The following is a 72089-nucleotide window of genomic DNA, read 5'->3' on the forward strand; positions in this document are numbered from 1 at the left end:
TGAGATTTTACATTATCTTTATTTATTAAAATATACAATTTAATTAGATATTAAAAGTAAGTAATTAATACAAAAATAAATCGTCGAAGGGTCCGTAGCCTCTTAGTTCCATTTTAAAGTGGAATACTTCACCCCACAAGTTTATTTTTTAGATTAAGTTTATTTTTAGATTCATGCAATACTTGCTAATCTTATCCGATATAGATCATTTGGAAATTTAGGACACATTTTAGTTTATAGAAGTATTAAATTAGACATTTACAACATATTAAATTAATTAGAATTCTCATAGAATTAAGACGAAATAATGAAACTTATGAATGAATAACAAAATATATCATGCTTGCTTACTTAAAACTTATCCGCAATTTGAGTTGAAAAATAAATCTTTCAGACTTTAAGTTGAAGATAGACATATATTTAACTCTCTCTCATTATCATATTTATCTGCAATTTGAATTTGAATTTTAAAAAAACTTTTATGAACTTGAATTTAATATATATATATATATATATATATATATATATATATATATATATTTTAATCATTATTTTACTTATCTTCAATTTTAATTGAGTTAAAAAATAATGTATATGAATTAAATTGGAGATAATTACTTTTTATTTCATTTTCGTACTTATCAACAATTTGAATATTTGTTGATTATTAAATCTTTTATGAATTTAAAGTGATGATAATTATTTTTTAAAATTCCACCATTATCCTACTTATGTGCAATTTGATTTTACTTAAATAAATAAATATCTATTAATTAAATTAAAGATTAATATTTTTCCTTAAAATTTTTCTTTAAATATAAATTACTGACTTTTAGTTTTTTTTTTTTATAGATATGTTTAAAGTATAATCTTTTTAAAATAATTTAAAGTGTACATATAAATGTATCATGAACTATAATTAGTATTCAACTGGGGAGTGGAGAGTTCAACTTTAAATTCTCCTACTCAACAGTAATATGCTTTAATCTAACAAAATTAAGTAATTAGTAAGTATATATTAGAGATGTGTGTTATTATATGGTTTAAAAACAAATGAAATCAAATGTGATACGTCCAAGAATAACTTAAGGGAGGGTTCATGTTACATACTTAATATTTGTAAGAATAAATAAGTTTAGCATAGAATTTTTTATCCAAATGCAAGATTTACTATGTGGTTAACACTAACAAGAATAGTTGTTATACCACTTATTAAATATACGGTGTTTTAATGTTGATTTTTATTGTTCACTTTGTCGATGCAAGATGAATTCATGAAACACCTATTTGTTCAATTTGAATTTACAAAGAGGGTATGGCTAGACTATTGGTATGTCTTCACAAACCAGAATGTAAGTTGGGAGCAGCAGTATTTGCGATGGTCCATCAATTGTGTTTAAACTAATTAATGCTGAAGCAGTCCACTTAGTTTTGATTGAGAAAAAACTTAGAATTTTGTAAAAGAAGAGTAGACATTGGGAATGTAGAGCAAAAGAGATAGATTATGTTTGTTATGTTCGAGCCTCACCTCAAATAAGTAAAAAGAACAAAAAATAAATTAAGGAAAACAAATTGAACAACTTTTGGCTTTTAAAAGAATTGATGATTATTTAATGAAAAGAAAATTGAATATTAAAAGTTAGTTTTAAATATTTCATAAATTTATTGTTGTTAAGAATTTCATATGGAATAATAATAATAATAATAATAATAATAATAATAATAATGATGATGATGATGATGATGATGTTGTTTTAAAATTTTCAAAGAACATGGAACATACAAAAACCATTTTTCTATGCTTACAATTTTGTGTAGGTGTCTTAACTAAACATAAATGCTTATATTTTTATAAACCTTTTGATAATTCAAGCAATCAATATGTACACAAGATTTTCTTTAATTTCTTCTATGCTTTTAATCTTGTGCAAATGTTAAGGATAAGGTATTTGGAATGGTAACAAGTAGATTATTAGAAGGTAGAAGTTTCGATGATAAACTCGGATTAATACGAAAAAGATGTGTTGATGGTAGAAGATATAATTTACCGACAGGTTTCGAGAAAGTTGTTTTAGTAATGGGAGATTTTGAATTTTCTAAATGAGATAGCTATATTATTATTAAAACGAAATCTGAATAGCTGCTCAAGATAAAGGAACTGGATGTTGTTTATTAAGATATACAATATCCTTTATTTTCTTGGTGAAGATGGCTATAGAAAGAAGATTCCTTTTAATGGAATGTTGAATCAATTGGAGGAAGGATAGTGTTAGCATTGCGAGAATATTTTGGTTACAAAATTCAAGAAAGAAAGGATGGAGTCCTAATTATTGTGTCTTCCAAAGAGATTACTTCAGCAATTTTTAGTTGATGCATGTGCAATGGTTGAAAAATTTTACTTCAACGATTTTTAGTAGGTAATGTGCTAAAGAAAAAGTTAGATAAAATTTGCAATGATTAATATTATTTCGGCCGCGCATCGCGCGGGTACAGATACTAGTAATAAAAAAAGTAGAGTTACATTTTTTTAATTTGAATACTATAGATTGATTATTTTTTTTTTTAGTAAAAGTAAGTTTCTTGTTATTCTGTTATTGCTATATATGCAAAGTTATTTATCTTAAAAAATATAAATCAAATCTTAGAAAATATTCTAGAAAATTAGATAAACATAATTAAAAAAATATTAAATCAAGAAAAATAAACTAAGCGTTGTTAACACGAAGATGGGCTCACGTGTAATGATGAGGGGTTACCAATGCCTTAAATTTCGAAAAAAGTGTCTCTCCATTAGCGAGATCCAATTTTTTTACGTATCGGGCTTTCTACCCTCTCACTCCTTCAAACTTTTATTTTTACTAGTCTCTCGGCACGCGCATTGCGCGTGTATCCTTTTTCTAAGATTACAAAAAGCTTTGAGAACACCACATAAAAACATGTCGGACTTGAGAGATCCTACATGTTATTGCATACTTCTCTACTAAATCAATGAACTTAACGAAATATTTGACACGATGGAAGAATCCATTAAATAGTTAGTTGTTTTTCTATCCATGAAGAAATTACTAAAAAGAAATACCTTATTTCATTTTTCAAAATTGAGAATCTTCTAATTGGTCAATTATCTTCATGTATTTACATCTACATTGATACATATACCTAAGAGGAACCGATACAATAACATAATCATAGCTAGAGAAGATTGGGGCAATTATATTAGGAACATATCTCAAGTAGAAGTAGGAATAAATTGCTAGCATATGCATGGTTTATTGCAATTCAACTTTTGTCTCTTGACGTCGTATATGCATACATCAAATCAAATACTCGAAAATTTGAATTTTGTTAACAAATAGTGAAATATCGAACGAACATCATTTTGAATGCTATGAAATATGGCCCAGGTATCATCTGGAATTCTACAAATCAAATTTAGACGAACTAAAATGTTGGAAAAATATAAAGACCAATAAATATATGTGCAATCTTAGTTATCGTTGCTCTGTATACAAATTCTCCCGCCTCATGAATTTTCTTTGACTTCGAGCTTCGCCTTAGCTGATTCCCCATCGCATTTTGTGAAGCAAAGCTTATTCCCCTCTGCTTCTTTACTCTCATGAAATAACAACTTTATAATGGAGAGAAGTGCATCTGTTGGTTTTCTTGGATTGATGAGATAACTAGTCAACTTATCCACGCTTCGCGCGGTTAGAGATTAAAAAAAATCACGAAAATTTTTTTTAAATTTAGTACGTGTCCGAGCGAACCTCATGGCTTGCTTGTCAACATGGGCATCAAACAACATATCTATGTGACGCAATTTAAATAAATCATGAAAATATAATTTGCGGAATAAAGTCTTGAAACCATCTCATAGCATGAAATATTATGAAGACATAATAGTCTGTAATCATGAATGCACCACTGACTCTGGAAACTAACATCTGTCTATGAAACCTCTAAAACATGTCTGAATACTAACTACCAGGACATGGCCCTGGACTACCATAACTGTATACTAAATATAAAGACTCCATGTTGAACCCCGGGAGGAGTGGGGCTCACCAATAAGCTGATACTGAGGTGATCCTACTGCGCAGGCGTATGCTCCTGAAAGTCGGTATCTGCACCGTGAAGTGCAGGCCGCCCCGGCAAAAGGGACGTTAGTACATGGTGAATAGTACTAGTATGTAAAACCTGCTGAGATGAAGAGCATGGCATACATAGGTATAGAACATGAACGGAAACTGAATGTAACTTGAACATGAGCATGAAACGTGAGTAAAGTCTGAAAACAGTAATTCAATGAAAATACATGAATATAAAACTTCTTGTAACGTGGGGAATGCTATAGTGTAACCGACAACATGATCTGGTACTTGCGCCCTACCAGGAGAACACTCACACCTTGCCGGGGGGATATGAGATTTAAGTAATAATAGCATGTAAGGATCCAAACCGCATAATGAAGGTGTTGCCTACTTGCCGACAACCCTTATCCTACGGTGGCAACGTAGTTTCAAAGCTATCCGAGCCTTCTCGGTTAACTAAGCAATCCCAAAAACATGAACATGATATAGTTGGCTAAGAAGCCCATGATTTTCGTGAAATAACTTGTAAATAACTTGTAATCATGATTTCACGAAATAACTTGTAATATGGTTTCATGAGATAACTTGTCATAATCTTGCAAACATGTTCTTGATTCGTGAGTAGAAACAATAGTTCATAAATATATAGATATATAATTTGACTTGAAAACATGCTTGTAACTTGCTACATAAAATCATAAAATTTCATATAACATAATGCGAACACATGAGGAAGAATTCATGATTCATGGATTAAGCTAGGGTTCCTAATAACCGTAATGGAAGATTAGGAATACAATAACGAATATAGATACAAAATTCATGTACATAAATACATAAATACGGGCTACCAATATGTTGGTTTTAATGCCCTAGGGTTTGAACTTCATGGATATCAAGAAACGGAGCATGGGGAAGAACGTAGAGATTCCCACATGTGGATGGAAGTTCTACATACCTTAATTGCTTCAACACTTGAATTAGAGACCTGAGTTTCTGAAGTATTCCCCCAATTCTTGATTCTTGAATCTTGAACGAGTTTAGTTAGGGTTTACCAAAAATGTTGGGTGGAGGAGATACCAAAAGTAAGAAATCCCTAGGAGATGTTTAATCAACACTTGCATGTGCTCCACAAGGAATACCAATGATTTAACTGCTGAATAATGAGTCCCAGCACCCTAGAAAACCTATTTATAGGGTGTCCAAAAACGAGGAAAACTTTCGTACACAAATAGGTTTTCGTGCACCATGTGCGATTCGCACATGGTGTCGCATGTGCAACATGCGAGTCGCATGTTGCACCGTAACCGTCGCAGTGCCGCATACCTTCACGTCATTCTTTGGTACTCTCTCGTCACCGATGCGATGACATATGCGACTCGCATGTGTAACATGCGAATCGCACATGGTGTCGCATGTGGTGCACAGATTACATCTTCCTTGGCACCTCTCTCTCGCACAGATGCGACACCACCTGCGACTCGCATGTAGCACATGCGATTCGCAGGTGATGCCTTAGTCTAGGCTCATGTTTTCTTTTGGTTTCTTTTGGTCTAGGATCATGCTCAAGGTCCGAGTTAATGGTACGGGGTGTTACAATATCTCCCCCTTAGGATCATTCGTCCTCGAATGATGGGTCATGGTCAAGGACATGGCTGGGCATGGCTTGAATACACGGATGTGAAGAAACATAACATGAAACACATGAGACATGACATGATGTGATTACATGAAAACGTGAATACTGAGGAATGAGACATGAAACATAAGCGTCGGGTACATGACATGAGCGTGAAACATGAGACATGATATGACATGGGCTATGGAAAGTTACCTTGAAGGTTATCTGCTTGTTGATCAAACAAGAATGGGTACTTGGATTTCATACCCTCCTCGGCTTCCCATGTAGCTTCCTCAACCTTCTGACTCCTCCACAGGACTTTCACTGAGGCTACTTCTTTGGTTCTCAACTTGCGAATCTGACGATCAAGAATGGCTACGGGAATCTCCTCGTAAGTCAAACCATCCTTAACTGATATGGTATCAACAGGAACAACTAACGACGGGTCCCCTACACACTTCCTTAACATGGACACATGGAATACGGGATGTACGGCAATCAAATCTTGTGGCAACTCCAATTCATAAGCTACTAGACCAACCCTTCGCGCACTTGTAAGGTCCAATATATCTGGGACTGAGTTTGCCTTTCTTGCCAAATCTCATAACACCCTTCATGGGTGAGACTTTTAGGAACACCCAATCATCAACTGAAAATTCTAAGTCCCTTCGCCTCACATCTGTGTAAGACTTCTGGCGACCGAGCCGTTTTCAAACGCTCCCGAATTAACTTGACCTTCTCCATAGCCTCGATAAACCAAATCGGTCCTAGCAACTCGCTTCACCAACTTCGAACCAACCAATTGGTGATCTACACCTTCGCCCATACAGAGCTTCAAACGGTGCCATCCCAATACTAGCATGATAGCTGTTATTATACGAAAACTCGATGAGAGGCAGGTGATCATCCCAATTACCTTTGAAATCCAAGACGCATGCCCTCAGCATGTCCTCCAGAGTCTGAATAGTACGCTCTGCCTGCCCATCTGTTTGCGGATGAAAAGCTGTGCTAAGGTTCACCTTGGTACCCAATCCTTTCGAAAGGATTTTAAATTCGCCGTAAACCGAGCACCACGATCCGAAATGATGGACACCGGTGTCCCATGCAATCCGACAATCTCCTTAACATACGCCTTGGCATAATCTTCTCGCCGAATCCGTGGTCTTGACCGGCAAAAAGTGTGCCGACTTAGTAAGCCCGTCAACGATCACCCAAATAGAGTCGTGTCTCCTAGCTGAACGAGGTAAACCTGACACGAAGTCCATATTGATCATTTCCCATTTCCAGCACCGGAATATCGATATTCTGAGCCAAGCCACCAGGCCTCTGGTGTTCAGCTTTCACTTGCTGACAATTCGGACACTTAGCTACAAAGTCTGCTACATTCTTCTTCATATCATTCCACCAATAAATCTCCTTAAGATCATGATACATCTTAGTAGAACCTGGGTGAATGGAATACCTGGAATTGTGAGCTTCTGACATGATTCTCTCTCTGAGCCCATCTACATCTGGAACACACAATCTACCTCGGTACCTCAGGGTACCATCATCTCCCCCTTGTTCAAAAGCCGTCGTCTTGTGCTTGTGAATCCCTTCTTTCAGCTGCAGCAAGTAGGGATCATTAAACTGTTTCTCCTTGACTTCAACAACTAAAGAGGAAAGAGCTCTATTCTGAACAACCACACCACCATCCTCGGAGTCCAAAAGTCGAACTCCAAGATTGGCTAAACGATGAACTTCCTTTGTCATAACTCTCTTATCTACGTCCACGTGGGCTATACTTCCCATGGAACGCCGACTAAGAGCATCGCCTACAACATTTGCTTTCCCCGGATGGTAAAGAATGTCCACATCGTAGTCCTTAAGCAATTCGAGCCATCTCCTTTGCCTCAGATTCAACTCCCTTTGCTTGAAGATATACCGTTGTGCTTTTATGATCCGTGAAAATATCAACATGCACTCCATACAAATAATGACGCCATATCTTAAGTGCAAAAAAAACAATCAGCCGCCAACTCTAGGTCATGAGTCGGATAATTCTTTTCGTGAACCTTGAGTTGACGAGATGCATAAGCTACAACCTTACCATGTTGCATTAAAACACATCCGAGACCAACTCCTGAAGCATCACAATAAACCACGAACCCTTCGGTTCCCCTCTCGGTAGAGTCAAACCGGCGCAGGTTAATCTCGTTTTCAATTCCTCGAAACCGCGCTCACAGCATCTGACCACTGAAATTTAACTTCCTTCTTCATCAACTTGGTCAATGGTGCTGAAATAGATGAAAACCCCTCGACGAAACGTCGGTAATAGCCTGCTAGACCCAAGAAACTGCGGATATCTGAAACTGATGTGGGTCTAGGCCAATTCTTAACGGCCTCAATCTTCTGAGAGTCAACCTGAACACCCTCACCAGAAATCACATGACCTAGGAAGGCTACTGACTTGAGCCAAAATTCACACTTAGAGAATTTTGCATACAACTTGCGGTCCCGAGAATCAAGGACTATACGAAGGTGTTTCGCGTGCTCAGCCCCTCACTACGGGAGTAAATGAGGATATCATCTATGAAGACAATGACAAAGAGGTCGAGGTATGGCTTGAAGACTCTATTCATGAGGTCCATAAATGCTGCTGGGGCATTGGTCAAACCGAAGGACATGACACAGAATTCGAAATGACCATATCTGGTTCTAAAAGCCGTCTTAGGAATATCTCGCTCCTTAACCTTAAGCTGATGGTAACCTGACCGGAGATCTATCTTGGAGTAACATTGGGCACCCTGAAGCTGATCAAATAAGTCATCTATTCGTGGAAGAGGGTATTTATTCTTGATTGTGACTTTATTGAGCTGGCGATAGTCAATGCACATACGCAAAGAACCATCTTTCTTGCGCACAAAGAGAACTGGGCACCCCATGGAGAGACACCGGGTCCGATAAAACCCTTGTCTAGAAGATCTTTGAGTTGAGCCTTAAGCTCTCGTAATTCAAATTTCGGAGCCATCCTATAAGGTGGAATAGATATAGGTTTCGTACTGTGGAGTAGGTCAATTGCGAAATCAATTTCCCTATCAAGAGGATTCCGGGAAGATCCTCGGGAAAGACTTCTGGAAACTCATTAACAACAGAGACTGACTGAAGAGTTGGGGTCTGGGAAGCTGAATCCCTAACCCGAACGAGATGATAGATATAACCCTTAGACACCATTTTTCTTGCCTTGAGGTAAGAGATAAACCTACCCTTAGGGCTTACTGAATTACCCTTCCACTCTAAGACTGGCTCATTAGGAAACTTGAAATTTACAGCTTTAGTTCTACAATCAACTGACGCATAACATGAATATAACCAGTCCATGCCCATGATTACATCAAAATCTATCATTTCCAACTCACATAAGTCACCGGAATAACATGATGATAGACTCTAACCGGACAACCCTTATAGACACGTCGGGCTATGACGGGCTCACCAACGGGAGTTGACACTTCAAAAGGTTCTTTTAGCTTTTCAGGTTCAATACCAAATTTTCTAGCAACATAAGGGGTGACATAGGATAGGGTGGATCCAGGGTCCATGAGAGCATAGACATCGAAACTGAAAACGGTGAGCATACCTGTGACAACATCAATACGAGCATCGGTATCCTGACGCCCAGTCAAAGCATACAAACGGTTTGGGCCACCGCTTGCGTTTCCGGATCTAACTGGTGCACGTCCTGCCTGAGTTTGATTATTACGAGGAACCGACGAATTTATCGACTGGGTCCGATTACCTCCCCGTGCCCCGTCCGACCGAAGGGCAATCTCGCCGAATATGGCCCGCCGACCACACCCATAGCAAATATTTGATCCCAAGCGCACTCCCCAGGATGCCTCCTCCCACACTTAGCACAAATCGGATTGGTGAAGTTACTCTGAGTCACACTGGCCTGAGACTGAGAGCCTGACGGCCTGAAATTCTGCTGACGGTTATCTCTCCTGAACTTGGAAACTGGAGCACTTGCTGTGGACGGAGCGGGTCCCGCCGACCTCGTTGTTAAAGAATTTCCCGTTCCCGCCGAACGTCCGTCCAAAGAGACTTGACCCTCTTGTTGAACTCCTTGTCTTTCTCTTTCTGCAAGGCTTCCTCCTCCTTTAGCCTCGTCTCGTTGCCCTGTACGAAAGCAACCATCTTGGAGATGGTCATTCCCCCATTCTCGTGCAAAGAATGTTGGCCCCATCATACAAATGAGAATCAAGTCCTCCAACAAACCTTCTCACTCTCGCCCTCATATCCGGTACCATATCCGAAGCATGCTTGGCCGACTGACAAACTCCAAATAGTAGTCCTGAACTGATCTGCCATTCTGTTTGAGCTTCAGGAATTGCTCAACCTTAGCTTCCCCGACCTCTACTGGCATGAAGTGGTCCAGGAATGCACTTGCAAACTCATCCCATGTAGCATCGGTGCATCCTCACCTCGGGATAATTCCCAAGATTCGTACTGTGTGTTAGCAATGCTCTGCACCGATGAGCTCCGAAAGTAGTCGCTTCGCTTCGTGGACTGCCATAATTCTGAAGATCTTCTGAAGAGCATCTATGTAGTCCTGAGGGTCTTCGTCTTTCTTTGTCCCCGTGAAGACTGGGGGATTCATTCTGAGGAAATCCTTAGTCCTAGAAGACTCTCCATTATGCCCTGAACTTGACCCAGATTCCTGACGTTGGGCCTGAGCTGCTACCAGTTGTGTGAGCATGTTGATAGCATTCCTAACATCTCCATCCGTATCAGTAGGAGGGGTAACTGTAGGAGCGGTTGGGGCTGCTGTCTGAGTCGGAACGGTCTCTTCGCGAGTTGCTTCCACGCTAGCCCTTTGGCTGGTGGCTGTGTTCCTTTTCTTGTACGTTCTCTTGTAAGGCATTTTCTGAAAATACGTACACGCACGAATTAGAAGGATATCCTAAAAGTAATGCTCTAACCGCACGATCTAAAATATGAAAGAAGTGAGACAATCCGGATGTCTTGGTGGTCAATCGTTTATATGTATGGGGCCCTCACACATATAAAAGTGACCCCACCGGACACGGTTTCATAGACTCCCTAAAGACTCTTGAACCTAGGCTCGATACCAAGCTTTGTCACGCCCCGAACCATGGCTCGGGCGTAACACGCACTCGGGCCTTGCTTGTACGTGTCCGAGCGAACCTCATGGCTTGCTTGTCAACGGGCATCAAACAACATATCTATGTGACGCAATTTAAATAAATCATGAAAATATAATTTGCGGAATAAAGTCTTGAAACCATCTCATAGCATGAAATATTATGAAGACATAATAGTCTGTAATCATGAACGCACCACTGACTCTGGAAACTAACATCTGTCTATGAAACCTCTAAAACATGTCTGAATACTAACTACCAGGACATGGCCCCGGACTACCATAATCGCATACTAAATATAAAGACTCCCATGTTGAACCCCGAGAGGAGTGGGGCTCACCAATAAGCCGATACCGAGGTGATCCCATCGCGTTGTGCGTATGCTCCCGAAAGTCGGTATCCGCACCGTGAAGTGCGTGTGCCCCGGCAAAAGGGACGTTAGTACATGGTGAATAGTACTAGTATGTAAAACCTGCTGAAATGAAGAGCATGGCATACATAGGTATAGAACATGAACGGAAACTGAATGTAACTTGAACATGAGCATGAAACGTGAGTAAAGTCTGAAAACAGTAATTCAATGAAAATACATGAATATAAAACTTCTTGTAACGTGGGGAATGCTATAGTGTAACCGACAACATGATCTGGTACTTGCGCCCTACCAGGAGAACACTCACACCTTGCCAGGGGATATGAGATTTAAGTAATAATAGCATGTAAGGATCCAAACTGCATAATGAAGGTGTTGCCTACTTGCTGACAACCCTTATCCTACGGTGGCAACGTAGTTTCAGGGCTATCCGAGCCTTCTCGGTTAACTAAGCAATCCCAAAAACATGAACATGATATAGTTGGCTAAGAAGCCCATGATTTTCGTGAAATAACTTGTAAATAACTTGTAATCATGATTTCACGAAATAACTTGTAATATGGTTTCATGAGATAACTTGTCATAATCTTGCAAACATGTTCTTGATTCGTGAGTAGAAACAATAGTTCATAAATATATAGATATATAATTTGACTTGAAAACATGCTTGTAACTTGCTACATAAAATCATAAAATTTCATATAACATAATGCGAACACATGAGGAAGAATTCATGATTCATGGATTAAGCTAGGGTTCCTAATAACCGTAATGGAAGATTAGGAATACAATAACGAATATAGATACAAAGTTCATGTGTATAAATACATAAATACGGGCTACCAATATGTTGGTTTTAATGCCCTAGGGTTTGAACTTCATGGATATCAAGAAACGGAGTACGGGGAAGAACGTAGAGATTCCCACATGGATGGAAGTTCTACATACCTTAATTGCTTCAACACTTGAATTAGAGACCGAGTTTCGAAGTATTCCCCCAATTCTTGATTCTTGAATCTTGAACGAGTTTAGTTAGGGTTTACCAAAAATGTTGGGTGGAGGAGATACCAAAAGTAAGAAATCCCTAGAGATGTTTAATCAACACTTGCATGTGCTCCACAAGGAATACCAATGATTTAACTCGCCGAATAATGAGTCCCTGCACCCTAGAAAACCTATTTATAGGGTGTCCAAAAACGAGGAAAACTTTCGTACACAAATACCCCGTGCACCATGTGCGATTCGCACATGGTGTCGCATGTGCAACATGCGAGTCGCATGTTGCACTGTAACCGTCGCAGTGCCGCATACCTTCACGTCATTCTTTGGTACCTCTCTCGTCACCGTGATGCGATGACATATGCGACTCGCATGTGTAACATGCGAATCGCACATGGTGTCGCATGTGGTGCATTCTGTTTAGGATTACATCTTCCTTGGCACTCTCTCCTCTCTTTATATCAATATCTCGAAAAGTTCAAAAGATGCATACACCACCGCGACTCGCTGTAGCACATGCGATTCGCAGTGATGCCTTAGTCTAGGCTCATGTTTTCTTTTGGTTTCTTTTGGTCTAGGATCATGCTCAAGGTCCGAGTTAGTGCATGAACTTATAGCTTCAAATCGAACAATCTTGATTAATGAAATGGAATGTAGCATATATCTTGCTTCCGTTTGACTTATATCTTGGATAATTTTTTGTCTTCCATCAGATATGCTTCTTCAACATTTACCCAAAAAAATTCACAGTATAATCAGAAAATAAAAAAATATTAAAATCAGCAACTTTGCGTAAGATCTGACATTTGTTAGGTTGAAGTTCATGTGAGAAAAAAGTGTCTTACGAAGAACAAGTGATTTTAGACTGAATCAAATTGAGTCATTTTCTGAGTATGCTCTTTTCTCTCAATATTAATCACAAATTTATACATCAATTTCTTGGAGGTTATGGACATGAAATTAAAGGAATTGAGAGTTATGAATATCATTAAGAATAAAAATCACGGAGATAAAGGTGTGAGTTATGAACTCTATAAGATAAAATAAACGGAAAGATTAGGATGAAAATTAAAAAAAAAAAAATGAGAAAAAAGATACATAATTTTCCTACTCTATCAGACATGCCACATCACTTTTCTTATGACCACATCACATGAGCTGTGAAGTTCAGAACTGAAAAGACATCAGCAAATATATTCATACTTACACATAAAATAAAAAGCATGAAATCTACTTACACAATGAATAGTAACAAATTACTAACATTTCCGATGATTTTTTTTTTCATTACTAATATAATTTAAATGACGTAATCCATCGAACTTTTTTTTTTTTTTTTTTTTTTCACATTATACCAACTCTAAATAGCTACTGTGTTATTCACTCGTTCAATTATTTGCCATTCTTATCAAAGAGCTTAAATTCTAGTTTTTCATATGGAAAGAAGAAAAGAAGTTAAAAGTACAACGTAGAAAAATAATTGTGTAAATTCTGCATTTTTTCCTCCTATGTTTTCCGTTGGTCAACAACCAAATAAAGTGCTCTATACTTCTTCACTACTCCTCTAGGGAAGGTGGAAAAGGGATGAAAAGGTAAGGAAAAAAAATATATATATCAAACCCAATCCATTAATTCCGTAGGTAAATGATGCATGAATTTTGCATCCTTCTTCCTTCTTGCCTTCATATCTCTATTTCCTTGAATCTGCAGTAGATTTTTCAGTATTGTTTAACATCCGGCTGTCACAACTTGAACCATATCACCCAGTGCTAATATATTCCTAATATTATTAGTGCTATCACTCCTTCTTCCTTTTTTCTTTCCTCCCTATCTTCTTCCTCACACCACCATTAGCATTATATAGAAGAGAATAGTTCTAAATATTTGGGCGTGGTGCCATATTTTTTTGTAGCGAAATTTGTTTGATTGGCTTAATCCATGTTGAATGACTTATATAGTAGACGATGACATTTCATTTTTTCCCAATCAAATCATGGATCATTTACATTATAATGAATATCACATTTATTATATATTGAATTCAATCAAATAAGTATCGCATTCATCCACGTTCTTTATCCATTTAATTCATTTAGCAGGTCAAAAAAAAAATAGTAGGTTGACTAATGACTTTTGGGATTACTAATGGAAGATAAATGGGTTGTTCTTATTTTTCCATTGGTTAACAAAGTTAAAGAAAAGACTTTTCAGTTTTTTTCTTTTGAAACATAGCACGTTTACTATAATTAAATGAGAAGGTCATAAACATCATCATTGGTTATTGCTACGTGGGCTAATTAAGTGATATATTTATTTTGTGATAATTTTTTTAATCTATTTAGTTAGTACATTATGCATAAAAATGAATTAAAAAAAGTTAAAAAAATGAGAAAAAAGATAAATATGAATGATGGCCATAGAGAGGTGCCATGTCACCTTGTCTATGTCTAGCTTTATTATATATATATAGATTCATTAACATGATTGCCGTTATAATTTGTTTGAATAATAATAGCTGTACTCATTACACTTTGAAAGGTTACAATTTTTAATATAGTAAAAGCTAAACATCATTAGTATCCATTACTCAAAAGAAATAAATTTCTTTAATTATATAAGCTTAGTGCTTAGATACATTGTACTCGAGAAAATCAAAAGCTTCTATGACTATCTTAATATCTCACGTTTGATTTTTTTATTTAACTTGTTATTTTTGAAACTTTTTATTAGGATGTATATTTGCATATTTATACAAAGATGTTTTTGGAATTGTAGTTGATTCAAGGACAAAAATGAACTTTAAGTTTTATATGGATGTTCTTATATGATTGAGCACTCCCTTTTTATGGCAGATATAATTTAAACAATGGATAAATATTTGACACAAAGAAGGTACTGTAGAAGTAATATGAAATGGCAATATATTATGCATTTTATTAATACATAGAATATGAAAAGATTGTGAAACGATAACTTTAATAGCTAATGGAAGCTCAAAGGAGCAATCAGATAAAAAACGTGGAATTCAATTATAGAAAATGAATAGAAATTTATTTCTGATTTGATTCAATGCAGTTTAAAATTCATTATCGCTCGAGTAAAAGTTTGATTCAACTTTCATGTAATTGAAATATTACTTCTTAATATTTAATGAATTAGATATTTTATTGCATTGCACGTGTATTCCATGCTAATTAGTACAAACTTCGTAAAATATTAGAAATAATATTTGAATAAGTGTGATGAATTGCACTAAATTTGAAAGGGAAGAATGCATGCTCAAATTGACGAATAGTGAGCTTATACAATTGGTATTCATTACCATCGCAAAGTACTATCTTACCAGAAGTTACTATCAAGTGAAGTTGAAATGGTACACTTCATTTTCAAGAGAGAAAAGAAAAGTTTCTTAGCATTGTTTTCTATTACTTCGGTCACTAATACTATAGTTTGTAGTTGTACACAGTCAACAAATTGTATAATCTTTTCTTATGCAGTTTTTTTAATATATCAAATATTTAGTTTATCTGAGATTTCGACAACACATAATTTAAATGTGAATATGAGCAACACCACCTATGGTCACAAATGCTTTCACGTCTTAAAGTGTGTGCCTTGTTGAAGAAATTGTAATCTCTGTCTTTTTACAGCCGCATACATATTAAGAAGTTGTCGTCGAATGAAAGTAGTATTTCGTAGAATTTATACAAAAATTCGATTAACATTTGTCTTTATTATGATGGCTAGTAGATCATTGTCCTAAATTTCATGGTGTACACCTACAAAAAAAGGTAATAGTTATTTGTTATAAATATACTTAATAATTAATGACATAAGAAACTGAAAATAAACTAATTATCCATCTCTTGTTTGGTTAGAAACTGAAAATAAATTCTTTCTAACAGAAGTTACATATAATGCTTTGTTTAAATTAATGCCTTATCTCTCTATTAGACGAAGTTCCTGACTAGTAGTGAGTGAGCTGGATAATGTCTATTGAGAATTTGACATATAATCATTAAATAGATCATTAGTTATGTAGAAAGAATAAGAAAATTAAAAACGCACATCACACATACAACCATGCATCCTGAATAGCTAGATTCGATAGGGAAACTTAACTATTCATGCAAACTATATGAGTCACCCAATAATTCACCCCATAAATTAAAACAGGACCAACTCAGATGGAGAGTAAACTGCTAATTTAAGTTAGGTAAATATCACTTTTAATAAACTCTAGTTCCATTGAACCAACGTGTAACTCAGTTGGAGAGTCAAGACAAGTTATCAATTAATTAGGGACTGAAGCACAATAATGTATCATAATGAATCTATCTGATGGGGAAGAAGACCTACGTCAACATATAAATTCATTATATCACTGTTATATAATGGAGACCATAGAGAATGAACCCTACCACCACTGTTTGAAGAAATAAAACCACCGTTGTTTGAAGAAATAAATTTTTTATTTAGCAAAAAAATTTTTCAGAAAACAAAAAAACGACCAAAAAACCCATTTAAACGACCCCGGATGGCCAAAAAAGGCCCAGTTCATGAGCTTTGCTCATGAGTATTGCTTAGTGAGTCGTTTCCGATGAACCTACCAAATTTCGAGTCAATCAGAGTTCGTCAAAAATTAGAATTCCGAAACTATGACCAATTCGGATAAAAGATTTTTTTTCCGCCAAAATAGAAATTAAAAAACATATACATTTGTTCAGTAGTTCTTATCACATATCATCATTAGCGTACTAATATACATGAATCAAGAACAATGAAAAAAATTTCAAAATATGTTTACATAATCTCAGTATTGCTTTCTGGAAATTAGTATTTTTATGTAATCATTGAATATAAAATTCAAAACACACCACATAGATATCCATGCATCTTGAACAACAAATTTCAATATAAAAGAACAATTCATGCAACATATATATGTGATGTCAAGAGTATGCTGCTAATTTAAGCCAAGTGAATATCATTATCATTATCTCTAGTTCCATTGACCCAACATGTAACTCAGATGGAAAGTTAATACAAGTTATCAATAACTAGTGATTATGCCTAGTGACAACCCATAATAAATCTATCCAATGGGGAGGAAGACCTAAAGTCAACACATAAATTTATTATTTCACTAGTATTTAGTCATGAAAATCATAAGGAAGAATCTATATCACAATTAGATTATAGCCAAGCAATTTTTCAGAAAACGAAAATTGCCCAAAACACCATCTAAACAACCCGAATCACCGAAAAACAACATGATTCACTGCAAAGCAGTGAGTATCGCTTACTGGGTCATTTTTGATGAACCTACTGAATTTCAGGTCAATTGGAGTCCTTAAAATTCTTGATCTTCAAAACTATGACCAAATCTGAAAAATAATTGATTCAGGCGATTTAAGGAAAACATAATTTGATCTATATCCTTATCATATATCAATTTCATGTTGAATCATCATGTGTATTCATGTTCCAGATTTAACATAAATAAAACTGACAAAAAGAGTAGTTTTTCATACTTAAAACACATTTTAATCTGAAAGAACAGCCTAAAACCCATCTAAACAACCTCAATGATTATTTCTTACTGGGCGTTTCCAATGAACACATCAAATTTTAGGTCAATAATAGTTCGTGAAATTCTTGATCTCCATAACTAACCAAATTCGTGAAAATAACTGTTTTAGGCATAGCTGAGGATTAAATAATTTGATTCAGGTTTCTATTCTCCTTTTATAATTATCCCACACGCTCAAGGCATACATTGTGCCCCTTCTTCTGGGTAAGACATACAACACCTAATTACAATAAATTGTCTTCTCAATTAATACATCTGAGAATTCAAGATATTATGCTTCTCCCTTTCGGATGAAAACCTCGATATCTCTTCTCATGAATTAATTAAGTTTTACTACTAGTATCTAAAGGATGTTCTACTAGTAGATAAAAATCCACCATTAGCGTACACTTGTTCAGGACAATATCCACATGATACTTGAGAATATTCTACTGACTCAAATAGGTAGACTACTTTTGTAGATCCTATTTATTAATCATAAATTCTCAAGCCATGTATTGATATAATCTCACATGTATAAAGCTATTAAAAATTTCTAATAACTCCTAATAAACAAACCACTTTAATGGTAACCATTTATTAATCATTAGTGCTTGTCTATACATTATAATATAGGCTTAAGTAACTAAAACGCCCCTGAACTTGGCACGAATTGCAACTTTAGTCCCTAAACTATTGCTGCACTTCAAGACACCCCTAAACTTGACAAAATGGGTTTTAATTCATCCCCGAGCTGCCACGTGGCACAGCAAGTGTAGTCACACGCCAACAGGCACGTGACAGGTGCCACGTCATCTTTTTTTTTTTTTTAAAAAGAAAAGAAAAATCAATTTTGAAAAATTCATAAAAAAAGTATAAATTTTTAAAATAAAATAAAAACTAATTTTTTTTAAAATGTGGAAAACCCATTTTTTTTTTAAAATAAATCTGGACTGAATTTTTTATTAAAAAATTTGGAACTTCTTAAATCTTGAAAACTGAGAGAACCGTTATTTAAAAAAAAAAATCTGGAAAATTAAATAAACTCATTTTTCTAAAAAATAATCTGAAAAATTGAATTTTTGGTTAAAAACTTGGACTTTTTAAAAATCTGGGATACTGATTTTTTTTAAGAATAAAGTGAAAAACTGATAATTTTTTTCTAGATTTAAAAACTAATCTAATTTTCAGGGATTATTTTTAAAAAAAAAAAATGGGTTTTCTACATTTTTAAAAAAATCCATTTTTAAAAGAATCATGAAAATCTGAATTTTTTAGGACACTTTTAAAAAAATATCAAGTTTTCATTTTTTATAAAAAAAAAAAAAATTCATTTTTTTACGTATATTTTAATTAAACTCAGCTTTTTTTTTTTTTTTTGTAAATCAAATATTCCAGATTTAAAATAAATATTTCATTGTTCCAGATTTTTTATAAAAAAAAATCAGTTTTACATTTTTTTTCAAAACAATTTATCTATGTGGAGGACACATAAGATGAAAATGCCATGTGGCATTAATATTTTACACATGGAGGCCACATAAGCCTTATTTTACAGCTGGACCCGCGAGTGACTACACTCACTCCGGGTAGGGGTGTAATAAAACCCATTTAGCCGAGTTTAGGGGTGTCTTGAAGTCCATCAATAGTTTGGGGACTAAAGTTGCAAAACGTGCCAAGTTCAGGGGCGTTTTAGTTACTTAAGCCTATAATATACTGTGAGAAAAAATTGCTCATGTAATTAAATACCATTGCCGTATTTACTTGAAGATAACTAGATGCATTACCTATTTAAAACACAATCTAATTTGACATTGAATTGGACTTATACATCTTGTAACAGTGTTATATATATCATTAAATTAAATGACCACATCCATAAACAGCAAGGCAAAGTTTTACCACAATGAGATAGATCCAACTTGCACTTGTCCCCTTGAATGTAAAAAATGTATTATAAAATATCACTGCCACAAAACTAGAATGCAAGAAAGATTTATGTAGAAAAGTAACTATCGCCATACTATAAAAGTAACATAGCAAGCTATTTCCCTTTCTCAGTGGACCATCCGTTCAAAACCTTAATCAATTTCTTTTAGCCTTTAATCAATTTGGCTGTTGGACAATAATCAAAGAAAACTTGATTCCATAGTCTCACATTAAACTAATTCCCGCCGCCAACACCAACGAATGCCTTAAGCTGAAAACAAAATTCACCCTTATCCTTTAACAGTGATTCCACATTGCCTCTCTTATTATATTATATATAATATAAAAAGATATTAATCACATTAGTGAGGAATACGGAATCAAAAGATAAGCAAATAAAAATTCAGTTTTAGCATAACAAACATGTTGAGTCCGACATCTCTAGGTTCTAACCAGTGTCGCCGTTCAACGACAAACTTTTTAAGACTTTTACACATGATTTTCAACTGAAACATAAATCATGAAAGGTCTGTATAATCAAACATATACACATCATTCTAGGTTATCTATTTAGATGCAACTGTGACAATAATGCCAATTGATATAAATCAGGCATAAATAGCGGAAGCAAATAGCCAGGATCGAACTTGCATATAATATAGACAACACATAATCAAGATATTAATCAAACGTAAAATTAATACTTATCACTTGAAGCGTGACCGCGATCAAGAATCGAATCTTCAACCTCGAACACAAACCATCCACGAGATCGTCATCCTTTAGTTCCACTGTTATCTACTGTGTAACTCGAATAATACCAGAATCTGTGAAATTCGTGTGGGCGAATTTCTAAGCGTACAAACTTCACCCTTTTCCAAAACCTGCTGGATCTTTATTTTCCACCAAGAAATAATATGTCATTTAATTCTTTATTAGTCGGGCACAACAGGGACCACATAATTTAATTAACGAGGCTTCCTATTATGGAATTAATTCGAAATATTTGAATTAATCCTACCATAATAAATTACGAATTATCCCACTAAAAAATCATAACTGCACTCCTCACTTCAATTTCGAAATCTTTCATTAAATTTTATTTAACTTCCCATGTTAAAATTACAGTTACCAATCAATTAAATTAAATTACCGACAATTTAATTCATTGACTAATTGAATCATTTATATTTCCGCTTAACTTATATCATTTGACGGATACAAAATCCACCTATAGGATTTTCACGTGAGACTTATAAGCATCCATAAAGGGGTATCATCAATCTCAAAGTCGAGACATGGATTCTATTAACTGATTATTATTTCACAAATGTATTTTGTTATTATCCAATTTACTAGGAATACATAGACCCGCAATTGAGTCGTACCTTTTAATAAATCAAAATAATGAACAAATCACATTGATCATAATAATCATATCAAGATTAAGAGTATACGTAGATTTAATGAACTAGAGAATTTGTTTTATATATTCAGTACAAAAACACTTATCTCTACTTGGTCCGTTCAATTCATACAAAGTACTACCACAAGAAGACGGAACTATACCGTTCTCATAATGAAGATACATTATATTAATCTTGTGCTGCAATCATACCGATGACTTTGTCCAAATTCCATCTTAGATTGTGAACATAAACTTTATACTTATAAAAATCGATGGTTTAATCTTCTGTGTATAGGCTAAACTCTATACACTAAATCATCTACTATATAAGAAAATGACACACATACTAGTACATGATCTCTTTAACTCTTTATTAAAAACTGAATAAATAATTGTTCTATAATAAATACTATATCCAAACACATGGTTAATAGTTTATAAACAACAAGCGTTTCATAGCAAAAAGAAAGAGAAACACAGAGCACATAAACAAACAGTCAAAGAAGGGCCGAACCTGAGTATCAACTTGATGCAAGTTGTCGTATGACAAAATTTGTGAGGAATCTCTCAGGTCTTGGTCAAGCTGGCTGCTGGCTGCTGGCCTATACACTTCTTTCTTGTTTTACTTTTCAAATGTTGGAAATAAACTTAAGGAAGAGGCAATAAGGAAGAAATTGCACGGTTTTTCCTTTCAAAACACAAGTTATGCCCCGCGTCCTTAAAGAATTTATGCCCCGCTAGGCATAAGTTTAATTTTAAAGGGCAAAAATTAAAGACCAACACATTTGAAGGGAAAACCCTGCAATTTCTTCGTAGTTGTTGTATGACAAACTTTGTGAGGAATTTCTCAGGTCTTCGTGGGCTGGCCCACAGCCTTCTGTCTTGTTATACTTTTCAAATTGGAAATAAACTTAACGAAGAGGCAATAAGAGCCTTCAATCCATGAGATAACGACTAGTCTAAATATCATAGGCTATATATAGGCGACCAGATTAAAAGGCTTAGTCATCAAAGTCATCATTGATGGAAGCTCTCCTACTACTTTTTATACTGTTTTTCTACTCTTCTATACCCAAGATTTCTACCACAACAGATGTAATCACTACAAATCAGTTCATCACAAATGGTGAAACTGTTGTTTCATCTGGTGGAACCTTTGAGATGGGGTTTTTCAGCCCCACCGGTTCCTCAAAACGATATATTGGGATATGGTACAAGCAAATTCTTCCTCACGTGCAAACAGTTGTATGGGTTGCCAACAGAGAACAACCACTCACAAACACATCTTCTGCTGTTTTTAAGGTCACCAAACCTGGGATACTTATTATTTTTGGTGACAAGAATGAAATTATATGGTCCACTAACACCTCACGATCAGTCCAAAATCCAGTTGCACGACTTTTGGATTCGGGTAATCTTGTTGTGAAAGATGCAAATGATGGAAACCCAGAAAATTTCCTTTGGCAGAGCTTCAATTTTCCAACTGATACGTTCTTGCCTAAGATGAAGCTTGGCAAAAATTTTAAAACTGGTCATGAGGTATACCTTTCAGCTTGGAAGAACGTTAATGATCCAACTCCAGGGGAATTCACTCTCCACATTGATCCTACTGGATATCCACAGGCCCTCATCAGACGTGGCACAAGGGTATCAGCTCGAGCAGGACCATGGAATGGTTTACGATGGAGTGGAGCACCCGCACCACTACAAATACAGAACAACATATATACAGTTCAATTTGATTTCAATGAGGAGGAGGTTTACTATAGTTTTTCTATCATTAACGGTTCGGTGTTATCAAGGCTAGTCATGACTAACAATGGCTATGTACAACGGTTGACGTGGGTGGATCGAACCAAGAGTTGGCATCTTTACCTCAACATTCCTCTGGATACTTGCGATACTTATAGATTATGTGGTGCCTATGGGAGCTGTGTCATAGATAGTTCCCCTATTTGTGGATGTTTGGAAAAGTTTGTACCTAAATATCCACAACAATGGGAAACGGGAGATTGGTCAGAAGGGTGTGTTCGGAGGAAACCATATCACTGCAACAAGGAACATGTATTTCTAAAATATTCTGGAATTAAGTTGCCGGATACTGAGCACTCTCAGTACAATAAAACCATGACACTCGAAGACTGTAGGCAAGTATGCTCCAGGAACTGCTCTTGCACAGCTTATTCAAGTCTAGATATAAGCAATGGAGATAAAGGTTGCTTGTTTTGGTCTGGAGAGTTGATTGATATTAGAAAGCTCTCTGGAAGAGGACAAGATATTTATATCAAGGTGGATTCTTCAGAGACTGGTAAGAACTTATCTTAAAGAAATTTCTAATGATGTGTTTGTAAACTTAGTTTTTGTACATATGGAGACGTACGTATGGAGACCATATTATGCAATAAATGTGGCTTATCTCGAATTGAAGTGGCTGATTAAAAAAATGGCTGTAGTATCTGAGGCAGGTTCAAATAGAATGAAGGAAAATATACTCGCGGTGAGTTTCTCGTTGTTGATGGCAATGATTCTCCTAGGACTGATTTTGTTTTTGTACATATGGAAAAAGAAGAAGAAACTAAAACTCCAAGACGAGTTTGAGCTGCCAATGTTCCAATTGTCGACAATAACAAGAGCCACAAATAACTTTTCGGACAATAACAAAATTGGAGAGGGTGGATTTGGACTCGTTTATAAGGTATAAACTACAAATTTGTTGGAATAGTTACCACTTGTTGCTCAAGATTAGTGTGTTAGAGATGTTTTTCATTCTGCAATATTCGCATCTTTGTAAAATCTATTTTCCCCTGATATATCTTTGCTATTAATAGGGAGTGCTGGAAGAGGGACAAGAAATTGCCGTGAAGAGACTCTCAAGAACATCCATGCAAGGACTTGATGAATTCAAGAACGAAGTTATCTATATTGCCAAGCTTCAGCATCGAAATCTTGTGAAACTTCTGGGTTGTTGCATTCAAGGGGAAGAAAAGATGTTGATCTATGAATACATGCCTAACAAAAGCCTGGATTCATACATATTTGGTTTGGATTTCTAACCTACTACACAAGCTAAAATGAGTAATACTTTGATATATTAGTCATAACATGAAAGAAGCTGCTAAGAAGAAAGCTTATTTTGTAGATAAAACAAAGAGCACATTACTTGATTGGCCAAAGCGTTTCGACATCATAAGCGGAATTGCTCGTGGCTTATTATATCTTCATCAAGATTCTCGACTACGAATTATCCATAGAGACCTTAAAGCAAGCAATGTTTTGCTAGATACAAATATGAATCCTAAGATATCAGATTTTGGCATGGCTAGAAGTGTTGCAGGAAATGAGATGGGAGCAAAAACATGCAATGTGGTTGGGACACAGTAAGAATCTCTAATACCATACAATGTACTCTCATATGACATCTTGCTTCTTTAATTCTCATGGTGTTGTTTTGTTGGCACAATGGTTACATGTCCCCTGAATATGCAGTAGATGGGATCTTCTCGATAAAATCAGATGTATTTAGCTTTGGCGTCTTGTTGTTAGAGATTGTGAGTAGCAACAGAAATAGAGGATTTGTCCATCAAGATCACAACCTTAACCTTCTCGGTCATGTAGGCTCTCTATACATAGTCTGTATTACATATATAGCTCCTTTCTTCTTCTTTAAAACATATTTAATTTTTCATGACCCATATGATCTAAACTCACACAGGCATGGAAGCTTTATAAAGAAGATAGGTCATTGGAACTAACCGATGAGCAGCTGCTAGCTAATTCTTGTCATTTTTCTCAAGTTTTAAGGTCAATCGAAGTGGGTCTATTATGCGTGCAACAATGCCCAGAAGATAGGCCAAACATGTCTTCTGTGGTTCAGATGTTGAGTAATGAGAATCTATTGCCAAAAGCTAAAGAACCAGGTTTTTTCATGGAAAGAAAGGTACGTGATGCAGAAAACTCAGGATCGCAGACAGGAAGTTCAAAAAATGAAGTCACAATCACATTGTTAGAACCTCGGTAGGGTATGAACAAGATAACTATTTTGACATGTGTGCACATGAACGGTAATTTCAGAAATAACATAGAACTTCGATTCTAGCTGAAGATGTTATCTACTTATGGATGAAATCTTCTTCTATTTCTATTGTTCTTTGATTAGAAATATTAGATATGTTTATATCACAAAACTTCTAAAGATGTTCATGTGTTTTCCAGAAATATTAGCTATGTCACAAAATTTATGTTAGTAGTGGAAATTTCGCGCATTGTAACTCTAGTTTTGTTGTTAAAGTATATCTAGAAATGGTACAAATGGTACAAAGCTATTATCTGAATTTAAGCTGCCCTTCACCTTAACTAGATTTGTTTTTGCATTTGTGAGACATACAACTAAATTCCAATTTGCACCCAAGAGTGTGGCGTAGCGGTCAATGAAGTGAGTTGAGCACCATGAGGTCTTAGATTCAATTCTTAGCAGGGACAAAACAAATACGTGATTTTTCCTATCTGTTCTAGTCTTGGTGAACAGAGTTATCTGATACCTGTTGCTGGTGAGAGGCGGCAGGTTAGCAGAGTGCAAACACTGGAGAAAAATAGAAAATGGAGGAGAAATAATGAGCATATCCTTCTTCCCTGACCATCAGCCGACACACACTCCACTCAGCCATGAAATCACTTAAACAGTGCCACAATAAGAACAATAATTTAGGCTCTGAGAAAGTTTTTATGGTAGTATTATCAATTTTCAAATGATGTAATTTGTAGACCTCCCATGCGCTTTTTATATTCATATATACAGGTATTCTCCTTTTTACACATATAATGGACATATTGTTGATAAATTTAAGTTAGATCTCTTGTATTTAGTGATAACGTCCAAATCCACTCTTCAAGTGAGAAAGTGTACATGGTCGTATGCAATATAATTAATCCAATTATGAGTTGGGGTCGAATCCCACAGGGAAAAATATACTAGGCGATCAAGTAAGTAAGAAATTATCACTTACTACGCTAAGCCAAATACTTTTTCAATATTTGATTTTTTTTTTTTTTTTTGTACTTAAGAACTAACAAAGATAAAACTAATTCGAAAGCAAGTAAAATGATCAATGACCACAAGCATGGATACAAGGGAAATTACTTTCAAGTAACTCCAATATATTTTATGATTTTTCAACTAAGAGTGAGTTTATGTTAATAGATAATGATTTCTAAAATCTCATTGAAAGTCTTCCAACCAAATCAATGAATTTCACTCTAAGCTTTTTCAAGCCTTAGCGTGTGTAGTTAAGCAGAATCAATTCAACCTCAAGTTAACTTTCCTATTCTTAGCTCAAGTTATTAGATGGGGTTTAAAGCTCCAAATCCTTGTTAACTAATTTTTTCCAACCTCAATTTTCCTCTTCCGAGCTCAAATCAAAGCAAATGGGTGAATCCCAGGGTTAGCTAATGCTTTAAGAAGCATAAAAGAACAAGATTAGCTAAAGAAACAAAGACCCACTTCATTTGAAATAAAAATCATTCAATACATAAGCATAACAAGAGTATCAATCCAAACCTTAACAATGTATATTTCGATAAACAAGTTTCAAGTAAAGGAATGAAATACTGCACTCTTAAATATTCAATACAAAACAAGAAATTGAAGAAAGGTTTAAGAATTTTCTCATTAAAATGCTTCAATCTTCTCATCCGATGGTGTAGTCGATAAATCCTAGCTTCCAACTCTTGTAAAAATGGCCAAAGATGAGAGATATTTGCCCCATGTCTTGCTCTCATAAATTTCTATTTTCCCATGTCAAAATATGACCCAAATAACTGAAGACATTCGGAATTGCAGATCTGGCCAATTTTGCGCCTCTAGCCACTTTTGTCATTTTCTTCATTTTGGCTCCTTTTTGCCTCATTTTCACTTGGTTTCTTCCCGATCACTTTTAAATCACATAAAACCTCTAAAATGGAAGTAAACAATATTAAATGCACTATTTTCTCAATTAAACATAGAAAAAATCTAAGCTTAAAGAAGAGCTAAGTTGGTAAACTACCAACTTATCACTTAGATAATATAAGTTAGGAGGAGTATATAAGAGAAGGATCAAGGAGTATATAAGAGATGGATCAGTCCATAACGTAATGCAATTTGAATATTGGAAACATAGTTAAGCTTACATATTATAAGAAATTGTACAAAGTTTCCTTTTAAATGTACACATTGTCATGTTAGGATTCTAATTGGAGTACTAATTTACAATTCAAAGTTCTGATTGAATACATTAAAATGCTTTAGTCTTAATTAAATTTTTAAAAAATAGTAGTGCAAAGGTGGAAAATGCACCTTATTAAAATCAAGGCACTTATCTTTTTTCCTTTCCTCTCTCCCTTTTCCAAAGTTCTGATGAAGACTCCCAACAAATAGAAATCTAAGAATATATAATTTGAAGGGAAGTTTGTATAAAAGAAAGATGAAGGATAAAATATTTTAAATAAACAAATAACAAAAAGAAATATTTATATACAATGAATCATATGAACACTTAAATTAGCCAACAACCCTTATATTTTCAAATCCCTTTTTATTCATGAACAACAAAAAGCCAATATCTTGACTTTCTTTATTTTAAGTACAAAGAGGAAACAAGTAACACTAGACTCACCTGAACACAAATGGACAATAGGGATTTGACACAAATTACATTGCAATTGGATGCCAATCTAGTTTTAGATTGAACATTGTTTGTATCCCGGGTATCCCCCACACTCACAACGAATCCAACAATATGAAAGATGTAGAATCATAATATAGAGTTAATATGAGATAGGTACTAACTTGTAGCTGCCATTAGAAGAATAGTGAAAATGAAGCTCATTTTAAACAACGCCATGCTAAGAACAATACTTTACGCTTTGAGAAAGTTTTTATGTAAGTGCACCATTACTTTTCAAACGCTGTAATTTATAGACCTCCCATGTATTTTTTTAATATTCATATAGGTATTCCGCTTTGTACATGATAGCTAGTTTGAAATCTTATTATAAATAAACCTTACACTTGATTGCTTAATTCGCAATTTGAACATAAATTTATAAGATATTAATTAGAAGTGCATGTGACTTGTCACAAGTGCAAGCGAAAAAATTAATATGGGAAGATGTAATGTAGTTTAATTTGAACATAAATTTATAAGAGTTTAATTAGAAGTGCATGTGACTTCTCGTTTAGTTTAATTAAAGAAAATGAGTTGACTTAATTTTAAACAGTGTGTTAAAAGGTAGCTTCAAGACTCGCTCCGAGGTGAGGCACTGACAAAACGTCTCGGGGCTCACGTGCGGGGCTTAGTTCCTGTGAGGCTTACGCCCTAAGCGCTCAACTGTACGCCCTAAATATGCCTAACACCCAACTCTCGGGGCTCGCCTAACAGTTCTTACACAAATTATATGTTAAATTCCTTCATTAAAATCGTTGACCCCTATAATTCTTTAACAAATGAATGATACTTAATAGTTTTTCATCTATATAATAAGAAGATTGGGTGTAACTTAAATAACAAGTCGTAGTATTGCATACTTACTATTTGAGAACATCGTGAGGGTGAATATCACTTAATATTTCTTGTAAAACTACATAGCCGATTTGTCCATTTTCACTTGTCATTGGTCTTTTGTCCTATGTATCAAATTTATCATATTTTATTATTTCGCTATTTGAAAGTAATTTTAATTTTATTCATGAAGAAGTTACATTTTCATTATAATATTGATAAAATTTATTGATATAAAATGAACAGTATGATGATAATATTGTTTTAAATTGTGATTTTTTCATTATCTGAAAGTTAAGATGTTAGAGTTGATTTGTATTCCATAATAACTTTTATTTCATTGTATTGTTTATACTTGCAAAATTATGTTATATATAATTACAAGTTGTAAGCAGGGATGGCTAGAGGGTGAGGCTGGTAAAGCTTTTGCTTTAGGCCCCTAAACTTTTGAGGCCCCAAAAAATTTTACCGATGAATTTTATTGTTTAAGTTTATAATAGGCCAAAGTCATAGATGGACCCCTGAACTTGTCCTGATTTTCCATCTAGACCCCCCAACTGAAACGTTGACCATCTGAACCCCCGAACATAAGATAAACTGTGCCATTTGAACTCCCTCGTATTTAAATCGGCACACGCGTGAAGCTCACCGCGCTTTAAACAGAGTGTGAGAGACCAATTTTTTTCTTTTTTGAATTTTTAATCATTAAAAATTAATTTTAACAAAACTCTATTTTAAAATCTATTTAAATAATTAAAAAAAAAATTGAAAAACCCAACCCATCCTCTCCGATAGCCCACTTCACCGCACCGCGCGCGCGCGCGCCTCTCGCCCCTCCTCCTCCTTCCGCCGTTTAAATCGCTTTCTTTTTAAAAAATTTTAATCATTAAAAATTAATTTTAACAAAAATGCTATTTAAATAGATTTTGAAGCGGCGGCGGTGAAGTGGGCTATCGGAGAGGATGGGTTGGGTTTTTCAATTTTTTTTAATTATTTAAATATATTTTAAAATAGAGTTTTTGTTAAAATTAATTTTTAATGATTAAAAATTTAAAAAAAGAAAGCGGCGGTGGCGGTGGCAAGGTGGGCTATCGGAGAGGATGGGTTGGGTTTTTCAATTATTTTAATTATTTAAATAGATTTTAAAATAGAGTTTTTGTTAAAATTAATTTTTAATGATTAAAAATTAAAAAAAAAGAAAGCGGCAGCGGCGGCGGAGGAGGTAGCGGCGGCAGTGGCGGCGGCGAGGTGGGCTATTGGACAGGATGGGTTGGGTTTTTCAATTTTTTTTAATTATTTAAATAGTTTTAAAATAGAGTTTTTGTAAAAATTAATTGTTTTTGTTGACATGGCTTATTTAAAAAAAAAAAACAGGTAACATGACATGGCTCCATGTCACCGGTCTATTTTTCCATGTCACAGCAAGTGAGCTTCACGCGTGTGCCCAGCTGGCACGAGGGGTTCAAATGGCACATTTTATCTTATGTTGGGGTTCGATGATCAACATTTCGGTTGGGGTTAGATGGAAAATCGACAAGTTTGATGGTCCATCTATGACTTTGGCCTTTATAATATTGAAGATTGTAAAAAGAAGTACAAAATATATAGAACTAAACTATTCAAATCTTCATATTATTAAATAAAATTTTTACAATAACATCCTAGTTAATGTCTTTAGAGCACATGGCTAATATCTTATTGACTTGAATTGATCCTCACTAATATAAATACTAATGTTACTATATGAAGTAAAAGACAAGAAGTATGAAAAATAAGGCAACACCGAATTTTTTGTATATGTGTCTATACTTAAAGGCTATATATATATATATATATATATATATATATATATATATATATATATATAATACTCATGGCGCTTACGCCCGTGTCTCTCGGGACTTACGCCTCGCCGAGAAAAAAAAAAAAAATATATATATATATATATATATATATATATATATATATAATACCCATGGGGCTTACGCCCCGTGCCTCGGGACTTACGCCTCGCCGAGACATATGTAAAATGCCCCGTCTTACGCCCCCGCTTTTTAAAACACTGATTTCAAATATCTTGTCCCCGGATAAAGTAAGTTAGTATATACGATGAACTGCGATCCATATCGTATTGCAATTTGAATATGGGGAAATTTTTAATCAATTTTTTAATCAACAAAACATAGTTAAATTTATTATAAGAAATTGTAGGCAGTTTTTCCTTTTAAATGTATGCATTGTCGTGTTAGGATTCTAGACAGGTACTAATTTACAATTCAAAGTTCTCATTGAATCCATTAAAACACTTTAGTCTTAAATAAAAAAAAATTAGTCGTGCAAAGGTGGAAAATGCACCTTATTTTAAACCAAGGCACTTATCTTTTTCTCATTCCTCTCTCCTTCCTGTGGTAAAAGTTTAATATGTATATATCATTCAATTGAGAAGTTCAAAGTACCACCATAATAGAATTATTTTCTTATTAATGATATATAGTGAAAGAAAAGAAAAGAACTAAAGTGTAATGTCACGTCCCAAGCAGACGTGAGTGGCACCCACACTAGTCCTATAATAGGCGAACCAATCCCTTAACCCATTATCAAGCCAATTTCAATTACTTAAACCGATTATAAAACATTGTTCACGATTAATGGAATAAAATATTTGGCAATAAAATAAATTAAATAGCAAGTGTGGAAATCTAGCTATTACATCCCCAAAATATAAAAGTTCACATACAAGGACCCTAACCAACAATGTCTAAAGAAGAGATACTGTCTAAAAATAACATAATATCTGGGATGAAAATAGACATCTGAAATAAGAAAGATCTTCAGGCGGCATGGCATGGATAGGAGCTCACCCTCTGATCTTGGTAATCGAACAACCTCAACTAGATGCGAGGTCTGGAAGACGTATCAGGCTCAAAATCTGCACTCACAAAAAAAGTGCAGTAGATGTAGGTCAGGACAAACAACACGTATTAGTAGGTATCATAGGCCGACTAAGATTAGTATCATGCATACATACATACATACATAAAATAAATGAAATAGGCAGACAGGCACAACAAATGTGTATCACGAATAATATCCTCAAATAATCTACTTTCAGAATAAGTCACCAGATATCAACAATGAAACACCAATGCTCAAGCCAAAAAAGTAGAATAAATAATAAAGTTCCCGCTCTGTCACATATTTGTACACACATGCTAAATGGTAATGTTTCCACAAATAGCCATGACCTGCAGGGGACCCATAGTGTCCATGTACCGCTCGTTTCGGAACGAACCTCGAACCACGAGCTCACATTAGGCTGCATCGTCACCCCCTGCTAAATGTGCCTTAAAAGATGTATATGTTTCATCTCAATCATCATCAACAACGCCTCATAATCAAATCACAAGGAATGACTAAGAACTCGTATCAAGTCAACATCAACGAAGTATAATCAAATAACACAAGTCACAATAAGACCCACAAAATAATCAGCTCAATGACAATGTAATGTGAAGCTATCTCAATCAGTCTCTTAAGGGTATACACGAACACCTTCCTTGCAACGGTCTCAAGAATACAATTCGAGTTTATCAACCTCAACAATGGATACAACTAACAACAATCACCCAAACTCCATGTCCGAAGTCCTAGACATGCTTTCTCCCATAGATTCTACGACATATACAATCAACTAAGCAAAGTCTAACTCAAGTAAACCGTAACCTACGTCGAAGCCAAACTGGAACAATGCAATTACTCCGCAATAACTTTTCCTTTCCTCAAAGCTTTGGAATGTTCAAAGTCTAGAATTAGAATTCTCAGTAAGTAAAGGATCATCAACTTAACAATAACAAATTAGGGATGACAACCCCACCAATTCTACCCTTAATCAAATGGGTTAATTATCCTTAGGGTCATAATCATCCTAATGCTAGTCTCAAGCATCATACTGAATCGATTAATGAGTTCTTTAATCATTTCAACCCTACAAATCTGTTTTTAGCCAAAGTTCCCATTTTTATTGGAACCTTAGGTCGCAACAATCAATTTCCATCATTGAATATCAAGTTCTCATGCTATAAAGTGATAATCTCTACTCTTAGATAATTAAACAACATTAAACAACAATAAAAAATACCCATTAATATTCTAGGGTTTCCTTAGTATTTGTGTTCTACCCTTCAATTCCCACTAAAAGTCCTTTGATTTAAACAAGAATCGAATAAGAACATTATGCGAAGAAAGTTAGTGATTAAGATTTACCTTTGATGGAGAATAGTGCCCTAGCCTTAAAAAGTCACCTCTATGCTCTTGGGAACTGTTTTTGGGATTATGTGAGGAGTGGGGTCGAAATAAGGTATTTAAACCGGGTTTCTAACTTAATGAAGACCGCTGCACCGGCCTCGCTGCAGCGGGCCATTCGCTACAGCGGGACCCCTCCTCGCTGCAGCGGTACCGTGGCAGCGTAAATCCTTCCGCTGCAGCGGTGGATTTTAGGCAGTGAGCATGAATTTTTTCACATTTTTATACTTAGCCTCTCAAAATCATTCTAAGGCCCTATGAACACAAGCCAACAACAAACCAAGTTAAAAATACAACACATAGTCACTTATGAGTCACAAAACACAATATAAGACACACCCTAAGTTATTTAGGTCCGCTCATTCCTAACCTCGGGAAAGTACTAGCAAGGGTCGAATGGTCAACGCACGCATATCAACCAAGCTGGTCGTTACATATTTTCAGAGGCAGCGACGTTCTTTCCCCAATAATTTATTGAATATAATATAGGTCAGCCTACTACTGTATATTGTTTCTTATACTTCGATTATTTTATTTATCTGCGGTAGCTAATGTTTCTTTTTTCATACTGTTTTATCATGGTTTTTTTGCTTTCGTTATTTTGATTTCCATACTGAATTTGAATATGCTTGTCCTTATCTGACATTTTCTTTGTCATGTTTTCTCTTGAGCCGAGATTTTTCGAAAGGGGTAAGGTCTGCGTACACATTACCCTCCTCAAACCTCACATTGTGGGATTCCACTAGATATATTGTTGTTGTTGTAATATAAGTCGGCCTCTAAAAGGAAATTGCAAACAATTTTGTTGTAAAAGTGGGTATTCTCATGTTATAAGATAGTAATTATTTGGTATATTTCCAATGAATTCTTTAGTTATGTGTCACAACCCATTTTGGGTCATGATCAACGCCAAGTGAGGCTAGGTCTATCTACATGCCTAATCATTTTTTATTAAAATTCGATAAAGTTTCCTCTACTTATATATTTATTATCTCTACTAATATAGAAATGGGAGTTGAGAAGGACCAACAAGGACGAGCAAGGGCAAAAAAGTCTTTTCACCCACAAAAAAAAATCACATGTAGGGGTTCTCTCGATCACTTCATCAATTCTAGAAGAATCAGTTTAACAGAAAGACCCATCGACTCTTCCATGTCAACAGAATACTCTTTGCTCTAGATTTTCGAGGACGGGTCTTTGAGTTCTCTTCGTCTTTCTCATCTGGGTGTTGCGAATTTAGGTCAGCTTTTATCTCAATTTTTCCCTAATTTTTTTCCGGTTCTCTTCAAATTTACCAATCTTATGGCTTAAATTCATTGTTGTTGTCAATATTTTTCTGCTTAATCAAAATTGTTTGTTCATTTCTCTTTTACGTCCTTAATCAGTCTACTATTATTTTGCGTCCTTGCATGATATTATTTTTCTTCAAACTACTATTTCAATTCTCTTCATCTTCTCAGCTAGGTGTTCTAATTACAGGTATGTTTGTCTTTCAATTTTGCCCAAAAGTTCATCACATTACAATATCTACAAAAGAATAAAGAATAAATACGACAAATTTTGCTTTCAGGTATTGCTCATAGTTGAAATTTGCCTCATAGAACTTGGGGATAAACAATAATTCAGAAACTTAATTATAAGCTTTTGATTTCAATTTTCTTTTTACTTGATTCTGGCGAAGGCTTCTTTACAATGAAACTCGCATTTTTATTTTCCTATACTATTGCTCAAAATGCATTCTTTTAGAAGTATACGCTTTGTCAATATGATTATATCACTGATCTCTATTTCATCAGAGAAGTTCACTAATTAAATGGTTTCCAGTTATGACCAGTTAACAAGAAAACAAAAAATCACCCTAGAGCGTAGTTCTCAAATTATAAGATATGAATATGTGCCTACTAATTAATTAATTTTTAGAAGAGCAACTAAACTGAACTAGTAGATGTCCTAAGAGTGAAGCAAGGGACGACCAATGGCATTTCAGTAATATATTGCTAATTTGAGGGCAGATTGTCATACGTATAATCTCAGCTTTCTCCTTCGTATCCGTTACTTTCTGGAATCAACTCGCTCTTCCACAGCTCTCCTAATTTTTCAGATTTTTCAATATCGATGCGGGTAGCTTTGCCGTGTTCATGAGCAACAGGTAATTATTCCTGGCTTTGGGTATTTTCCCTCTTCCTTCTCGAATTCCATTGTCCATATTTATGAAACCTTCTGATAGCCTTATAGGATTTTCAGTCACGAGGTATTGAACCTTTTATTCTGTATAGAAGCCACAGAAATATTTCAAAACTCTTACAGATATTAAGTCCCACATTGTAAAGAGATTCACTTAAACACGGGATCATCAATGCTTTGTCACTCACAAAAAGACACAAAACTAAAGATGAAAAGGGAAAGGCCAAATACACTGTTTGAACTTTGAACCCTCAGTATAAGGATTCGTGCCTTCTAACCATTTAGATGAACTTCAACAGTCAACAAAGAGAAAAGAGAAAGGATTCTGACATAGGGTATCCAATCTGAATTAAAATTCCATACGACTTTAATAGCATAAGAAAAAATAACTTAGTCCAACTTAAACTAAACTCAACCATGATCAAACTTATGTCCATCTTAAGATCTGCGGAAATCTCAACACAAAATAACTTAGTCCAACTTAAACTAAACTCAACCATGATCAAACTTATGTCCATCTTAAGATCTGCGGAAATCTCAACACATCTATTTCTGGAAGGAAACATTAGTATTTTCATATGTGGTTTATAGCCCAGTGTTTCCTCAAATCCTCCTACTTGATACTGTCCGATCAATTGAATGCTATCTATTCTTCAATCGGGATGGATGGGGGAACTGTAATTTACTATTAAAAAAACCTGCTTTGGTCTTCAAAAGTTATAGTAACATTATTTGTTGTTTTATTTAGTCCCGGCTTTCATGATTTTAGATTTCTTATGAGAGGTATATATGATTTTATTTACTTCATTAACATTACATTATTGGTGGAACGCACCCTTCTTATAGAGATAAACGCGCTTTCACATCTTCTTAACCCGAAATGGCTGGGGAGAGGAAAGGTTCCTTTTTTTTAGGGTACTCCCGGGAACAGATACAGTGGAGACGGGGTGGGGCCTGTAGCTCAGAGGATTAGAGCAGGTTGGGCAGTCAGGGTCGGAGAAGGGCAATGACTCATTACCTTTTGAGTGAGATTTTGAGAAGAGTTGCTCTTTGGAGAGCACAGTACGATGAAAGTTGTAACTCCATTCATTATTAAAAAAAAAAAAAAACTCTATCATATCCCTCTATTGTGTATGAAGTTTATGGTTTCTGATGTAGCATCAACATCAGTTTTAGAGAGATTAAAAAATATCCGCTTTGTACTCCCCTAAAAAACCAAAGATAAGCAAGAAATAATTCCTTTTTGTCTTGATTTCTCAGTTGCAGGTCTATGACTGCTTTATTTGTTGCTATAAAATTTCACCGTTCACCAGCTTTTTGTTTGTGATTGTCTAATACTGATACTGTTGATACTTTGTTTTGTTTCATCTTCCTTATTTTAATTTTTTGCTCTGTGTTGTGGCGTTGTCCGTTCGTGTGACTATTCAACAATCTGGAGTCTGATAAGTATTGCTCTTCTATTGGATTTTGTTTTTTCTTAGTTCTTTCCTCTTGAGGAGGGAAAGAAATTTTGTTTCAGTATGTACAGTTATCTTTATTGTCATAATTAAATGCTCTGTGGTTCTGTCAAGCTCAATAGGTATATAGTTCTTATATTATCTTCTGAAAAGCTAATATTTTTTCCCTGTACATACTGAACTGTAATGATCTGCAGACGTTGTGACAAAGTCCATTGAGGGACTTACTGAAACATATTCCACGTTGCATATCTGAATAGTTTTCCTGAGTAATCTATCTTTAGTTACTTCGCTTACATATTGGTCTATGAGATAACAAGAGTTTCAGGGTTGGTTCTAACACGTTAACTTTTGTGCTGAAGACCAGGTTAGGTTATCTAGAGTGCTGATGTTTCTGGTGAGAAGTATGAGAAAATGATATGTCATATTAGGTCTTCTATTTGAACTATGTCCCATCTCTTTATTACAATACGGGATTTTTCTTCTCATTAGTAGCACTAATGATTGTGCACTCAACGCTATAAATTGGATAAAGCTTGATAGATTAGTCTAATTTGTATGATGATGAAACTAGAAAGCTTATTATAACAAGTTACACTTCAGGTCTCATGTGCATGCATAGCTTTGCTCGCCTATTCTGAAATAAAATAACAATTTTTTATGAGGTTTTCTGCAGTTTATGTTTAAAACTAAATACAATTTTCAGTAGTTCCTTAACTAGTTTCTTAACATACGATGCCTAATCATTTTTTGTTTGATCGAGATGGAAAATTCTCAGTATGGAAGTGGTGTATAAGAATGTTTAAGTAGGCCTTCTATTGAAGGATTAATTGAGTCTGAATGCTACATATAATCAGGTATAGAATCAACAATTTTTAAAAAAAATCCTAACTGGATAAAAAGAACTATAAATATAATCCCTCAAATTGCAGATATTGTTGAAGAGTTCTCATCATTGAAATTTGTTCACAGTTCATAATTTAAAAATCATCATAATAGGTGTATGAGTGCACGTATGGCCAGGCCATATGTGAGCTGAATATTACCTCGGAATCTGTTGAATATGTCAAGGCCATGCAGCTGTGCAGTAAATCGCATCTTTCTTTGTGTAATAATAAACTAAAAGCTGAAGTTATTCGCTAACTATCAGTTAGGGATGCAATTTTTTCCTTTTTTGATTGAGCTTGCTCTGACTATCGACTCACAATTCCTTCTTGACCTTCTACGCCAGTTGGCTATGAATGAACCTATCAACATCGCTTCTTGGTCATTGGATGGACCAAGGAAATAAGAAACTTTAACTCAAGAGGGATTCAGAGATGGTTAGATTTACTGCAATAGTAAAGTGGATAGCGTAAACTTTCTGTACCAAGAAAATTAGAAGTTTCGATAGGAATTATTATCAGTGATAAAGAAAAATTGCTTCGGAGATCCAAATTCATTATATAATATAAAGAATGAATAAGCAGTTTCTACGTAGGCCTTACTCTCCATAGTCATAAAAATAATGGATTCCGTAGTGATACTATGATTAGTTTGAAAATTTTGATCTGCAGTCTATAAGGTGATTTGTGACTTCAAAATGGTTGTAGTTTACGAGATGGTACAAATGAAGTTTTGCATCTGCTAAAAATCTTTATCTGCCAAAATACATGTGTATTACACGTAAGCCAAAAGGTGATAATGTAGCTGTAAGGAGGAATTCTCAAGGGTTCTTATGGTTTCATGGTATCCATTTCTTATATTTCTTCTACTGACAGAGTGATTTGATTTCAAGAGCTTTGGTTTTTTTATCTAGGTACGTATAATATCATTAAAATGTATAACTACTAACAAAACTCCCAGAACTGACTGTTCTGATACTATCCATATCAAATGGATCCACCCACACCCAGGGATTTTTAAACTAAATATTGACGGTGCTTTTAAGAACAGGTCTACTGCTGCAATTGGGGAGTAATTATAAACTCCAACGGTGACTGGATAGTGGGATACTGCAAAAAAGTCCATGCTATCTCCCACAAACAGGCAGAATTAATGGCACTCCAAGATGGTTTTCTCCTGGCAAAATAAAAAAATCTCACGCTTACTGAGATTGAAACTAATTCTACTGAGGTACTACATTTATTGCAATCACCGCTACCTATTTACCAAGCTATAAATTGATGTTTGCAGGTCTCTATTGAAGAAGTTGCAGAATCCACTGGTCAGGCATTGCTTTCGGCAAGGAAGCCAAGTTGCACATCTTTTGGCGCAAGAAGTAATGAAGCTAGCAATATATAATACTCTAGCTACTATGGATAATCCATCTACTACTATATCAGAAGCAGTCCAGGCAGACTGGGAAGGAACAACTACTACAAAGACATTTCCTGTTTATTGGTGTAACAAACTAAGTAGTTTTGGTAACGTTTGTGTAATGGCTGCGGCTACTAATAATAATAATAATAATAGTGCTGCTACTAATAGTGCAAATGCACATGCTACTTCCTCTGAAGTTACTTAAGATTAATAAAATTGTGTTTAACCAAAAAAAAAAAAAAAAAAGTGAGAAGCTAATATTGTCAAAAGTTCCTCGAGAACTATGACATTTTAAATTGTTTCTCCCTTTATCGGTGTTGGTTTTGAAGTATTTTATAAGATAAAAAAAATTGATCCGGAATCCGATATAATATCTTTAAGATGATTCTCGGTAAATTAGATGTCTTACAAGTTTTTCTAAAGTGTACATTTTGACATAGAATTAAATTGTCTAATTCAGGTCTTTCTCATGTTGGGCCCCGTGCGCAGCACAGGTAGTCATACAGAGGGACGAACACATGCATTAAAATTTTTACAACTGATGTCTTAAGAATACTTTCAAGTTCTTCATTACCTTTTCTATCCTCAATCTTTTCATACCATGTGTATAACCTTTCTATAAAGACACGTATAGTGTACACAGTACACTTTATATTATTGAATGGCTTTTTTGCTTCACTTCTTCATTTTTCCACTGCTCCTTCTTTGTTCCATTATTCGGTTTTACATTTTGTAACACTCTATATTTCATTAAGGAAAATCTAGAATCAAAAATATTAATTTTCCCTCATATTCAAACTAATTTTCTTTTTCCCATCAATGAACAACTTCCATTGAAAGACTTCTATCATATGTTCAAAAGAAAATGGTTTAAAACAGATGAAACTTTCTTGCATTAACATTAACGTTAGAAGGTATATTTAATTTTGTAAAATTAATAATAAGAACAAAAAATTCTTTCTCTCGATATGTTAACATGGACAATTAAAAGTGAAGGGAGGGAGTGACTTTTATCCCTGTTTTCCTTCTTTGTCAATACTTTACTTATTTTACTCTCCTTTGCATTCTCTGATTATTGTTTCTTTACATTTATAAAAGGGAAAAAGGTCAAAAATACCCCTCTACTTTGGAAAAAGGGCTAAAAATATCCTCCGAACTTATTTTGGGTCAAAAATACCCCTCTCATCCTTAAAGTTTTCAAATATACTGACTCTTGACGGAAATTATCCCAAAATAACTCAAATCATTTTTTAAACCCGCTCCATCATTCAAACCCGACCCAACTAAATAATTACCCACAAGATCCCCTTATTCCCCCGATACGTAGGTTTGAAGTTTGAGGGAATAAGGGGGATCTTGTGGGTTATTATTTAGTTGGGTCGGGTTTGAATGATGGGCGGGTTTAAAAAATAATTCCGGTTATTTTAGATAATTTCCATCAAAACAGGTATATTTGAAAACTTTAAGGATGAGAGGGGTATTTTTGACCCAAAATAAGTTCGGAGGATATTTTTAGCCCTTTTTCCAAAGTAGAGGGGTATTTTTGACCCTTTTCCCTTTATAAAATGTATTACTTTATATTTTCATTTCGGAATTAAAATTTGGTGATTTACAACATAACATATATCTTTCTAATTTTGATTTCTTTGTAACAATTCTTTTAATCTATAATTGTTAATATAAAAAATTACAATATATTTTTTAATTAATTTAATAAAAATATTTTATTAGTTCTGCTTTTAAAAAATCCAATAGATACAACAATGGTTCTTATGTTTGGATCTGAACAGTGAGCTAATCGAGATGGATATCAACCTGTTGGTATAAATATAAGATATTAAAGAATTTATAAGAAAAAAATCTAGAATCAAAATATTAATTTTCCCTCATATTCTTACTAATTTTCTTTTTCACATCGATGAACAACTTTCATTGTCATGACAATAAGAAAAAGTCCGACTCTTTCCATCTCAAAGACTTATAGCCTGTTTGGCTAAGCTTCTAAAAACAGCTTATTTTAAAAAGTACTTTTTTCAAAAGTACTTTTCAAAAAAAAAAAATTTGGCTAAAAGCAGTGTGTGTTTGACCAATTAATTTAAAAAGTACTTTTGAGTAGTAATTGGTGTTTGCCCAAGCTTTTAAAAAGTGTTTCTATGTGTATTTTTCTCAAAAGTACTTTTCAAAAAAATACTTTGGGCAAAAGCTATTTTTTTTAGCTTCTAAAAAACTGTTCTGCTACTCTCCAAAAGCACTTATTTTCTCCCAAAAGCTTAGCCAAACACCTTAACTTTTTTAAAATAAGCACTTATTGGAAAAATAAGTACTTTTGGGGGAAATATAAGCTTGGCCAAACAGGCTATTAATTCCATATCATATGTTTTTAATTTTTAAACTCCATTTTCTAATTATAACTAAAGTGACGGTACATAAAATATATTTTGTATCTGTTACTATATAAAATAACAATTAGAATGTTTTAAAAAACTATTTTCAAAATACAAATCTTAAAGACTGGCTAACTAAAGTGAATAACATGCTCAGCCCGAGCGAACTATCTAGTTTTTTTTTTTTTAACTATATAATAAGAGTGAGTCATGGGTACGACGAAGGGTATTACGGTCATCTAATATGTGAATCCCACATTCTTATTCCACTTATTTCAGTTCCTCCCCATTTCTTCTGGAACTTAATTCTTCGGTTCTTTCATGTCTCTGTTCCGAGCTCTCCCTATCAAACAACGATGGAGACTAAATTTGAGCCCTAGCTTTACTGTTTTCTTTCTTTCCCTTTCTATGTAGACCTCACTATACTATTTTCCATCAATTTGATACCAAAAGCAGCGACACTCTTTTTCTTTTTCTCCTCAAGGTTCCACCCTCATAACAAAAACAAAAAAGTTATCTTTCACCTTCCGCTTCCAAGACTCTTGCTAGCATTGTGAATTTTGTAAGTTTTGCTGTTTGCTTGATTTGGAAATAAATACTAATTTTATAGTACTTATTATTATATTTTATTTTATTTTGGGAAATGTTTTGGGTAATAGTATATTAGCTCTCAGTTGGTTGTTCTTTTTTTTGGTAAATTTCTCTTTGCTTTTTTGGATTTTCGCTGTTGGTTGAGCTGGGTGAATGATTGCTAATATTTGTCCTCACAAGTTTTTTCTTTGCATGTTTTGGGTTACAGTAGATTTTCTTTCAGTTGGGCTTGTTGTGAAAAGCTTTTTCTTCTTCAATTATGTTTGATTTTTTTATTTTTTTATTAAGTGTACCTTTCTTGCCTCGAGTGAATCTGTATGCTTAATTTCGTATTTCTAAATCTTTTTTTTTTTTTTTTACTTTTGAGGTAGAGTATATCGGCCATTCAGCTGGGCGCATTGCATATGTACATGCATGTGTTGTTAGAGACTAGATTTAAAAAGAAATTGACTTATTTTTGTAAGCATAAAACAATTATCGCAGAACTCGTGGTATTTTGATAGTCACTCTTTCAAATGCAACATTTCAAAGTCTTCTTCGTAAAGGCTTCTTACTCCGTGCTTGTGTTTCTTAGTTGAAAAGTGAAAACACTGATTTTTGCATTAACATTGATATTGAATGAAGGAAATTAATGACCTTTTCTTTACCTATTTGAAGTAAAACACAAACCTTCGATGTGCTATATACAAGGTACTAATTCAACCCTGTTACTTGTCTGTGCTGCTTGTGTAAGGTTGAGAAGTGAATAAGCAACTGAAAGGAAGAAGATAATTCTTGGGTACATTTTGCATGACAGCTATATTATCTTTCCTCATAGTTCAAATGGTACTTTTCCCTGATTCACATATTTTGTCTAGGCTGTCGACATCGAATCACTTTGGTGCTAACACTTACCCCTATAAACCACAAAATGCAGTTCAAAGTGAGCTTATTGTCCTTTTTATATGGTGTAGCATTTTCTGAACGAGATGAATCTCGGTTTAATAAACAAGTCTAATGCACAAACAATCAAAAGGAAAGCACACAATCAAAATGTAAATAGGCAAAAACAATCAATAGATGTCCAAAGACAATTGTAAGGCTACCTCTGGCCACCGCCTTCCTCATCATCGCCTGGCTCCTCATCTAGAACTTCAAATCTGCATAGAGATAGACAATGCTAACACAAAATATATGTAAATGAATCCAGTCTGGATTATTTTCTCGCTATGAAGCTCTGTCACAAAACTTACTTCCTTGATTCTTTGTCATAATGAGTAACTTTAACAATGACCCACTCATCCTTTTCACCATCTTCTTGCGCGACTCTAGCAGCCACCTAGCGATAAAAAGTTTAACCATGTTATTGCCACAAGCCCACAACAAAAGCAAATAAGGTGCTTGCACGATTTTATGAAACATTGAAAGGAATGATTCACTTCCATGAAACGGAGCCATACTTGTTCACCCTTCAGGCTAGCAAAGAAATCCTGCTGATTTCGCACGGAAGGAGAGAGCCTTGGAATGTCGGAGTCACCTTTCATCCTCTTCTTTTTCTGCTCGTTGCCTTCTGTCATCCATGCTAGTCCAAATGCATTAACCAAGGTAAAAGCAATTAAAATTGAAGATCATAAATAGAATTGAGTCTATTTATAATAATTATAGCCTAAGTTGCTTGGACTCGTGTGCGGGTATCCGACACGGATGCGGATCCGAGTGTCGGATTGGACAAAATCTACATTTTAAGATTCGGAGGTACGGATCCAGGTATGGATACGGGTCTTTGGGATTCGGCTAAATTTTGAGAGAGATTCTGTGGAAATTTTATATGTATGTTGTAGAATTCAATTTTTCATTATCCAAGATGGGCGTTAAAAAACATAAATTAATTGTTGAAACATAAACATGTTAATAATTAATTTAGAAATTATCCCTCTTTTATATGAGAAAGAAAACATTTATAAATGCCAAATATTCACCAAGAGGAAAAGCTAAAAAGGATTTAATGTATGCCATTTCCCATGCCTTAAATCTGTAATACCTTTTATTTTGAGAAATTAAAATCTCAATCCCGCCCCCCCCCCCCCCCCCCGCGCCCACACCAAAAAAAATTTGTCCATGGACTTTAGTCAAAGTATCCGATGCGATTTGCCCAAATCCCAGACGAATCCCGCACCCGTACTGTGTCGAGACGTGTACGGCAACAAAAATGAGAATCCACGCAGCTTAGATTATAGCAAAAGAATAAGTCTTTTTTTTTTTTTTTAATTTCACAGAATAGATATTTCTTGCATAGGCTCAACGATAATTTGCTTTTCAAGGTTTTCTTTTTTTCCTTTCCCCATGTGCCAGATTATGCACATAGCCAAAGCATTTGGGCTATCCACCAAGCTGATATTCATCTCGTTCTTACCCTCCTTTTATTACATCTCATCTTTTTACCATTTGATAGACCAACTTCTTATATATTGGGAAGTTAGAGAAGTTTGGAACCATTTTTGCCTTAAAGCAAAATGCTTTCCAGGAATGTCATTAGAAGTTAGCTACTGTGTACTTCTGCTGGATCTACACTACCCAAAAAAGGCTAATAACACTGCAAGACAAAAAGCTCCGTCATCAAATTAGCAGCCAAGATAAATTTTGTATTTTCTTCAACATACCTAAGTATTCTGCCAGTCCTTTCTAAAGCTCGACTTATCATAGACCTCAAGTTAGGGTATAACTACTATTCACGTTCTTTAGAGGAGGCAGGCACATAAAAAACTTAAAAGTACTTCAAGAGTATATGGGTGAGGTACTGTTTGTGTAGAACAACAAGAAACCAAAATCCAGAAATCAAATACTCCCTCCGGATCAAAAAGAGTGTCCACTTAGCCTTTTGTTGTAGGGTCAAAAAGAGTGTCCACTAATTAAATCAAGAAAGAATTGACCTTATCTTTCCAGATTTGCCTCTATTATGTGCTATGTAACAAATCCCAATACCTATTTAATTATGGGCAATTTTGTCAAATTACCTATTTTTGTCCAGGAGTTAGTATTTTCTTAAGGGGTGTGCAAATGGCAAAGTGGACACTCTTTTTTATTCGGAGGAAGTAGCTAGGTATTAATTTTAAAGAGCGTAAAAGTAGAAATTTAATGATTGTTATGTTAATCAGTTGTACACACACCTATCCTTCTTCGTTGTTGCCCAGCACCTCCTGCAGGGATTATTGCATCCAGCTGGCCTAACAACTGGTTGGAGATACTACAACCAAAGGGCCAGAAGGGAGAAAGAAATTATTTCAAGTTTGAAAATGAAAATACAGCAAGTATCAAAATGAAATGTAACATGTAAGAACAAACATAATAGAGTTTCTGAAGTCTAAACTGTCAAATAAAGAGTTGCATAAAAATAACACCAGGTAGCTCCATTTGGACGGCATAAAAAGCTGAGTCAAAAATCACAAGACACGCTCTTAAACATCCTCCAAAGTGAAGAAACGGTGCAAAGATAAATACCTCATCTCACTTTCGGAAAGCTCTTTGGCTTGAGTGTATAACATCTTAAGTTTTGATAGGGAATTGTCACCTGGTTTCTCAACCGCTTCTGGAGCTGCACAAGGAAAGGTAAGTGCCATAATATTACACTACAAGTCTAGTTAGATACATGTCACATGCGAGTTTCTACTTCAAAGTTCAAACAGGTCAATGATCTTCGCCGGTAAAGGTTCATTTTTTCCGATAGTCATAGTCAATGGAAATTTAGTATCGTGTCAAGTGCCTAGTTTGATTACCTTACTTTTGAATTTTAGGGAAATCACGCAAACTCGAATTTATGAGGATTCTTCAATTCTTTGTTGGAGATGATTTTCTTTTTATATCCTCAATTTGGTAGAAAAATCAGTGACATTAATACCTAGAACCTCTCGATCTTAGGTTCTTGGCCTTAGTAATCGTTAAAAGACTTATTTTAGTTAGCTAAAATAACATCGTCTTTCAATAGATTGGTTGGATTTGCTTAAAACTTAGCATATCCAACTGCAGCATCAGAATGCTTGATCATCCTATAAAGCAAATAACTTTAGCATTATTGCTTATCACAAACTTACGTCGGCATTGAAATCAGACTGCCAGACTCTAATTTTACCACTTCGGTGTTGATATTTACTTGTCTTAATAACTCTTAAGCTCATGTAATGGTTACTGGCATTTCCATAAAAACTATCAATACAAGACCAATATACATCAAATTATCACTTAAGAGTTTTTACTTTCTTCACAAAGTGGAGTAAATACAAAGGATTTAAGCAGGCCATTAATTACCATTTCTCATAGCATTACCTAATAAGTGACCTGATTGGATAACTTCCTTTTTTTCAGTGCATAGAACTTTTAACTCAAATACAAATGATACTAACAGAATTATTGTAAAGCTTTTCACTTTCTTCATTAACTCTAATTTAAATAAGTTAAATTTATCTTGGGCAAACCAAGAGCTAGGATAAAGATCCTACTAATGATAGGGAATCAAATCTTACTATAATATAAATCAAAAAACAAGAAACTTATTTTGAAAATGGCTCAAGAAACAAGAATTCCCATTCTTGGAAGAAAATAATCTTCAAACTTGAGCTTCTTGGAAATTCTTGCTCTTGAATTTCAATCTTGTACCTCTTGGTTTTCTAGGATTTTTTTTATCTTCTTGATCTTTCATCAGATTCGGCAATGCAGTGCATGTCTAGAAAAATAATTGATCTGGAATAGATAGATTCGAGTAGAAAGGGAAGACAATTAAAAATAGTATTTAACAAGTATCCACAGGACGACCATTAGACTTACCTTGAGGGTGTCAAGCGTTATGTGGATATAATGTTATACATGAATTCGAGTTCACTTCTTTCGAGGATGAGAGATCGGATAACTAGCTACCGGAGTAGCGAATAATGTCTAGGGTATTGCGAGTAATAAGATCCTCATGTTAATAGTGAATTCTTTCTGTATGTGATTGGATTCTTACATGGAGCTCTTGCAAAACCTTAATAGGTATAGCTCTTGATACTTGCAGGTCGCAAGAACTATTTGTCTGTATGAATTATGTGTGTTATTGACATGGTATTGGTTTGAGTGTAGTCCACCATGTGTGAAGTGGGATATGTTGAATATTGGACTGGGTCGTGGGTCGCCCACGTGGACTAACCCAACCCGGTTAGGAGGGGTAATACTGAGAAGTTATGGGAAGTTACTGATTTCAAAAACAAAACTTCCATAAATCAATTTTTAAAGGGATTAAATGGTTCTTTTCTTTAAGACTGGAAAAAAGAACTATTTTCTCTTTTTTGCAGAGAGATATCTTCTTCTTTTCTTCAATAGAGAAATCTTGTTTTCTCTGATTATTTTTCTCCCATAAACACACGAAGAGAAAAGACATCTAGTTCGCGGATTAAACTTCATTTGTTAGTGAATTGAAGTTCGACTTGGGGTAATTTTTTCGGTGGTGAGTTTGACGATCTCTGTTGCGTTATAAAGGTACATAATTTGTTCTCGCTCTGTGTTTTATTCTTACAACTTCTAACCTTCATGCAAATTTTGAACCCCCTACTCCATTGAGCTAAACTGTAGCATTGTGTTCAACAGATTTAAAATCAATATATACATATACAAATCAGAAAATTTGTCGTGTATATATAACATAATTTTTTGTCCAGGGTTCGGATGAACACCCTCCCCCCCCCCCCCCTCTCCTCAGATCCACCCTAGCCTATCATGCATGGCGGATCAACATAGAGCTGACCGATGAAGGTAAAAGATTGCTGGACTCTATCTTTGTAGAGTGAGATCATTTATAAGGTAATTGACATGGCATGAGCTTTCACAAACTAACGGGAATGGAGATTTCAGTTTTCAACTTGTTGTTGAGAGATGTGGAGCTACCCTTTTTATTCTAAATACATCTCTTTGGGACATTGTATGCTTGAATATTGTAATTCCGGTGCCATGAAGCGAAATAAGCGTGAATTGTGATCGCTTGTTTAGCAAGTAGACCATCATATTGAAACCACAGCCTTCCGCAGTTGTTGGGTTTTATAATCTTCCTGGTTAAATTCTAGACTTTTTTAGTTATTTATAGATCTACCCTTCTGGTTTATTTTGGATTACATTATTGTTTTGTTTTTGCTTCCAGTGTTGATAATTGAGAATATATTGCAGGAGATTAATGTTAAAAGGGTTATATCTTGCAACATTGTTAAAGAAAAGAGAGTACTGATCGCATCATCAATCATTTTCATCTTGCGAGTAGGGGTGGGCATAAATACCGAAAACCGAAAAACCGGACCGAACCGAATTAATTCGGTTTTTCGGTGTTCGGGTTTTCGGGTTTTCGGTTCGGGTTCGGTTTCAATTTTCAAAAATTTCGGGATTCGGTTCGGTGTTCGGGGTTTGGGGTTCGGTTTTTCGGGTTTTCGGTTTAAACCGAAATTTCATGTACAGCCCAAAAATATTAAATAGTCTCCAGCCCATGCCCATTAAATAAATTCGGCCCGTAACAAATAAGACCCATTAACCCAAGGCCCAAGCCCTTCAATCTTTATTCTTTCTTTTGTATTTCACAATTCACACTTTCACAACAAAAGATAAGAAACGAGCAAAAGAAGCAGTTACAGACGTCGACGACTTCTCTTTCAAACATGCCCCTAATTTTACTTCTCTCTCTCCTTTGTCTCAGTCTCTCAGCGGCGGCGAGCGGCGACTTCTCTTCCAGGTGCCGGCGACGTCTTGCCGTCTTCTCTTCCTAGTTCCAGCGGCGACAAAGTAAGTATTTCTCTCTCTCACTTCTGGCAGCGAATTTATGGTGTTTCATTGCTTTGTGTTACTATCTTGTTGATGTGAGTTTCTTGCTACTATTTTGATTGTTGTAACATGATAATGTGGTGGTTGTGAATTTGTTGTAATTAAATGGGTAGTTGTTTGAGATCTCTATGTATATGGAAAAAAGAAAAAGACTTTTATCATACCTGGTGGCTGGTGGTTGTGCTGTTATTTTTCGTTGTTTGGTTTTTAACGTCTTTGGCCTACAATGCCTTATATTTTCTCTTTAATTTTCGTAGATGGCGGATGAAACTAAATTAAGTGTTGCCGATTCAATCGGTAGCATACCTCATACGGATGATGCGATAGCAATGATAACTCACTTGACACCCAGGTAACAAAGAAAAGAAAAGAAATGCAATCTAGATCTGTTGTTTGGGGTCATTTTGAGAAGATTGTTGTACAGGGAATTGATAAAGCGAAATGTAAGTATTGTAAAAAAGATCTTGCTGCTGCAACTGTAAATGGGACAACGGGATTGAGACAACATTTAGGGAGGTGCAACGCATATAAATCCCTAATTAAACCTCCCACTCAGAAAAAGATACATTTTCCATCTAAGGATAAGAATGAGATAGAGGAGCATTGGGAATTTGATCAACAATTAATTAGGAGGGCTTTAGTTGAGATGATAATTATTGATGAACTACCATTTAGCTTTGTAGAAAAGGAAGGCTTCAAGAAGTTTATGAGTCTAGCCCAACCTCTCGTTTCAAATTCCTTCCGTAGAACAATAACAAGGGATTGTTATGAGCACGTACGATAAGCGAGAGAAAATTTGAAGAAGTCTTTTAGAGAAGCACATTCAAAAGTTTGCCTTACCACGGACACATGGACATCATTGCAAAAAATTAATTATATGTGTTTATTGCTCACTTTATTGATAAAGATTGGAAGTTGCATAAAAGAATCGAACTTTTGCCCGTCACTAGTCATAAGGGTGAGCACATGGCGAGACTATTAGTAATTGCTGCTTCATTGGAACTTGGACAAGGTATTTACTATTACGTTGATAATGCTTCTTCAAACGATGTTACGGTTAGAGAATTGTCTAAATGAGTTAAATATGTGGGGAACTAATATAATGGATGGTAAGCATCTTGGCGTGAGGTGTATGGCTCACATACTTAATCTAATTGTGCAAGAAGGTTTGAAGGAAATTGATGCTTCTGTTAAACGTGTTAGGCAAATGGTAAGGTATGTTAGAGGATCTTCGGCAAGAACAAGAAGTTTTAAGAAATGTTGTGAAGTTCAAAAGGTGGGATGTGCTAAAACATTAATTCTAGATGTGCCTACTAGGTGGAATTCCACCTACGCGATGTTGAACACGGCACAAAATTTCGAGAAGGCATTTGATAGGTTTGATTTTTTTGATGAGAATTTTAAAACTTATCTTGCTACTCATGTTTGTGAAGATGGAAGTGTCGCAGGTACGCTTGAATGTGATGATTGGGTGAATGTAAGGAATGTGATAAAGTTTCTTGAAAGATTTTACGAGCTCACCGTAAAGGCTTCGGAGTTCACATTATGTTACTTCTAATGTTCATTTTGAGGATATATGTGAGCTTGATGCATATTTGAAAGCGTGTGTAGCAAGTGAAGATCTTAGTTTGAGTAACATGGCTGAGCGGATGAGAGAAAAGTTTAGGAAGTATTGGGGTGATCCTGAAAAGATGAACAAAATGATTTTTATTTCTTCCATATTGGATCCTCGCAATAAGTTTGTATATGTTAGCTTTGCACTTGAAGAGCTATTTGGGGAGGAAGTTGGAAAGAAAGTAAGCGAAGGAGTGTACGATTATATGAAATCTTTGTTTGGAGAGTATCTAAAAAATTATTCAAGAGCATCTCATCATCAATTGCCTCCTTCTGTATCTACTTCATCTCATGATACATCTGATGTAACTTCTAGCTCCGGGTCCTCTTCAAGTGTGAAATCAAATGCTCTGAGAACTAAGCTTCACTTGAAGAAACAAAAGGAAGATTCGGGAAGTGGGTGTGCTAAATCCGAGTTGGATAAATACATTGGTGAAGAACAAGAGCCAATAGATGAAAGTGAAACCGCCGTTGAGTTTAGTATCTTAGGTTGGTGGAAAGTTAATGCTCCTAGATTTCCTGTTCTTTCAGAGTTGGCTCGTGATGTGTTGGCTATTCCGATTTCTAGTGTGGCATCGGAATGTGCATTTAGTACCGGTGGTCGTGTACTTGATTCGTTTAGAAGTTCGTTGACTCCTAAATGTGTGCAATCTCTTATTTGTGTTCAAGATTGGCTTAGGAAAGAGACTAAATCTGTTAGTGTGGAAGAAAGTTTGGATCATCTTGAGGAACTTGAACTTGGTAAGATTTTGTATTTTTTATGTGTTTTAGTGAAAAAAATAATATACTTTTTTATGTTGTATGACATATTTGATTAAATTATCTTTAGACATGGCAAATAGTGGAAGAGATCCTTGCATTGTTGATGTATGATTGCAATTTGGTTCTTTGTTACTAGTGGTAAGTTCAATACTTTATTTTGTAGTTTTGTTATTTTATCTTGAGAGTTATATTCTAACTTTTGGTTTTATGTATTTTTTGTTATTTTCAAGTTCAATCATGCCTTCTAGAGCTCGCTCACAAGTTTGGGAACATTTTATGATGGTTCAAGACAATGAAGAAAGGCGTAAAGCTAGGTGCTTAACATGTGGTGCGATACTTAATTATCATAGAGCAAATGGCACATCTAGCTTAATGAAGCATATTGAGAGATGTCTTGAAGATAGGCGGATTCACCTTCAACTTTAAGCTTATGTTTTGAATTTGGTGAATTTCGGACTTAATTATGATTGTTATGTGAGACGATGGATTTAACACTTAGTGTTACAACTTATGTTTTGTATTTGGAGCTAAAATTTAGGACATTTATGTTGTTTGGCCGTTTGGTTTGTTTGGCCACTTGCTCATTTTATCGTTATGTTGTTTGTGTTGCTTGTTTTTGTCTTGTACGTTGTTTGTTGCGGTTCTTGGTTTTGAGCATTCGGATAGCCTTTGTTGTTGGACAGAAGCAATTTAATTTCATGGAGTTTTTCTTTGAATGAATGACATGGACCTCATTTTGGATCTCGCTCGGTAGATTTTATGTGTATCCGTGACTTTTCCGCCATTTCTTTGGCTTGTGTAGTAGAAGTGCAAAAAACAAAGCTCAAATTGTGAGAGAAGTGGAGGAAGTATAGGGGGAGTGCAAAAAACAAAGCTCAAATTGTGACCTCATGGTTTGTCTCCTTCATATGTTCTCTGAAAGCACGTTTCATTGTACAGCTTCCATTACATTTGTTCTTTAGGAAGTATAGGGGGAGTGAGTAGATTCATTTCTCCTCCACCAATGAGCTAATCTAATAAATAATTAACTTTCGGTAGAAGGAGCCCAAACAATAAGCATTCAAGGATATCGGCTAACTCTCGCATTTTCATATTTTCTTTTGTTATTTCCTCTATCGGTGATGCTTTCCTTTCCAAAATACTCAACTCCTCTTGAACCCGAAAATCACCACACGGATCAATGTATTAAGTTTTCCTAATACTAATAACCGAGACAATACAAAGCAATATAAGAAACGATATGAGAACAGACAGGCATAACTAAACATAACTAAAAGTCTGCCCCCTCCGGCAGACTTTTAGTTAAACACAACTAAAAGTCTGCCGGACCCGGCATAACTAAACATAACTAAAAGTCTGCCGGACCCGGCATAACTAAACATAACTAAAAGTCTGCCCCCTCCGGCAGACTTTTAGTTAAACACAACTAAAAGTCTGCCGGATCCGGCATAACTAAATATAACTAAAAGTCTGCCCCTCAGCATATTCGGCTTGCATTTCTAAGAAAGTATGCCTCGAGATCGAGCTTGCATTTTAATCTTCTTATGCGAGATATTGTTCCAACTCACATGCTTAATCTCGGTTTACAAATTAACAACAATTAACATAAGTATGAATTCGACTTGAGACAAGCAACCCAAGCGATATGTCCAACTTAACGGAATATAGAGTACTAGATTTTTTCGAATCTGAGCTATTAAATTTAAAGTAACCATAAAACTTTGCATCCATGACAGTGAGTTTGTGGTAATTAAGTTATATCCCAAAGAAATTAACAAATCAATATTCTGCGTTAGATTCGTGTGGATCCTCGTATATATACTTCAAAACCTAACAATAAATTGTTCGAATTAAGCGAATAGTAGTTAGTATCTCACGTTAATGACAATGGGTTCGTGCCTCGTGGTGTTTAACAATTAACATCTTGCTATACAATGCAACCCATAATTAGTCTAGTATTATAAATCATTGGTTCAAAGATTAATGGAAAGGAAGAAAATTGATGGCAAAGAGAAGAAATTTAATGGAGGAATTCTTGAAATTTCTAATATATGGTGGAGGAGAGCCTAAATATTGCAACTCCTAGTCATTTTTTTGGTGTCTTGCTCTCAACATTTTGCAACTTGAGTGCAATACCAATTCCTCGATGCTTCTCTACATTCGGTTTCTAGGAGCTATGCTATCAGAAATTTGGTGCATATCCAGCCATGAGATCTTTGTGAATTCATAAATCTAGAAATGTGTCCTATTTGAAAACACCGAATTGAAAAAACCGAAACCGAACCGAACCAAACTTCAAAAAACCGAAACCGAAAGAACCGAACCGAATTAGTTTGGTTCGGTGTTTGGTGTCTACCTTCAAAAAACCGAACCCGAAATAGCCGAACCGAAGTATGAGAAAACTGAACCGAACGCCCACCCCTACTTGCGAGTTGCAGGCTCGCTGCATCCTTTTATATGAGAATGATAGATTTTGTGTTAATCATTTTATATTTGGGTAACTTATACAAATAACTACATTTTAAGAGCTCTTAACGAATAGTAACTACCTTTTACTTATTTACGGTTTGGAGCTACATTTAGGCAATTCACGTGTATTTGAGTGTATTTGAATCCACTGTTCACTTGTATCTAGCCTTATATGATTTCACATGTATTTGACTGTATTTGAATACATGGAACCTTAATTTCTGTGAATACATGTGTATTCAAAATGATTGTATTCCATTGCATTTAAATACACGATGAACCTGTGTATTTTAGTGCATTTATATATTTATATATCCTTTTGTTTTGATTGTATTTGAATGTATTCGAGCTCCGAGCAGCAAGGCACTGTATTTGATTGTATTTATACTCAGAAATCCTTTTAATTAATGAAAAATAATTATTTTGAATGTATTCAACTGTATTTGAATGTATTTACACTCAAAAAAAATTTATATTCGACTGTATTTGAATGTATTTACACTCAAATAAATGAAAAATGCATTCAAATCCTTTTAAAAATATACTGTATTTAGTCAATAAAAAAAAATTAGATACACTGTATTCATACAGATCTGCAACAACTCCACCGGAGATTATACAAATGCGACCTTGTTGAATAATATATACATTAAGAAAATGAAGAATGCACACTTAAAGGATACATTGTATTTCATGCATTATATATAGATACACTGAAAAATTCATGATTTGGTATATAAAGGATACATTGTATTAAATTCGATAATGGATTGATCGCAACTTCGTAATTTTAGATATGGATCTGACGCTGGGTGGCGACGGTGTTTAAGGGTGATTCGCGGTGAAGGGGGTAGTAGTTTGGTAATGGGTGGTGATGGGCCTAGTTCGACGGTGGTGATTTGCGTAGATGACGGAGTGTGGTGATGTGTAGAGATGAGAGAAAGGAAGAGAGAGAGAGGCGGCTGTTTGGTTGGGCTCCGGTTGACCTTCTCCGGAGAAGATGACCGGTGACGATTTCTCTGCTGCTACTACTCGCTTTTTCTCCTTCTGTTTTTGCTGTCTCCGTCTGTCTCTCTCTTCTATGACGGTGAAGAAGCAGAAGGAGGAGGGAGATGGAGTGGTTGATAGCGGCAACAGAGTTAGACAGTGGCTGGTCGAGGGAGAAGAGAGGGAAAAAAGAGAGAGAGTTGAGGGAGAAGAGAGAGAGGGTTGAGCGAAAAGAATGGTACAGTGGAATAACTCTATGTATTTGATATGACTATGATGGGTAAATAGAAAATTCATTATAGCTATGAGAAATAATTAAATTAAAAGGTAATTATTACCCATAAATAACTCTTAGAGTTACTATTGACGGGTGAATTTTCCTTTATATTTGGTCATTGCGGTTTGGGTATTTACTATGTTCAACATACTTTCTTTATTGTTGGGAGGAAACGATCTCCTTATGACCAGTTATAATTTGAATAGAAAAATTACTTCTACAAATATCTCGTGTTTTGTTTACCGATTTCCTAAAAGAACATTTGTAATGAGCCATAAAACCAATCTTCCCTCTAGTTGGAAGCTTTGGCCGCTTTAGTCAAACGTTCAAAATAAAGACATTTTTACAATTTGAGTCATTTGCACAAGAAAACCAGAAGTAGCAGTGCTTCATTGACGAGGAAGGCAGATCCACTCATCTTCCTTTAGTTTCATTCAGCCGCTTAATTGGAACTGACAAGCTTAGGCTTCCACAATTTCCATACCAGTAACTTGTTTTCTCTAGGAATGTGTTCCACCAACCTTCTGCTTGCATTTAGACACCTTACTCTGAACTTCTCATCCTCGATGTTATGGGCTGAACTTTCTTCTATAGGGATCCCTGGACTTTTTGCTTCAGTTGCCTCCACGACCCGATTCACCATCTCCAAGACCTCACTCATTTTGGGACGATTTCTCGGGTGTTTAGCTAGACACCTATTAGCTATGGCAGCTAACTTCTGAGCAGATTTAAGGGAATAGTACCCATCCAGTCGAGGATCCAAAATTAGTTCAAACTTCTTCAGGTCTAAAAGATGCGGTCTCACCCATTCCAGAAGTTTCTGCTCGTTTTTTGGTTTATTTCTGTCCAAGGGACGCCTGCCAGTAATGAGTTCATATAGAAACACTCCATAGCTCCATACATCACTCTTGGATGTTAGGCGCCCAGTCTGTATATATTCCGGAGCAGCATATCCGACAGTTCCCACCACCTAATGAAATAAAGCACATTCATCACCAAGTTATTTGATTAATTATGTTTTACAAAATAGGATATTTCACATAGTGATGGCGCTTTAAAAGCAAAATCCAACATCTTTGACATATTTTGAGATATTCCATGTCCTAAATTAAATTACTTTAAATATAATTAGTTTAAGCAACTAAAGTTTGATTGTTTAATACTAGTATTTTCATAGTGCTTTACAAGTAGCAATAAATATTTTCTAATTTTGATATACTCAGGTAGAAATATCACTCTAAATATTTGTGAGATAGACCATCAAACATGTGGCTTCAAGCGGGGCGGAGGGTGTGGAACAGTAGTACACTGTCAAACACATAAATGTGTACTATCTTAACTCATCTAAGTACTTTGAACACATGTAAAGATGATTAATTAAATGGAGCCCTTAGGCGTACCGCTGTTGAGACATGGCTTAGTCCGTCAGAAGGGCCTAATCTGGCCAAGCCAAAATCGGAAAGCTTTGCATTCCATTTCTCATCCAAGAGAATGTTAGATGATTTGAAATCTCTAAAGATAATCTGCACCAAACAACATGCATATAAAAATGAAGATAAGACGAATGTATCATTTTGAGGTGGAAAAGTGTAAAGAGGGAAAAGTGAATCACCTGAAACTCCATTCCCTCGTGAAGGTAAGCCAAGCCTCGAGCAGCATCACGGGCGATATTTAATCTTGTTTCCCATGGCAAAGGTGAAATAAAACGACTCATTAAATGATCCTGCACACTTCTGTTGGGCAAGAACTCATATACCAGCAGACGCTGTATTCCTCTCTCGTCATCCTGTGCACAATAGCCCATGAGTTTTACAAGATTTGGATGCTCAACGACACCCAGGACGTTCACTTCAGTCACCCATTCCTTATGCCCCTAAATCACAAGCCAAACTCAATTTCATAAAAACCATCTAATTGACTTCAAAATCATATAATATTTTGCAATGATCAAGTGATTATTGTTTTATCACTAAAGATGAAACTAGCCTGTAATCCTCTCTGGCTGAGTTGTTTAACAGCGATATCAGTCCTGTCCCTTAAAACGCCCCTGTATACACCTCCAAAACCGCCTTCTCCAATCATGAGGGATCGGCTAAAATTCCTGGTGGCGGTCTTCAACTCTTCAACTGTGAAGACTCTAAGGTTGCAGGGCTTTTTATGTGACAAGCATGAAAACGATAAGGACTCCATGCTAATGTCTGATGACACAGAAGTAGTGGATCCTTTCAGCTCAGCATCTGTTGAAACAGAGGCACAAGACTGCCCTGATGTGGACTTTGTAGTCTTGTTCTCATCGTCATTCTTTGAGAACTGGAAACACTTCATAGCCCTTCAACAACACGAACCTGCATACATATGTCACTACCCAACCAAAGAATATATATATATGCAATTCTTTCTTTGCAAAATTCAAATCGACTAGCATCCTCAGAAATGAGTAATTAATTAGCTTTTGAAGTTCCCTAAAAGAAATACTCCTTTACTTCATTATCATTGTGCTGATTAGCTTCAAAGACACTAAAAGTTTGTTCCTTCTTTTAGCTAGCCTTGGAAACCAAATAACACCAATACAGATTGAATATGGAGTGCTATATAGAAGAAAATATCTCTCAATTTTCAAGTACCAACACCTTCGAAAATTTCACTAGCCTGGAAATCATAAAAGACATGGAGTGCAGATTTTTTTTTTTAAAAAAAATAATAATAATAATATAGAGGAAGCTACAAAGTTCATCAATTTTCCATATCCCATAAACCCAATAAAGGAAGCTTTAATTCAAAGAACAGGGTAGCAGGGTAGAAATATCACATTTTAAATATACTAACCATAATTTAATGGATTAAAAAGGAATATTAAAAAGGGAAACATAAACGAGAAACAAAGAATTAGAAGAAAAAAGGCAGAGTGGCAATTTCGACGATCACCTTTGAAATGGTTGATGATCAAGAAAATATGAAAAAGAAAATAGAAGAAGAGGTATATTTACCTTTAGGGGCAATGGAGAATGATTGGGCTAACAATGAGAGTTGAGCTAAACTTCAGAAAAGGCTTAATGATGAACTAATTTAAAGAAGAATTTTTTTTGAAGGAAATCAAGAATACAAGTAAGCAACGAGCATCCCATGATCTAGGGAAGTCAATGCTTGGCAGCTGGATTTCAGCTCACCAACCTAAAATCCCTTAGGCAAATAAAAATGGAGATTTGGAAAAACAATAAAAGAGATAGAAAGAATTAAATAAAATGAATATAAAAAAAAAAAGAAGGTTTGATTTTATTGAAAAAAGAGAATGATTCGGGTGCTTTGAGAATCAGAGGATATCTTTCTTTTCTACTATATAGAGACGACCAAGGGCAGAACCGTCATTTCGCTCGCTGGTAAAAAAAAATTATTTTTAGTTTTATTTTGGTGACTATTTGTTTCTATTATTATATATAGGTCGATTAATGTGAAACAAGATTGTTTGGAAGCTCAAAATGTTGGGAAAGTTCCATTCTTGAAAGAAAAAAAAATCGGGTTTGCGTTCAATCCTTTTTTTATTTTACTTGATAAGTATTTCTTATTGTAATTCTATGTGGCTCCACCTAATGTTAAATAAATATGTTTGACAACTCAGATATTGGGGAATCAGTTCTTGAAGAGTGAAAGTACCCCTTTTATTTTTTTAAATTAAATTATGAAAGTTTATGTGGATTGATTTATGTGAAGGAAGAGTTTTCTTGCAGTTGGGGTAGTGGAAAGATTCAGTTTAAGAGTATAATGTTTATCTAGCTTCTGCTTTGAGGTTGATATGCTTAACCGTCTATGATTTTACTATGTCTTCAGTTCTGTATTAATACATATAGTACAGTGTTATCAAAAGCGAAAAGCGCAAAAATCAGCTGGGGCTTTAAGCGCAAAGCGCAAATAAAGCGTGGGCTTTAATGAAAAAAAGCACAATGGTGCAAAAGTACAAATATATATATAAGTTTAGTCCAAGACTAATAATAATAAGCATGAATTACAAATATATGAACAAAAAAATTGTAAAAACATTACGATAAAGTGAAATATCATTCATCTATTGTCACCTCTTCAAGAGAGGCTCATTGGCAAGAAAAGTTATGTCTCAGAGCCTTGATGACAACACTGAAGCGCATATAAAGCGAGGCGAAGCGCTCAACATGTTTTGAGCCTCACTTCAGGGCTTAAGCGCGCCTTTGACCACACTGATATAGTAGAATCAAGTAGTTACTTTTCATGTAGTACTAGAAGTTGTCAACCTTTACCTTTCGTTGGCTTTCATTTTTTTCTTTTTGTTTCTCTCTTTTGCTCTTATCTATTACTGTTCAGACTTTCAAAGGTTAATCTATCAGTCTTTGTATCGAAGAGTTTCAAAGCGATATTTTCCTCCTGTCTTTATGTCTTTTTTTCAATCTATCTATGGGAACTTAGATTACTGGTATCATAAAAAGTCCTTCATTGCTTGCCTGACATGATTCTAGAAGCATCCTTTCCTTCATAATGTTCCGTCGCATCTTTCCCCTTTCTCAGGTTGCTTTCTCTCCCTGGTTTTCCTATTAGAAAGAAAGTGTAAAGGAACTTTCTCGCAAGCAAAACTCAATTCCTGGCAGTCGGCATTGACAAACCCCTATACCAGCGGCTTCATGGCTTTTCTCTGGTATTTGAGGACCTTTCTACAGGTTAAAAAGCAAGCTCACTCTCAAATTCCTATGATAAAAGTGGTAGTCTTTTCTTGAATTTCAGTTTTTTTTCTTGCTTTATAGTTTATAATTTTTTTTAGCAATATATGATGGGAATCGTTCTGGTTATCTGCCTTTTGAAGAGTCACACCCATGTCATTAGATAAGAAGGTGTCCTCATTTATTGCTGGTCATTCCAAAATGCAATCTGTATTATATAGGAGTATTTCCCTTGACAGAGAATGTTGAGATAAGTGAATATTATTGGCAAAAAGTCTAAGAATGAGGAATTGATTTGATTGCAGATACATTAAGCTGAATTTACATGTGCACTGTGGTTTTCCTCTAATGCAAAAAAACTGATCAGAAGAATCTTGAATTCCAATCCACAGACTGTAGGTATATCTCCCTCTCCAAGACAAAGGAAGAAATAAAGCAGAAAAGCTACCTGGTGTAATTTTGTTTACAGACAATAGATGTGTTGAGTGGTTCTTTATCTGCACTTGCCTTTACCTTCTCATTCATTACCAAAATTTACTGGGAAATTCATGGAATTTATCATTTGATGACATCGCATATCTGCAGTAGAAAGCTGTAGTTTTCTTACTTTCTGTCGTGAAGCTGTACTTAATATACGACCATTTGACATAATCTTATTTGGCGTGTATAACATTTCTGCTAACATTGTATCTGTATGCAAGTAGTTAAGGAAAATAATCAAAATTAAAATTTAATAGTTGAATAAATTTGAATTTTTGAAAGTTATGAAGCTTGTATATAATTATAGTTGTTCCTGGAATAGTGTCAAACATTTATGGATTTTCCCATATGGGAAGAGTTTCATACAACTTGGGATAGAGAGACTAGAGAGTAGTTCCTTTTCTTGAATTAGTGTTACTGCTGATTCTGCTTTAGTTAGTTGTATTTGTGTTAGTTTGATATAACTTAAGCATTTGATAATGATTATATTCTTCTGATTTGACCAAGCTTTTTTGACAAGCTACTTGCAAAAGGAAGCAACTTATACAATGAACCGAGGATAATTGTTCAATGAGCACTCTATTTATCATTAGTTGTGTCATTAGATAGCTTGTAATAGACTTACATTCATCACTTTAGCTAGCCATTATTCTGAAACAGAAGAGTTCATGCTTCATATCAAAGGTGGAATTACTTCTGGATAGTGGCTGTTCTGAAATTGTGCTCGGCTGATTAATTGGCTATCACTTATTGAAAAAGATTGAGTATGATCAAAGCTACATGATAATCACAAAGTGATTAGAAACATGCACAATTCTATGTGCAATTTCCTTTCAACAGATTATATACGCTTAAGGTATTTATGGAAGAAGATTTTGACGATGCAGCATGGAGGTAAGAGATTGAGACTGTTAAAAGAACTATTGAATTATAGTAACAGACTACTGCAAGGGGATTGATTATTTAGCATGATTGGGTAATATGACTCTGTAGATGGCTGAAAAAATGTATAATGCACATCTGTTTTGTCTTAAAATCAAAAAATGAGTGTCGGTATGCACAGATGTAATTTACTGATATAACTTCACCTTATCCTGTTATGCGGAAAATGGATGGTTGAAGGTGCGACTTATTTGTATTTTCATTGGAATTGACATTGTGAAGTTTGTTGATGTCGTATTAATGTTTTATGGAATTCACTTCGGTCTTTGAATGTGAAAGCCTAACTTAGGGGAATTTCCATTCAATTTGAAAAGGAGAAGGAAAGCAAGGCCTTCCAGGCTTCCATGTTGCACTTGAGCATGGGAAGACGGAATTGATTGTTTCAAGGTCTGTTGTTCTATAAGTAACACATCTTGTGGAATAGAATCACATCCTATTCATTATTTTCTCCAATAGAGTTTGAATTCTGACTGAGATTGTAGCAATGACTCTTTTCTGAGTGAAGTATTGTTAGCTACTAAATGCAGTATTGATTCTTGATAATGTAGCATAGGATAAACTATGAATACTTTAAGGATAGCAACTGTATGTGCTTTACAAGGAGATTTTCTATATTGCCTTCTCAATTTCTATACGATTAGATTTGATTGCCTCCTTATTTTATGTTTGATAAACTTTGAATGTGGAGTGAGAAAAGCTCCTATAGAGTTACTATAATTTACTCAGAAGCAGATTATCATATTCTTTAAGAATGATATTCCACCAGCTAAGAGGTAAAGAATCTGCACTTTCCTGTAACAAAATCTCCAGCTTAGAGCCTGTTTGGAAAGCCACCTGGTAATTGGAATTGGTGTAATTACCACCCTAGTAATTACACAGCCTAGTAATTACACAGTATTATAATTACAATGACCTGTTTGTTTGTCATAATATAATTACAGTGTAATTACAAGCGTGTTGTTTGGTTGCACAAGTGTAATTACACAGTTAGTTTAATTTAAAAATAACATTTGATTATAAAAAATTTAAAATTAATATTTAAAAAATATGTGCCTTTATAAATGATATTAAATTAGTTATTTAATAATACATTGTTTCTTGAAAATATGTTATTTAATAATCATATATTTGTAACTAATATTGTGAAAAATAATTGATATATAATTTCAAATTAATAATATTTTAATTTTAATTGATTATAAAACTTAAAAGCATACTTTTTTTGTGAGAACATCATGGGATTGGATGTTTGACAAAAAAAAAGAATATTCATAAATTTAATGCCATAACATTATTCAAATGTTTGATAATAATTCTATCAACTGTAAGTGAAAAATAAACAACATGCAATGTGAAATAACAAGTCAATAGTACTAAAGCAAATATTTTTAAAATAAAAAATATAACCCAAATTCAAAATCTAAAAGAAAAAAAAAAACATAATACTCTTATGTCAAATTCCAACGTTACATAAGTAAGTTTCAACGTAACATAAGTAAATACTCCTATAATTCAAAAGAAAGGGAAAATATAAGGCTATAACCTTATTCACAACGAAATTCTACTTTAACAACGTACCATTATATGTTAAGTTTGTTAATGACTCATTCTTTCTAATATTAAGAGATGTAGTTTCAAAAATTAGAATATTAACACGGTTATGCTAAATGAATAAAATTAAAAATTAAAAAAATATGAGCAATTACATGGAACCACAAGAAGTAAAGGTTGGAATGAGAAGAAAGGAAATGAAATATAAATACTATAAAAAAAATATTTTAAAAAATAAAAATATTTAAAAAGTAAAAATAAAAATAAATTAAATAATAGAAATAAAAAATAAATTAGAAAAGAAAATAAATTAAAATAAAATAAAAAATAAATTAAATAATAGAAATAAAAATAAATTTAAAAAGAAAAAAATAAACTAAAAAGGTAACCCCGTAATTACAGGTGTAATTACACAATTCTCACCCCCCCCCCCCCGAGAATTGGAGAGTGTAATTACACCCTCTCAATTACACCCAATTCCCACCTAACTGTGTAATTACCTGGTCAAACAAACAGGTCAAACTGTGTAATTATACCCAATTCCAATTACCTGGGTGGCTTTCCAAACAGGCCCTTAATTTTAGTATGTGTTGAAGAAGATTCTTGTTAAATTATTCAGAAAGAATATAATGCTTTGAATGTGGAGATATAACATAATTAAGTCTGTAGTTGCTTTTTTTCTTTTCTTTTTTGATAATGACTTCGAGATTTACTTGTAATTCCTTTTTATGAGGGTAGTTTCTCAAGAAATTTTAATGTACTAATTGTTTTTTGACCTGTTGCTTATTCATGCAGGTTAGCTAACGAATTCGATTTTTCTGAGATCGAGTTTGGTTAGTTTTTAAATCAGGTTATATTATATGTTATTTTGCACTCATTACTTTGGATTAAGCTTGGAAAGAAGTGAAACCATATTTTGGAGCGTTTGTGGAGAGGATTTGACTTCCTGCACCGTCTCAACCACCTCCAACTAGAGCTTCTAATCCTTTTACTGGCTTATATTTGCTGATGAGCAAATTCTTCTGGAACCCGTTTTCTGCAATATTAAAAGTCCAAAGAAATAACTTTCATGTTCTTACTAAGTACTTCTCTTCATAATATGAGTTACTTGGTAAATAATGTGCTAAATGCAAAATCCAGGAGCTGTAATCCAATGCTTGATATAATACTTGGAAAAAATTAATAGTAATTGTGTCAACAGCATATGTCCCACATCCTTATGTTCTGCTCGAATAGTAAAATTATTACAATGTTGATAACCAATACCAAATAACAGATGTATTCAATTCTTTAATATTTTTGCTGGTGCATTTTCTTATTATTTTTCCTGATGCTTCTATGTTTTTCTTTCACAAACCATTAAGTTAATAGATGTACTAACAGCTAGACCTTTCTTCATACAAGTTTGAGTTTAAATTTTGAAAAATTGTCCTATTCTCTATTTATACATGTACTCATCATCTCTCAGATGATATACCATTTATTTATGGTAAAAAAAAAAAAGAAATTATAGAAGCACATAATCATATGGATATCATTTTCATCTTTCATGGCACATGCATATAATGCTTTATTGGTTCTATTATGACTGCTTATTTTTCTTTTCTTTTAGCGAATATACACATTACGTGCTTAATCGTAAATAGTATGATTGTGAGAAGTTAATCCAATGTAGAGTCTAATGAAGCTACTTTTTTCACTATTATAGTGTGTTGCATATTTGGCAGGACCTCTCTCAACTATCCCATCAAAAAATTGTTGCTACTGATATCTCTTTCGAAGAAAAGTGATCTCAGATGGAGGCTAATAGGTGAAGGCATTGCAGAAAGCTGCTGCTCGAACAGCTCTTATCACGTATGCTTGATGGTTACTCATAGAGCCCAATAAAAATTGTGAGTTACTATATCCTTTTCTATTTTAAAGTGTTAATGACAGTTTTTTCATTAAATGCTTATATATGCTTTGTCTTGAATGTGTAGAGACTTGTAGCAATTGATAAGTTTTTTCATATTTGCCCAAATTGAATCCTTTCCACCAACTTCCTAACGTTTTTATAACACTGAACGTGACATAGTCATCTGTTCTTAACTTAGCATCAGTTTTTGGTACGGGATGGCTTTGTTTTCTATCGAAATTTCAGCATATGGTCCAATGAGATAGGAATTTATAAAACTGCTGACAGGTATTCGAGGCACCATGTTAGTTATGTTACCATTTAAAGAACTTGTGCCTCCAGCCTTGTACATACTCCTTGATATGGAAAGTTATGTCTATAGTATATTATTCCTTCCTATTCTTTTTAGTTGGTCATATCAATGTGGATGTGAAAAAAATTAGCGATACATTTAGGACATTTTATTCTTCCAGATGTATCTACAATGGAATTTCCTTTTCTAATTCATGCTCTCAACTGCTCTGAGTTCCACTTTGAGCTTGCATCGACTAATGTACCTGGACTTGCTACTAGCTATTTCAAAATGCACTTTACTACTAAAGATTAAAAAGGGTGATGAATATTCTCTCATCTAACTGATTTAGCATTTTTCAGCTCTCTGATGATTGAGGCGACTAAAACACTCAATATTAAGGCTCCTGACTTGAGTGTATGCTGAAGTCCTCTAACCAATGTATATACCCTGGCCGTTAGTAGCTGTTCATACAAGAATCTTTTGATATGCATTATTAAAGAGACGGAATGTATCAAACTGAAACCTCCGTTATCTCTTGATATTGCAAAAAAGAGAGGTAATCTATCAAATGAACTACTGCAAAAGAATCTGAGGACCTTTTTTGGTTCTATATGTTAGCAGAGGAACGAAGAGATATCACAATAGAAATGGAGAATCCAGCCATTTCTACAGGAAACAGCTTAGCCACGTTAAGCGTGCGGGCAGGGGCGGAGCCAGCTTATATCCAGGGGGTTCATCCGAACCCCCTCGGCGAAAAATTACAGTGTATTTTCAAACTTAAAATTATTTTATTTTGTATATATAGTAGGTGTTGAACCCCCTGACTTCTTCGTATATTTACCTTTTAGAATTTTTGAACCCCCTGGATGAAAATCCTGGCTCCGCCACTGCGTGCGGGACAAATTTTACTATGCTTGACTGCACATGTAGATGACATGTTAAGATTTAACAAAAACTGGCCTGTCTCATGTTACATTGTTGGACATTAGTTTGAAGATGTAACTGTTTTGGAGAAATGTGCATGAAAAAGTAATTGACACGTCTCTTCCAAATAATTCACATGAATCTTCTTTGTATGATGTATCTTGTATTCTTGTTACATTTATGTTTCAGTGTAACAAAATACACTTGTATTTTTGTATTGTTCTTGCCTCTATTATTCTAAACAAAGTTTAAATGTTTCGGCTTGCTTTTTGACGTTTTATTGGAAAAAGTTTTCTTTTAAGTCATATCCAGATTGTCCTATTTAGAAATACGGCAACTAAAATTAAGCAATAGATTCTGCTAATCTGTATGTCTGTAAAATTACCTATTGCAAATACTTTGGTTTTCTAGAGCTTTGGATTATATTTTTCATCTTTGGTGATTTAGAGATTCCCAACTTGAATTCCCAAAAGCTGTTATGACTATTCTCTACTGGAAAATAATAATTGAACACATCAAAGCTAAGCTCCAAATCAACTTGTTGGGCCCGTGCTGAGCACGGGCATGGAATATCTAGTAGTCAATAGATGATTCGTTTCGTTTTCAATTATTTTAGGTGATAGAGAGCTAAGCCACGTTTGGATACAAGTATAAAGGCAAATGATCGATCTAAGAAATAGGTACAGGTTTATACAAAATTTGGTTGTCATTTTAAATTTGTTATAATCAATATCAACATTTTACTCCTCTTTAGAAGTGAACAGCAAGTGTACGAACGCAGCTTGAAAAGATTATAATTACCTTTTAACACATCATCTGGTCTATTGTTTTGGGTATTAAGAATCAGCTTGAAATCTTTTTAGCTGGCCATGATAGTTCCAGAACAATTGAAGAATCGGCCTGAAGTAATCAACAAGCTGGAGATTTCATCTTTATGTAAGAACTAGAAGGCAAGGAGGTACATTTTGGGTGAACTCAACAGCATTGCCAGGAAACTTCCAATATGTATATTATCAATTTTAATTTTTCCATTATATGTTTTTATCTGATTTGCAAAATACTTGCATAGCTTCAGGTTTTTTAAATGTGATGCACAGTGCATATGGAGTCAAATCCCTTTGAGATTGCAAGAGATTTAGTTATTCCAGCACTCAAACAAAAAAAAAAAAAAAAAAGATGTCACAACTGCCTGACCATTATAAGGTACTTTATGCTGAATGCATCTTCTCTTTTGTAACAATGGTTGTTATATTTACTGACTCACCACTCAATAAGAATTTTGTGTACTCGATAGGTAAGAATTCTTTTGAAGCATATATTTTTATTACATTTCTTTCTATTATAATTTTGTAGAGTGGCTCTAAACTTGGTGATTTTTGGAAGCATCTCTTTCCTTTCAGAGAAAGATTAAGTAGCTTGGCGTTTGTAATGTTACTTTTTTCTTTTAATGAAATGAGAAATTTATTGATATGACTAATTTACATAAGAGGAGAGATAAATTAAACTTTACCTCCCTAAGATACATATGTAAATCAAAAGAGTGCATTTTAAGTGGTACAAGGTTAATCCTAGGTTAATCCTTGGATCCCCATAAGCTTTAAAACTGATTTTGGAGTGGCTTCTGCAATAGAAGATGTTGCAGTTAATTATCTTCATGAAAAATCCTCCTCCTATTGCTTATTGAAATTTATATTATTGTGTGCACTTACCGTCCGCTCCACCAAGTTGATTCTTGCTTCTACAAACATGCGATGAAGGTCCGGTGTCCATTTCAAATTTTGATTAGAGGAAGTGCCAACTGAATATGTAATTATTGACTTCTTAAAAGGTGATCAGATGAGTGTGGCTTGTGGTTACTATTGTTAGAAAAGCCATATTGGTGCTTGTATGTTTAATTTTGATAATTTAAAACGGACGCCAAATTAGATTGTTATTGGTGTTCCAGTTACGTCTATGCTTTGTGATGAGATGAGTTTCAGATAGCTGGTTGCTACAGTTCTACTGTACAAGGAAAAGTACATATGGAGTGTGGTTTAGATTCTAAACAGCCAATTGACACTTAATATTTCCTCCTTTCACTCAGTAATCAAGTAGTCTCAGTTGTTGAACTGAGCAACCATTTTGCTGATATTAGGTTCATCTGGCTACCAGCTACAAGGTACGTTAAGACGACAGATTTTACTTTGAGGTAGTGCTTTATATTTTAATCTTCGAGCTTTGAATTGGTGAACAAAGGAATATTACTTTTCCAGAATGCCTCTGTTATGTTATATTAGTTTCTCTGTATGAAAATAACTGAAGGTTACGTTACATTACTCTTTAACTCTGTTTTTACTTTCTAGAGGGAGTCTACGCAATGCTTTTGAAGCTGAAAAGTCCTATTATTAGCCTTCAATAGTTTTTGGCTATGTTCCATGGGAAGGTTAATGATTTGATTTCATTCCTCTCTTAGCTATTGGCCCCTTCTATTTGACCTGATTATTGTCTTGATTTGATCATTTTTTTCAATGGTTTACTGTTTCAGTCATGAGTTCTATGATTCTTTTTTGTTAGTATAGATAGGGGAAAAGAATATGCTAACTACTTTTGCTGCTTTGTGTTGCCTGTATTATCATTATTTGTTTGGCTGCTTGATGATCTGTTAAGTTTGAGTGGTTGTAGAAAAGCATCAAAATTATTTAGAAAATGGCAATTTCAGGAACAAACCAAAAAGGATGCTTGCTGAAACTCTAATCTACGAGCTCAAAGTATGTATTTTTAAGGAATCTATAACTAGATGTGGCTGATGGCACAATGCTTACATTGAGCATATGCTTTGAAGTTTTAAGGTTCTCTCGTTATAGTTCTTTCATATGAATTTTCTTTATTTAAATTTTGATTTTGAGTGTATCAACTTACGGGATCCTAAGTTTGCCCGCTAGCTAAACGAGTCAGTTAAGCATTATGTTTACCTCAAGGTGAGATATCTGATAATGTGCATGAGTATAAGACTCTAGGGGTCCAAAGCTTGTCACAACAGTTACTTGGTGACAAGGGGGTGAAAATGCTTCTCAGAAAGTAATGGCAGCTTCATAAACCTGACAAGATATGCTCGAGTTAATTGCTCTTGGTTTGGTTGATATTATTCTTTTGCGTCAATGAAGTGTTGCATATGGTAATTTATTTTACTTTTGTAGTTTTAGAAGGATTTTGAGGTTTTCCCTTTGAAATTGGGTTTTTCAAAATTTAATTAAAGTGTCCTTTCAGAGATGTACAGGCAAATTGAAAGATTGAACCTGACATGAATATTGACGATTAATCAGAATCTTCTGCACTGACAGAGATTAGATTCGGATGTTACGGCGAGTAAGTATAATATCCTAATATTGGATATAGTTTTATTTTTTATGCATATTGGTTGTTTCTTTTTTCGTTTGATATCTAGGTTCTTCATCGTCCTTTAGAAAATGGCATCACAGGTGACAGGTGTTCTTGATTAGAGAAAGATCAGGGGGTGCTAATGATGCACATAAAATATCTGATAAAATGTCCTGCAAGAAAATAGTGCCTACTGCATCAGGAGATAGCTCTACAATAGTTGTTGATACCTTGAAATAATACATAGAGATGATATAGATATGCGTATATGTTCTCTTACTTTCTTATACTACTTGGACCTTAGGGAGCTGCTCTATTATAGCTAAAGAAAGAGATAAGGAGAAGCTTATTGTAATTGTCCAAAGGGATACATTCTTGATTACATGCCTCAACTGGTGTTCTTTTTCTGTTGTTGCATGTCTATGTCTTAGTTATTTGCTTTGCAACTTGTAATATTTTGATGCATGATTTCCGTAGGAATGTGCAACCGTGGTAGCATCAATTATCCTCAAGTCCAACAGAAATTTCACCTTAACTTCTATTTGCATACAAGCCAATTGTTTGTGGATCTCTTTTTCTTCTGAGATTAATTACGATTTGTGGGTCAATACTCAGGACATGTTTATGTCAAATAATAAAATGTATAATGGTAATTATTTGTGGTATAAAGGATGAAAACCAAGAACTGAAAAAGAATAAGAAAGACAATATTTAGACTACATGGGAGTAAGAACCTTTTACATTTAAATGCTTGGACCATTTCGCATATTAGAATTGCATTGAGAGTTGATAAAAGTGCACATAAATCCTATGCTGAGAATTTTAAAAATTAACTGAAGAGTGTCCGTGTCATAGTTCTTTCATGTTTTAAAAGGTAGAATAGGGGTTTGCTGCAATTTTGAGAAGCTGAAAGACAAAAAGTGGAAGAATAATGCTCCACAAGAATGCTCAAAGAATTCTTTCTTCAATAGTCTTCACATAAGCAATAAACAAGACACATCCTTATGACCGATTAGGCTCTTACTGGTGATATAATTTTTCCTAAGTGGACTAGCTGTTACAACAGGTGGTGGTTCCTTTTAGGTATCAGATAATTTGACTTTTTCTTTTTGGAATTTCGGAAGATTCAAGTGACCAAATTAATGATGCTATTGAAAGGGTCCCAAGAGTTAAGTTTGTTCTTTGGAGCTTTTGAGTACCCTCCGAGTTATAAGTCATTGTTAGATATTGTTTGTTGTGAAGTATGTTTATATTGTCTCTTGTCATCGTAACTTTATTTCCTTTCCTCTATCTTATTTTGTTAAATTCTTTAACGAACTTGAGAATTCAATAAAGAACTAGATCGAGGAACTTCAAATTGCTTAAAATGAAACTGAAAATCCTCTCGAAAGAGCAACCGAATATAGAGGTTTACATCTTCTTTGAGATTAGACTGTTGCTCTTAGTTTCATGAGAAACATTAGTAATTCATTATCCGCTGCAAGATAAAAGTCAATTACAGTTACATGCTCTTTTCTTTGCAGTTAGTTAGAGTGATGTGCCGGGATTTTGGCACATCTAATTCTCTTTAACTCTAACTTTTACTTGTTTTCGAGCAAGTTCGTGGTAGTTTGATGTGTTTTATGTGTTGTGCAGGTATTTTGAAGTTAGAATGCTCGAAAAGCGAAAAAACGAGGAAAATAGGCAATGCGTGTTCGATAAGCATAAGGACGGACCGTCAACAAGCTCGACGGCCCATCAAAAAGTTCCTGCGAAGTAACAAAAATATCAGAGCATACTCAGATCGTCGACTTGCACCGTCGACATGATCGACGGTCCGTCGAAGTTGCTTCGACGGTGGAATTCCTGCAGGGTGATAAAAGTGTACTCAGATCGTCGAGTTGGTCGTGTGCTCGACCGTCGAAGTGCAAAGATGACCCGTCGAAGTGCTAGCCAAGATAGAACAGGACTGGGATTGATTATTCCGAGTTTTAACTTGTATAAATACCTGTTTAGGTTTTATTTTTTATTATCCGGAGTTTTAGACTTGTAGTAATTACTTTTGAGTTATTCTTGCTTTTGAAGACTTTCAGACAATTACATTCATTACTTTCAAGTTTTATTCGTAAGTTCAATACAATAATTCAATTATGCAATCTTCCATCTTTTATTGTTTTCTTGTTGCCATGAGTAGCTAAACACCTTTACTAAGGTTGTGAACCGAAGGATGGTGTTTTGTGATTGGGGATCGCGAAAGATATACGCATAATGGATTGTTAGGGTTTATTTGTTCTTCGTATTCATCATATAGTTAGTGGTTGCAAACATTATCTCACGCCATAAACTTTAGTTTATTTGGGAAAATAGCTAGGGTTTGGTAAGAACAAATAACAAGAACTCAGGGCTTTAAACCTTGTTTAATAAATTCACTTAGGAATCAGAGGAATTTACTTGGCATAATTAACCGTTGTTCATGCATACTTTCTTATCTTTGGAAAAAGCATAGCAAGAAATAATCTTTTCTTATTAGGAAATAATTTAGATTCATATAGAGGTTAAGTGCATCCATACAAACAGTCCATTAGAAGTATATCAAGATCGATACCCATGATCATACACTTTATCTAACGGGACACAACCTTGGTTCTTTTTACCCATATATTTACAACTTTAAAATTTCCAGTCACTTTAAATTAGTCCACAAACCAAATCAACTATAAAACCCTTTTCTGGAATACACCAGGACCGCAAGATTAGTGTAATACTCGTTTAGTAAACTTTTCACGTCATATTCTCTGTGGGATTCGACTCCAACCTCGTTGGGTTACTATATGTGACAACGTCCGCGTTATACCATTAATAAGTGTAATTTGAGCATATCATAGAGCAGCATGTTCTTTTTATGCTTTGTACCTGCGATTTGATTTAGACATGGATTTGAATAATGTCCTCTAGCTCTATTGTAGAACACATTGATATGATTTTTTACTTGCTTCTAATAGCTTTCAAGCTTCTATTACCTTCTGGTATGTTGCATGCTTAGATTAAATACTTGGACTGTGAAAGATTATTGTTTTCATTTGTTGTATCATAATTAAAACAAATTTTATAAGGATGCTTAATAACTAAGATTGGTAGATACATTTTAGACTTTTAGTTGATTTGGACTGTGAAGGAA

General features: G+C 34.7%; 4 protein-coding genes and 3 long non-coding RNA genes across 14 annotated transcripts; 5 read left to right on the top strand and 2 right to left on the bottom strand.

Annotated features, from left to right (window-relative positions):
* The first annotated feature begins 22127 nt into the window (after nucleotides 1–22127).
* LOC132067593 (G-type lectin S-receptor-like serine/threonine-protein kinase At4g27290) lies at nucleotides 22128–25344 on the top strand. Its single transcript, XM_059460864.1, has 6 exons — nucleotides 22128–23445; nucleotides 23591–23832; nucleotides 23966–24176; nucleotides 24277–24513; nucleotides 24597–24748; nucleotides 24850–25344. The coding sequence occupies exons 1-6, from the start codon at nucleotides 22161–22163 to the stop codon at nucleotides 25153–25155; spliced, it is 2433 nt and encodes an 810-aa protein (XP_059316847.1). The 5' UTR covers nucleotides 22128–22160; the 3' UTR covers nucleotides 25156–25344.
* Nucleotides 25345–34220: 8876 nt separating this feature from the next.
* LOC132067594 (uncharacterized) lies at nucleotides 34221–39335 on the top strand. Of its 4 annotated transcripts, XR_009417184.1 has the most exons (3): nucleotides 34221–35123; nucleotides 36978–37046; nucleotides 38791–39298. XR_009417184.1 is itself a non-coding variant. In XM_059460866.1 (2 exons), exons 1-2 carry the CDS (start codon nucleotides 35113–35115, stop codon nucleotides 39119–39121), a joined length of 342 nt encoding a protein of 113 aa, XP_059316849.1. In that variant the 5' UTR covers nucleotides 34223–35112; the 3' UTR covers nucleotides 39122–39297. The 4 variants fall into 4 exon arrangements, 2 of the variants coding, with proteins under 2 accessions (XP_059316849.1, XP_059316848.1); XR_009417183.1 differs by having other exon boundaries at nucleotides 36978–39335; XM_059460866.1 differs by lacking the exon at nucleotides 36978–37046 and having other exon boundaries at nucleotides 34223–35123; nucleotides 38791–39297.
* A 3551-nt stretch (nucleotides 39336–42886) lies between these two features.
* Nucleotides 42887–46320, bottom strand: LOC132067595 (SAGA-associated factor 29 homolog A-like). Of its 2 annotated transcripts, none has more exons than XM_059460868.1 (5): nucleotides 45369–46320; nucleotides 45038–45114; nucleotides 43331–43437; nucleotides 43124–43209; nucleotides 42887–43030 (listed from the first exon to the last, which is right to left on the bottom strand). In XM_059460868.1, the coding sequence occupies exons 1-5, from the start codon at nucleotides 45485–45487 to the stop codon at nucleotides 42973–42975; spliced, it is 447 nt and encodes a 148-aa protein (XP_059316851.1). In that variant the 5' UTR covers nucleotides 45488–46320; the 3' UTR covers nucleotides 42887–42972. The 2 variants fall into 2 exon arrangements, with proteins under 2 accessions (XP_059316851.1, XP_059316850.1); XM_059460867.1 differs by having other exon boundaries at nucleotides 43331–43440.
* Nucleotides 46321–54985: 8665 nt separating this feature from the next.
* Nucleotides 54986–57984, bottom strand: LOC132067597 (serine/threonine-protein kinase PCRK1-like). Of its 2 annotated transcripts, none has more exons than XM_059460869.1 (5): nucleotides 57795–57984; nucleotides 56794–57152; nucleotides 56420–56680; nucleotides 56208–56330; nucleotides 54986–55777 (listed from the first exon to the last, which is right to left on the bottom strand). In XM_059460869.1, exons 2-5 carry the CDS (start codon nucleotides 57130–57132, stop codon nucleotides 55250–55252), a joined length of 1251 nt encoding a protein of 416 aa, XP_059316852.1. In that variant the 5' UTR covers nucleotides 57133–57152; nucleotides 57795–57984; the 3' UTR covers nucleotides 54986–55249. The 2 variants fall into 2 exon arrangements, with proteins under 2 accessions (XP_059316852.1, XP_059316853.1); XM_059460870.1 differs by having other exon boundaries at nucleotides 56794–57168.
* Nucleotides 57985–58195: 211 nt separating this feature from the next.
* LOC132067598 (uncharacterized) lies at nucleotides 58196–61569 on the top strand. 2 transcript variants are annotated; one of them, XR_009417185.1, is made up of 2 exons: nucleotides 58196–58323; nucleotides 59341–61569. It is a non-coding gene; the product is annotated as an uncharacterized LOC132067598 (long non-coding RNA). The 2 variants fall into 2 exon arrangements; XR_009417186.1 differs by lacking the exon at nucleotides 58196–58323 and adding an exon at nucleotides 58330–58561.
* A 2671-nt stretch (nucleotides 61570–64240) lies between these two features.
* LOC132067599 (uncharacterized) lies at nucleotides 64241–65353 on the top strand. Its single transcript, XR_009417187.1, has 2 exons — nucleotides 64241–64354; nucleotides 65011–65353. It is a non-coding gene; the product is annotated as an uncharacterized LOC132067599 (long non-coding RNA).
* Nucleotides 65354–66373: 1020 nt separating this feature from the next.
* Nucleotides 66374–69246, top strand: LOC132067600 (uncharacterized). Of its 2 annotated transcripts, none has more exons than XR_009417188.1 (4): nucleotides 66374–66580; nucleotides 66673–67403; nucleotides 67521–67733; nucleotides 68822–69246. It is a non-coding gene; the product is annotated as an uncharacterized LOC132067600 (long non-coding RNA). The 2 variants fall into 2 exon arrangements; XR_009417189.1 differs by having other exon boundaries at nucleotides 66374–66533; nucleotides 66645–67403.
* Nucleotides 69247–72089: the final 2843 nt, after the last annotated feature.

The sequence above is a fragment of the Lycium ferocissimum genome, chromosome 8 (assembly GCF_029784015.1).
Source record: "Lycium ferocissimum isolate CSIRO_LF1 chromosome 8, AGI_CSIRO_Lferr_CH_V1, whole genome shotgun sequence".
Taxonomy (NCBI): domain Eukaryota; kingdom Viridiplantae; phylum Streptophyta; class Magnoliopsida; order Solanales; family Solanaceae; genus Lycium; species Lycium ferocissimum.

Coding starts and splice junctions, on each gene's coding strand:
- LOC132067597 (XM_059460869.1), bottom strand. CDS start 57,132: ATGAAGTGTTTCCAGTTCTCAAAGAATGACGATGAGAACAAGACTACA. Junction 56,331..56,419: donor ACGAGGGAATGGAGTTTCAG/GTGATTCACTTT, acceptor TGTTTGGTGCAG/ATTATCTTTAGAGATTTCAA. Junction 55,778..56,207: donor TAAGCCATGTCTCAACAGCG/GTACGCCTAAGG, acceptor TTATTTCATTAG/GTGGTGGGAACTGTCGGATA.
- LOC132067593 (XM_059460864.1), top strand. CDS start 22,161: ATGGAAGCTCTCCTACTACTTTTTATACTGTTTTTCTACTCTTCTATA. Junction 23,833..23,965: donor GATTTGGACTCGTTTATAAG/GTATAAACTACA, acceptor TGCTATTAATAG/GGAGTGCTGGAAGAGGGACA. Junction 24,177..24,276: donor CCTGGATTCATACATATTTG/GTTTGGATTTCT, acceptor CTTATTTTGTAG/ATAAAACAAAGAGCACATTA.
- LOC132067595 (XM_059460867.1), bottom strand. CDS start 45,487: ATGGCACTTACCTTTCCTTGTGCAGCTCCAGAAGCGGTTGAGAAACCA. Junction 43,441..45,037: donor GCAACAACGAAGAAGGATAG/GTGTGTGTACAA, acceptor CATGGATGACAG/AAGGCAACGAGCAGAAAAAG. Junction 43,210..43,330: donor CTAGCCTGAAGGGTGAACAA/GTATGGCTCCGT, acceptor TTTTATCGCTAG/GTGGCTGCTAGAGTCGCGCA.